Here is a 71,733-nt window from a genome sequence, read left to right as displayed (position 1 = left end):
CACCTATAGCGGCATTTTCAATGGAACTCGAGTTCCATGAACTCGAGTTCCATGCAATTTTTTTTTTTTTTTTAAGTTTGATCGGGCATAACTTGATTTTAAACCAAACGAGTTCTTCATTGAAACTCGATTTTGAGGAAATCAAGTTTCAAAACAAGGGCAAGGACCTAAATAGTTTGGAAACAGGGGCATATTGCCAAATATTTTTAAAAATAGGGGTAAAAGGCTAGAATCCCCCAAGTATGGGTCATTCTACTATACCCAGAAAAAAAAAGAGGGGGTACGGTACCCACCTAAATCTGAACCATCAATTTAATATTGTTTTGATCTTGGCCATTCATATAATTTTAAAGGATATTGGTTACCGGTTAAACAGGTTATACCGTTATATATATAAACAAAAAAGAATAACATTCATCAATGCTTTCTCCTTTGTCTCACGTTTGCTTTTCTACCTTTGTCTCGATTGCTCCTTGCTCTGTCTTACGTTTTCCTCTTTAGATTCTTCTCCTCCAATCTAAGCACAAGAACTAGACAACTGCTAAACAAAACCATACCCACAATAAAAGAACCAGACAGCAACGCACCCACAACCTTAAATCTGCAGCGCTTCTTCTCATCCAATCCAACTCGTCGACGCTGCTCTCTAGCTTTTTCTCTTCCAATCCAACCTCAAATCGGCGGTGCACTCATATCCAATCTAACTCAGTGGCGCTTCTTCTCTTCCATTATAAGTCAGCGGCGCCACCCACAATGTTCAGGTTATCTCTTTACATATGATTAACGCTAATATGGGTTTATATTATTTCTCTAAACTTTGTGGGTTTATGCTATTATTATTTTGTTTGAGTTTCGGTTCTTATATATTTTACAAATTAATCTTTACACTTTTGAGTTTGGGATGTGAGATGTGAAACTTGAGTGAGATGTGGGAACCCTTATCCATAAGTTGGGATAAGATTAGATTTGGTTGGGAGTGTGGGGAGGACATGATACTATGAACCTATGGACTTAGGAGATTATTATTTTTTTCAATCACCTTGGCAGTAAGAACACCAATTTTAGAGTTGGTTTGTGCTATATTACAAAATTGAGGTGTCCTAAATACATACAAAAATTAAGATGAAGAAGAAGCATCAGCAGGAGTTTTGAGGCTTTGAGGTGTTTGTTGAAATGAGTTTGTTCATATTGAGCTGTGTATGCATATAACAAGTTTCTATCTGTCTTTTATGTTAGAAAAAATTAAAGCTCAAAAATTTGATTTTTGAACCAAAAAACCAAGAATCACTCACTCTTTCGATTCTTTGATCGTTTCTATTTTTAAAACCATGAGTATCAAGAATAATTATTGGGGGTAAAGAGAGCCATATTTATGGAATTTCGTATGAGAGGTATGAAACTAACTAAATGCAAGTACCAAACAAAGCAAGTGATTGATAGAGTAATCTATGTCTTCTTCTTGGCCATCTCTCTTGGATTTAGGGTATTCAAGGAAATATTTGGCATATCAGAGGGGAATTGCATATAAAAATTGTTTGTGGATTCCAGGATTTACCTTTACCTTTTTTGTGTTAAGAGACTCATAAGTCATAATAATGACCTTGTCAATCATGTAAAAAATTTATTTCCTAAAGCTTTCCAATTTCAAGCAGAACAATTCCCTTCTAGGAGCTGGGAAGCACCGAAGCGGCAACAAAGGAGCCGCACCGGCGTCTAACACGGCGTGCGGCAAGCGACGCCGCTGCCCGCGCGTTGGTGCCGTGTCGCTTTTTTATTTTTTCCTGATATACACTGATTCGAGCTGACTTGGTTCGATTCACACCGAATCGAGTCGTATTGGCCGAAACCACTAAAATAGGCCAATTCAAGCCGTACCGGAGCTGATACGGCCGATTCAGGCTAAAATTCAAGTTTTTTTTTTATAAAAAAAAAAATAAAAAAAGGTGCAAAACGCACTGTTTCAACTCAAGCTTTAAATGTGAAAACCCTAATCTCTCTAATCCATTTGTTTCTCAATTTTTTGCTCTCCGTCTACCTCTCGGCTCTCTGCTCTCCGTCTTTCCTCTCTCTCACAAACCCATACTCACTTCCTAAACAATTTTAAAGTCTCACAGCCTCTCCCTAGTTTTGTACCACTATCTCTCGGTCTCAAATCCCAGATTCTCCACTCAGTCTCAAATCATAGTCCATCACTCGGTTTCAACTCTCAAGCTCATCGACTTAACTCTCAACTCAGGTATCAAAGCTTTCATTCTCAGTTTCTCACCCTCCATTATACTCTCACATGCTCTATTACTCATTGTGATTTGATTTTTTTAATTTTTTTTATATAAGCATCCTGTAATGTTGTGAGTTATAACTTGGGTTTGATTGTTTATTTAGTTATTATATATTTGTCAAATTATTTGTAGGTTAAATTGAATTTATTGAATTTGCAATAGATAAAGCCACTAGCACAGAATCTTCACCTTCATTAGATGGAGTGTCAAATGTTGATGCTCCTCTTTGGCAATATGTGAATAAAGTGGAAAAACCACCCAATTTTATATCTAAATCAAGTGGAAACACACATTTTAAGTGCAATTATTGTGGTGGAAGTTTTTTGGGATCCTATTCTAAGGTTAAGGCTCATTTAATAAAAATTAGTAATAAAGGTATTAGAGCATGCGATAAAGTGACACTGGGTCATAGATTGGAAATGCAGAGAATGCATGATCAAGTTGAGAATGATAAGTTAGAGAGAGAACGTAGAAGTCAAATTTCGTTACCCCCACCTCTCCCAGGCCATGGGCCTATTCCCTCATCCCAAAGACAAGAAGGGAGTGGTAGTACAGATTCGATTGATGGTAAGAGGAGGAAGGTGATTGCAAATTCTCCTTTGGAGAGAGCATTCCAAAATAATGCTAGACACAAATTGGATAGTAGAATTGCTAGGATGTTTTATACCAGTGGGCTTCCATTTCACTTTGCAAGGAACCTAAATTATCATAGTTCCTATGCATATGCCACTACCCATAACATTCCAGGTTATGTTCCTCTTGGATACAATTCCTTAAGAACAACACTTTTGCAAAAAGAAAGAGCTAATGTTGAAAGACTTTTGAAACCAATTAAGGACTATTGGCTTGCAAATGGTGTAAGTATAGTTTCTGATGGATAGTCAGATCCACAAAGGAGGCCTCTTATTAATATTATGTGTTAGGACATATGTGATTGGATGTTAGGAACATATGTCAACATTTTATGTATTGGCTAATCCTTTGACAAAACGCACTTTACTTGTAATTGGGCAGATCTTGGATGTGTTTAATGCTTCGAGAAACAAGGTTTCAAGTTTAAGTGTTAAAGCAATGCAAGTCTATCCAAGAAACAAGTGAAGAAGTGTTGTTTATTAAAGTTCAACAGCTAGCATCTATCGAGGTTTAAAAAGAGTTGTTTAAGTCCGAGGCTTTTCAACTGCTCGAGAGCTAGGGTATCTGTTGAGGTTTATGAAATTCAGATTTTCAGTTCTATTTTTCATCCAATCCCTGATTATGTGTTTGGGCTTTCTTTTCTCACAACCCTAAACATATATAAGGATTATTTTAAGGACTGTATCAGGTTGAACAGCCAAGAGCACAATTGCACAATAGCATAATTCCACAAGTGTGATTGGAAACCTAGTTTGCCCTAGTTCTTGAAGAAGCTGCCATGTTTGTACACAGTAGGGTTTTGAGACCAACCAACTTCGTCATCTTCATGTGTTGAAGAACAGAAGAACTTTGCAGCCAACATCCTTCTCAAGTTGGTGATCAAGTCGCATACTGGGATCCGCGTATCTATTGGTTAATCACGTACTGGGAGCCGTGCAATACAAGGAGAGATTGTCACTATAGAACAAGTCCAATTGGGTATTGGGGTAAGGGTTCAACTGTAGGTTAGTATAAGGTACTGAGATTCCTTTACTTGTAACCGCTTGTTTTGATAATAGTGGATTCTCGGAAGTGGTGACCTTAAAATCACCTGGTGGGGTTTTTGCCGTGTAGGTTTTCCCAATTCGTAAACAAATCATCGTATTATTTAATTTCTGTTGCATATTTAGTTAATTGGTGATTTTTTTGTGCTACCACGCTCATTGCATGTAATTGAACCTAATTAATTCACTTGGTTAATTAATTGGTTAATTAATTGGTTAATTCATCACAATGGGTTAATACGTTCTTGGCCTATCAAGTGGTATCAGAGCAAACACACTCTGATTAGGGTTTAATCTTTGCTGTGAGATCTATTGACCCCTATTGTCATGGCTGCCATTGGCAAGAAAAGATCTATTATTTCAAATACATCTTGCTTTTCTAATATCCATTTAATTGAGTGTTTCAGAAAATGCAAGTCTAAAAGTTATTTGAAAGCCATCATGATGATGATTGGAAAAGATCTTAACATGACAAAGAAGAAACTAGACTGCCTCAGACTGAGAATGTGTAGAGGAGTTCATCTGAGAAGGGTGAAGGTTAGGGGTGTCCAGCGGGTAGAAAACCCGACTGACCCGAGGCCCAACGGGTGGACCCGATGGCCTTGGTGGGTCAGATTTGGCTCCTTCTCTCATACAACCTGACTAGTCGATTCGGGTAGCGGGTTTTTGGGTTAAAAAACCCATAGAACCTAACCCGACCCGACTAATGTTTAAGATTAAAAAAAAAAGTGGGATTGTGGGTTATCTGTAGATCACGTGAAGTCTGAAGTGAGGACTAAGGAGTATTGATGATTGGACTAGCTGAATTGTTTAGTGCTACTGCTACACGCAAGACAGCAAGAGGATGGGACTTGGGATAGCAAGGAGTACTCTCTTGCTACACGTAAACTGCTACACGCAAGACAGCAAGGAGTACTCTCTAGTCTCTTTAGTTCAGTCTTCACTCTCTCGAGAGTTGTATAAAAAATCCGGCGAAATCCTGCAAAAAAAAGCCAGATCCAGCGAGATCTCGACCAGATCCGGCTAGATTCGGTGGGATTTAGCCAGATCTGGCCAATTCTAGTAATTTTTAGCAAAAAAAATATTTTGGTGGAAAAAATGCAGAAATCAACGAGATTTTCCAGAAACCGGCATGATTTTCCAGATTCCAGGGATATTTTCCAGATTCTGGTGACTTTTTTTTTTTTACAGATTTTGATGATTTTTTTTACTTCGGCAACCGACCGACGCTCACCTGCACCTGAAACCGACTCGACTGATTTTTTTGGCCATCGGTTTTGGGTTCCTCCGCCCTCCACCCGATGCCGGTGGGTCGAGTCCGGGTTGGGTCTAAAACCGACCTGGCCCAACCCGTGGACAGCCCTAGTGAAGGTTAAAGGTCTTGGTTGTAAATGGCAAATGAAAGAAAACACCATTCCTACAGATCTGTCATTAAAGCATGAAGTGTGCTTTATGATGAGGTCTGCTTTCAAGGTAATGGATACATGCTTGTGGTATCTTGATAGTGGATGCTCATGACACATGACTGGAGATCGCTCTCTCTTTAAGGTCTTCGAGTCTAAGAAAAGTGGTAATGTCACTGTTGGTGATGGGAGTAAATCACTGATTAAAGGAAGGGGAATCATCTCTTTACCTGGACTGCCAGATATTGCAAATGTGCTTTACGTAGAAGGTCTGAGAGTGAACTTATTGAGTATAAGCCAGATATGTGATCAAGACTTCATGGTGTTATTCTCCAAAGGAAAATGTCTTGTGCTGGACGAATCTAGAAAGAAACTCATAATTGGTGTTCGCACTTTAGACAATTGTTATGGTCTAGTACCTGATGCTGATATTGTGTGCAATAGTATTCGTTTGCCAAACGAAGATCTATGGCACCAAAGGATGGGACATGATAGTTACAAACATCTCTCATTGTATCTAAGCATGAATCAGTGTTAGAAATGCCAAAGCTCAGTAGAGTGGACAATGTTGTGTGTGGACCGTGCCAGCTTAGGAAACAAATGAAATCTAAACATCCAGGTACTCAGACATCTGCTACATCTAGACCATTGGAGCTACTACATGTGGATTTCATGGGTCCAACTCAAACCGAGTCTCTTAGGGGGAAGAGATACATCATGGTTGTGGTAGATGACTTCACTAGGTACTCTTAGGTCATTCTCCTAAGATCCAAGTCAGATGCTCCTGAGCACATAGAAGCCTTGTGCACAAGATTGCAAAATGAGAAGAGTTTAAAGGTTGATCAAATTCGAAGTGACCATGGCAAAGAATTCGAAAACTCATACATGGAGTCCTTTGGCACTAGATTGGGTATATCTCAAGAATTCTCTGCTCCTATTACCCCTCAGCAAAATGGTGTAGTAGAAACGAAGAACATGGTTGTTCAAGAGATGACTAGGGCCATGTTATACAAGAAGGGTGTAGCTAGAAATTTGTGGGGAGAAGTCGTTAACACTGCGTGTCATACGGGTAATAGGGTATATTTCAGATCCGGTACCAAAAAGACTCCCTATGAGCTATGGAAGGGAAGGAAGTCGAATGTCAAGTATTTTAGAATCTTTGGAAGTACTTGTTTCATTCTCAAGGATAGAGAGAATGTGGGAAAATTTGACTCCCGAAGTGATGAAGGAATATTTTTGGGATACTCCTCCACAAGCAAGGCTTATCGGGTATACAACAAGAGAGCCAAGAAAGTGATGGAAACTGTAAATGTTGTTATCACTAAAGTTTCAGAGTCTTGTTTAGAGAATGTTAGTGAGGAAATCCCCAAAGAAATTCTTCCTCTCGAGCCCAAGGACATTCAAGAACGTGTTGATCAAGAGCATGCCTCTCCAAGTACTCCTAGTACTCCAAGTGTTGCAGAAAGTTCAGCAGACAAATTTGTCTCACCTGATTCTGAATCTCATAATGAGAACAGACCTTCCTCAAGAATTCAGTTGAATCATCCTCCTGAACTATTGTGGGAAATATGAATGAACTTACACCAAGGAAATGCACAGTTGCTAAATGTGTTGCTAACTTTGTGTCTTATTCTTGCTATTTGTCGCAAGTTGAATCTACCAAGGTTGAGGAAGCACTTCAAGATGAAAGCTGGGTGGAGGCTATGCATGATGAACTACTTCAATTTCAACAGAATGATGTCTGGATTCTAGTACCTAGAGTAGAGGGTGAGCACATCATTGGCACAAAGTGGATTTTCTGCAATAAGACTAATGAGGAGGGCAATGTGATCTGTAATAAGGCTCATCTTGTGGCTCAAGGATACTCACAAATGGAAGGAGTGGACTATGATGAGACATTTGCTCCAGTAGCCTGCATGGAGTCCATCAGGATCCTTCTAGCCCTAGCATGCCATTTGAAGTTCAAGCTTTACCAAATGGATGTCAAGATTGCCTTCTTAAATGGGTTCCTTAAAGAAGATGTCTATGTGGCTCAACCAAAAGGATTCATTGATCCCCATTTTCTGGATCATGTGTTGTACCTTAAGAAGGCACTCTATGGTTTAAAGCAAGCCCTTAGAGCTTAATATGATCAGCTCATACAATACTTGGTGTCATATGGGTTCACAAGAGGAAAGGCTGATCAAACTCTCTTCATCAAAAGGGAAGACAGCGAGTTAATTGTTGCTCAAGTTTATGTTGATGATATCATCTTTGGGTCAACAAAGGATGAACTTGCTCATGGATTCTCAAAACTCATGCAGGTTGAGTTCGAGATGAGCATGATTGGAGAGTTAAATCACTTCCTTGGATTGCAGATTCATCAGCAAGAGATAGGTATATTCATATCCCAATCAAAATATGCTAGAAATCTTGTGAAATTGTTTGGCTTGGAATCTGCTAGTTCTATTAGAACCCTTATGAGTCCTAATGTAAAACTCATTGTTGATGTCTTGGGAAAAAGTGTTGATCCATCTCTCTATAGAAGCATAATAGGTAGTCTTATGTACCTTACTACCAGTAGACTAGACATTGGTTACAGTGTGGGAGTGTGTGCTAGGTATTAGGCTAATCCCAAAGAGTCCCATATGACTGCTTTGAAAAGAATCATAAAGAATGACAAAACCATTGCCGATTTTGGTGTGTGGTACAGCAAAGACACAAATGATGTCTTGGTTGGGTATTCGGATGCTAATTAGGTTGGGAATGCTAATGATAGGAAGAGTACTTCTGGGGGTTGTTTCTATGTGGGTAATAATCTTGTCTCCTGGATGAGTAAAAAGTAAAATTTCATCTCCTTATCCACTGCAGAGGCTGAATACATCACTGCCGGTAGCTGTTGCACCCAACTTCTATGGATGCAAAAACTCCTCCATGACTATGGTATTTGTCAAGTACACCTCACTATCTATTGTGACAATACTAGTGCCATCAATATCTCGAAGAATCCGGTTCAACATTCTCGAACCAAATGCATAGAGATTTGACATCACTTCATTTGTGAGCTTGTTGAAGATGGTACCCTTACTCTTGAGTTCATTCACACTAATGACTAGAAGGCTAATCTGTTCACCAAACCTCTTGATAGCAAATAGTTTAAGTTTCTTCGTCAAAACATCGGTGTCATCTCCATGGAATGATCTTCTCTTCTCCTCCTTTCTTTTCATGCATTTGCATCTAGTTTTTATGCATTGCTTTATTTGACATGTTTTTATTTGGTTGTTTTTCAGTTTTTTTTTTCATTCATAAAAAAAAATTAAAAAAAATTGAAAAATCAGAAAAATACAAAAATAGTGTGTTTATGTACATTGGTACTTGTGTACCTTGAATGGCCAATGAAACAAAATTTTCTAAACTTTGTATCTCTTGTAGCTTAGATAAGCATCTCTATGTACAACTAAGCAAGTAAGCTTTGTGGCTCGTGTTTCTGATGTGTAAGGTTTAGTGATCTCTTGTATTTAACACTCATATCACTCTTTTTTACGGGAATGACTAGAAAATCCTAAGAGAAAGGCATAAAATACTATCTCACCACTGTTGCCCGCCAATCATGAAATGACATTGGTATGCTTCAGCATAGCAAAAGTGCAATGTCAAAAATCTTAACATAATTGGGTATTTCTTTTCTCTCTCTTATATGCCCATGCATGATATGCTTAATAAAAGAAAAGTATGCAAAGAAATATTAAAAGCAAAAAGATCAAAATGTTTTGAAACATGATTGCAAGCGTGTATATTAGGAGATGTGAGAGTTATAGGATGTACCTTGAAGGTGATAGTCCCCATCAAGCAGTTATGATCATGTGTGAGTTAAAGTGGTTTACTTATATCTCAAATTGTCATAACATAGAGACACTTATGCAATCTTGTGATGTATTCACACACAACACGCAACATTCTTTGCTACTTTTGATACATATGTAGGTACAATGCGATTTGGCCATTACAAGGTTTACATGCGCTAATGTATGCTCACTAAACTGTCTAAACTTGTTTTTGAAATATAAAATTGGTTAGACTTGTTTAGTGTGTGTGTGTGTGTTTTGGATCTAAATGCATGACATTTTTCTTGTTGAGAAATGTTTTTGAGAGGTTAAAATGTTGTTTGGATCTTTGGTTGAGTTGCATGTTTGATTGCATTCATGTCTGTGTTTTTCTCTTCTTGAAAAATTGCTTTTAAAGCAATCTCGATAGCTCCTCGACACCTAACTTATTTTTCAAGCTCTTCAGCTTTTTTCTTATCGCAATCTCGATAGCTCCTCGATCCATCGAGCTTGTTTTTGCTGTGGACACCTCTGGACATCTGCTCGATAATTGCATCTGTCGACCCTTTTAAAGCTCGACACCTCTCAATCTATCAAGAATCACTGAGGTTCTACATATAGGATTAGCGCGATTCGAATCTCATTTCTCTCGATCTCTCTCGATTCATTTTGCCTCTTCACCTCCCAAAACCTCTCTTTCTCACTCCAATCTTCATCCTCAAGGATTTTTTGGCCTAGATCACGTTTTTCTTCACTTGGTAAGGGTCCTAACCCTTCTTTTTCATGCATTTCATGCATTTGACCTAACTTTTTGGGATTTTTTTGAAAATTTTGGGGTTTTTCAAAATTGATGAAGTTATTGTGAAATTTTTGGAATGGGCTTTGTGAAAATGACTTTAAAACATCATGCATCACATCACATGTGCATTATAATGATGTTTCATGCATTTTAGATGTGTGTTTACATTGTGGAACTAATTGTGTGTTGGTAAGTTTGGATTAGGTTGAGCCTATGATGTATTTACTATTACATATCACATGCTCATGCATTTTCATGCATACATACCTTCAAGTTTCTATATTTGTTATATTTTATCTTGTTGGTGCTTTTCTAATTGCCTTTCTCCCCCTCTCTCTCTCTTGTTTACGTTAATTGTGTCATGGCACCTAAACGTAAGTCTACTCTGTCCCGAAACCCTCTTCATTTCGGGGCATCTACCTCTTCTAATCCTATCCCTTCTCATATTCGGTTCCATGATGATAAAACCCACAAGGACTTTTTAGAGAAATTTTCTAGACAAGGCATTCATCCGGAACGCCAAGTCATTTTGTTGGACTTCTCCGACACTGACCTACTCACTATCATTCACAGTAGGGGTTGGGAGTCACTGTGCGACGTCCCAATCACTTGTCCATCCGTGCTTATCTAGTAGTTCTACTCCAACATGCATGGATTTGATTATTCGGTACCTCAGTTTTCCATTCGTGTTCGAGGTACGTGCATCGTGGTCAATCCAGATATTGTATCCGACATGCTCCATGTCCCTAGGGTAGCGCATCCTGACTACCCTGGTTGTGATCATCTTAAGACCGTGTCTAAAGACAAGCTTATTTTCTCTTTTTGTGAGTGTCCTTCAGATTGGGGTGAGCGCCAGTTTACTTCTTGTTCGAGCTTTACTAAAAGTCCTAGGTTCATTAACATGGTTATGACCTTTGTTTTGCATCCTATCTCTCATTATAACTCTATTACAAAGCCTCGTGCTCGATTTTTGTTATCCCTTATTGAGCGTCTTACTATAGACTTTTCCTCTCATTTCATTCTTTCACTCATAGATGTCTATAAGGATGCGGTGACCCGTGATAAGCTCATTTTCCCTTTTGCTATCACGAGGCTTCTACGCCATTTTTCTGTTCCCTTTCCCATTTCTAATTACTTCCATGTCATATGTGCCATAGACACCACTACCATTAAACAGAGCGAGGCACAGCTACGTTCGAGGCGGTCCGGATCGACGGTTCTTCCATCTTCTACAGCTCTATCCACATCCGCTCCTTCTTCTTCTACGGGCGGTGTGACACTCGAGGACATCATGGCATAGCTTGTGCGAATGGATGCTCGCCTCGACACTCTTAATGATGAGTTGTGTCAGGTGAACACCCGTGTTGGTCGTATTGCATGACTACAGGCTGTCATAGGTGGCCTCGTTGCTTCTCCTCCTCCTACTCCAGAGGCTTCTGAGGATGAGGACGATGATGGTGATGCTGAGGATGATGGTGCTAGCTCTTCTAGTGATGACGAGATGTCTACTTGATACTCTTACCTTTTGTCACTCATGACAAAAATGGGGAGTAGTTTTGTGATGAGTAGTCATACTCATAGGGGGAAGGTTAGTATAGGAGATTTTTGTTAGGGGGAGTGTTCATGTTTTTAGGGATGTAGTGGGGATTGTGATATATATTTTTCTTTTCTTTCTTTTTTAGATACACTCTTCTTGTACCTTAGGTCTTGTGACCATTTGACATACATTGTACTTATATTTGGTTTATACATATGTTGATGTATGTTATTTCACCTATCTCTTTGTGTGTTGTTTCTTTTCTCCCTTTATACACATGTTTCTTATTATTTGTATGCAATCTTTTATTTTTGTTTCACATAAAGATGCCTCAATGAGTTTTGTTTAAGTGGTTTAGAAATACAGGTTGTCAAAGTCTTCCTTGCCATAAACTCTCTTCTAGCAAAGTTTTTCAAAAGTTTGTGTTAGGATAGATTTTATCGTATTTAACAAGTGATATGAGTTGAGTGTTTTATGAATCCTCTCATATGTTCATTTGTTTGTTGTGGTTTTGTCACGGATTTCCAAAGGGGGAGATTGTTAGGACATATGTGATTGGATGTTAGGAAAATATGTCAACATTTTATATATTGGCTAATCCTTTAACAAAACACACTTTACTTGTAATTGGGTAGATCTAGGATGTGTTTAATGCCTCGAGAAACAAGGTTTCAAGTTTAAGTGTTAAAGCCATGCAAGTTTATCCAAGAAACAAGTGAAGAAGTGTTGTTCATTAAAGCTCAACAACTAGCATCTATCGAGGTTTAAAAAGAGCTGTTTAAGCTCGAGGCTCTGTAGCTACTCGACAGCTAGGGTATCTGTCAAGGTTTATAAAATTTAGATTTTCAATTCTGTTTTTATTCCAATCCGTGATTATGTGTTTGAGCTTTCTTTTCTCACAACCCTAAACATATCTAAGGATTATTTTAAAGGCCGTATAAGGTTGCACAGCTAAGGGCACAATTGCGCAAGAGCATAATTCTACAAGTGTGACCGGAAACCTAGTTTGCCCTAGTTCATGAAGAAGCTGCTGTGTTTGTACACCGTAGGGTGTTGTGACCAAGCAACTTCGTGATCTTCATGTGTTGAAGACCAGAAGAACTTTGCAGCCAACATCCTTCTTAAGTTGGTGATCAAGTCGCGTATTAGGATCTGCGTATCTATTGGTTAGTCACGTACTGGGAGCCGTGCAATACAAGGAAAGATTGTCACTACAAAACAAGTCCAATTGGGTATTGGGGTAAGGGTTCAACTGTAGGTTGGTATAAGTTACTGAGATTCCTTTACTGGTAACCGCTTGTTTTGATAATAGTGGATTCTCAGGAGTGGTGACCTTAAAATCACCCGGTGGGGTTTTTGCCCTGTAGGTTTTCCCCATTTGTAAACAAATCACCATGTCATTTTATTTCCGCTGCATATTTAGTTAATTGGTGATTTGTTTGTGCTATGACGCTCATTGCATGTAATTGAACCTAATTAATTCACTTGGCTAATTAATTGGTTAATTCATCACAATGGGTGAATACGTTCTTGGCCTATCATTATGGCTGCAACAGATGGGGGTCCAGTGTGTATAAAGGAAATTGATGGGTCAGGTGAGTTCAAAGACAAAAATTTTATTGTTGGGGTGTTGAAGGATGCTATAAAAGAGATTGGACATGAAAAAGTTGTCCAAGTCATCACTGATAATGCTGGTTTGATGAAGTCTACTAGTGCTCTTATTGAGGGTAAGTATCCTAAAATATTTTGGACACCATGTGTTGTCCACACTCTCAATCTAGTTTTGAAGAATATTTGTGCAGCAAAAAACACTGAAAAGAATGAAGTTACAAATAAAAAGTGTAGTTGGATTACACATATTGCTGATGATGCATCCTTCATACTTTTGTTATCATGAACCATTCAATGAGGTTGGCAAAGTTTAATGAATTTTATCCATTAAAACTACTTCAAGTTGCTGATACTAGATTTGCTTCAGTTGTTGTAATGTTGAAAAGGTTGAAGTTGAAAAAAAGATGCCTTCAGGCCATGGATATTAGTGACCAATGGGCTTGGATGATGTTGGAAAAGCTCAAAAGGTGAAAGATATGATTCTAAGTGATCGCTGACGGGATATTGTTAATTATATCCTTGAATTCACAACATCTATTTATGATATGCTATGAGTAGTTGACACAAATAGGCCTTGTCTTCATCTTGTGTATGAAATGTGGGATTCAATGATAGAGAAGGAAAAGGCAGCAATATATTAGCATGAAGGCTTGGAAGATGATGAGTATAGTTCATTTTTTAATGTGGTGTATGATATACTCATTGATTGGTTGACTAAAAATTGTGCACCACTATATTGTTTGGCTCATTCCTTAAATCCTAAGTAAGTACTTTCATTTTCTATTTTCCTTAGTTCTCCCTTCTAGTAAAACACACATTTCATCATCTATATTTGTTTTTTTTATCGTTAACTGGGTGTTACTCCATTGAAAGGCTTTCGGAGAATCCAAAACGCATCGCTCCACATTAGGATCATGAAATTTCTATGGAAAGGAGCAAGTGTTTAGAGCGATACTTTGAAGATGAGAGTGAATTAAGGGTGGTGAAAATTGAGTTTGCTGCATTTTCAAGAGGGAGGTATCCTTCATCGGATGCCTTGACAAATAGGTGGGCTTTACAACCTTTGGTTTGGTGGCAATACCATGGCTCCTCATTTCCAACTCTTCAAACCCTTGCCATTAAACTTCTTGGACAACCTTGTTCATCCTCATGTGCTGAGAGAAATTGGAGCATATACAAATTCATTTATTCCTTAAAAAGAAACAAAATGGCTCCTGCACGTGCTGAGGATTTGGTATATGTGCATTCTACTCTTCGACTCTAGTCAAGGCGCAATGAGGAGTATGTAAATACAACAACAAAGATGTGGGATGTAGCAAGAGACTTTTGGAATGATAGTGACATACATGGAGGAGCTGAAATTCTTGAAAATGCTACCCTTACACTTGATGAGCCGAAGTTGGAGGCCATGGTTTTTGGGAATGCTAGCACTAGTATTACTACTAGTGGAAGTGAAGTTCAAAGTGAAGCTATTGATCTTGATGATGATGATGACGGTTGTATTTGATTGTCTTGTTGATTATCTTTTATTTTGTTTTAGTTTCAAACTTGTCGGTTGTATTCTAATTTCCGAACACCATTGAATGTTTTAGTTTCAAACTTGTGGGTTGTATTTAATTTATGAACATCATGTTTTAGTTATTATCTACTATTGCTCTTAAATTTGGTACATGTTTATAAATTGTGAAAAAAGAATGCTTAGTAATATATAGAAAATATAAATTAAAATATTTTTAATTATTTTTTAATCACCTCACCCCACCGCACCCACACCCTACTTTTTCAAAAATTTCCAAGTCCTGCACCCGCACCTGAATTCGAAAACGCACCCGTGCTTCATAGTCTAGGAGTAAACCATAATTTTTGCTTTTCTGATTCTCAAGATAGTTTTGGGTAAATATTAGTGGAAACCGGTTGTTGCAAACAACTATACACACACTTCTTGCACTGAAATCATGATGGTTATGTGCTACAATTGGTATGAAATAAACATTGCCCATATTATTTACTCTTCTTTTCTTCACTAGCCTATGGAAGTACTTGTTTTATAGGGTTTTGACTTAAATTAGCACAATCCTATTTACTAAGCAAATAACACGATTTTTACATTCCATCCATTGATGAGACCGGCTGAATCAACCCCAAAAATTGGAACTGTTGTTGTTTCAATCAATATGACCATTTCACATGCCACTGAACTGAGTTCATCTATCCCCTACATCTTAGCATCATTCTGATGAAAGAACTTTAATGCCTTAGAATCCATGTCCTCCATATCCTAAAATGAGTCTCTCATAATAAGCTGCAAAGAATGAATTGCATTAATTTCTGAATCACTGTCCTCTTTTGCAAATCTGGAGGGAGGATTTAGAATCTAAAAGCTTTAGGTTGAGCAAGTCTAAAATAGATTACTTGGAGTTTAAGTTTAGTAAAAGCAGATTTAAAGATGGAGTGGTAAAACTTGTAGGGCAAGAAATACTTTAGAGTGAAAAAACATTTCTAGTATCTTTCAACTGTGAAATTTATTTACTTTTTAATGTATGTTATTGCTTACCTTGTTTTTATTTCATGCTATATTGCGATAGGAGTATGGGGAGAGTAAAGAACATCAAAGAGCAAGATGTTGTTGAAGAGCAAGATGCTCTCCAAGTTAGGCCCCCGAAAAGACCACTTGGATCATTTTTAATTTATTAGTAAGATTCACGCAATTCATTATATATTCACTTGTTTTACAGTTTTCACATAATTTGCTTAAACTGCTTCTTTATCAACAGTGTCTACGTTTTGTAGGAGAACTGGTCGAAACGTTTGCGATACAAGTTGGCATCAAACCTAGTGCTTTCAAAAGAAAATGAACAACGTTCCAAAATAATAGAAAATGCTAGAAATTGATGACTGAATTTTTTGGAAAATGCTGCAATTTAGTGAATTTTCTTTTTTATTGAAAGGGAGATTGAATTTTTATCATTCATGAATCATGATCACAAATGTATGTGTTGTGTGCACACATGCAATGTAGTTGACAATTAGATTTGTGATGTTGCCCGTGTGATGTTGGCTAGGAGTGCCCATGTTTACTGAAAACAATTTAGTGATAAGAGGCAATTTTTTTCTCTTTAGAGTTCACACTTACACCATTGTATGGTCTATATGTAGACACTCGATTTTGCGCCCATGATTTAATCAAGAAAGATGACTAGAGTGACCATCCATGTACCCCAAAAATCATTCTTGCATCACATGCATCAATTTGTTCTTGCATCACATGCTTCATTCTGTTATTGCATTACATGCATCAATTTATTCTTGCATTACATGCATCATGTCATTTATTACATATCATAATAATGATCTTGAGATTCTAATGGTCGCAGTGGTGTTTCCGGTTTCTAAATCGGACCATCAGTGTGAAAGATATCGCATGATCAAGTTTGCACGGTCCATATGCATTGTGTCTAGGAAGAGTTGACCACACACAATTAATTTAAATTAATTCTGATTGGTCAAACAATTAAAATTAATTAAATAATTTTGTGATTGGTTGATAATTAGTGTTTAAGATAGGAATGCATGCATAGGAATAAAAGAGATGATTGGATAACAACAAAATTATGGATAATCTGAACTTTATCAAGATCTATTTTAAGGGATTTATCCACAAGATAATTTTTCAAGATAATTGTTCTAAAAAAGCTTATGTTATCCAAAAAAGAGATAAAAAAAATCATATACGGGGGATGAAAACACGTCTAGGCACAAGGACCCGCCAAAAAACCCTAGAAAGAGAGTCCAATTGGCACCCAAACACGAAAGTGCGTTTGGCATCCAAGGGCCAATTCGGCACTTTTGGAGTGTCGAACGGCACTTTGAAAGTACCGAATTGCACTTGGATGAGCTTTGGCCCAACGGTCTTTGGGTGACGATAATGCACACCTTTTTGACATTTTCGCAAAAGGATGCATCCAGATTCAAACCCTAATTGTCCATACCTATTTTTTAGGGATTTCTGACCTTCATAAATAGAGGCTGAACCTCAGAATTCAACACCTTTTTTTTACACTCTGAGGGCATACGTTTTGAGATTAAAAGAGTGTTGATATTCTTTGATCCTCTCTAAGAATTGCTACAAGAATTAGGGTTTTTAGGTTTCAAGGATAACTAAATAAGTTTCTTTGAATCCTAAAACATTCTCTTAAGAACAAAGAGTGCTCATGCAAGAGGTTGTTTCATTTACCCTATCTTTTCCATGCTCCCTTTTATGTTGATGAATGTTTATTTCCATAACATGAATGATTCGTAATTGTTTTGTTTAAAGCATGATTGTTTTTTTCCATATAATTGTTATAATCTTTTTCTTGAATGTCAATAATTTGCATGTGAAAAATATTTTTCTTAAAAATAAAAACAGATCTGCATCTTTATAGGATGAAGATCTGACTTTTTCTTAATCAAAAAACGAATCTGCATCTTTCTAAGATGTAGATCTGAATTTTTCTCACTTAAAAAACTGATTAGTATCTTTCTTAGATACCAATCTGATTTTCTTTAACATATGCAGATTTTTGAAATAGAGAAAAAGATTAAACATGTTTGTATTTGTGTTTGTTTCAATTCATGCTTGCATAAATTTAAGTTATGAGTGTAACTCTCTTCTTAAAGAGAAATCCTTTTCATTTTTTTTTTGTAAATCTAAAAAACAGATTTGATATTTTTGTTATCGAAACCATTTTTTTTATCATAAAACAGATCTGATCTTTTACAAAACTCAAAACCATTTTTTTTTTATCTCTTAAAAACATATTTGAATTTTTTAACCAACCAAAAGACTTTTATTTTTAATGAATTAAAATATATCTAAATTTCTTCCTTCAAAAACCACTTTTTTCTATATACTACAAAACAGATCTGGTATTTTGACAAATCAAAAATAAAATAAAAAATTTAACCAACAAAAACATATCTAGATTTTCAAACAAAAGAAGAGATTTCAATTATAAAAAAATTTGTGTGATTTAATTTTTGTTTCACATGTTTAACATATCATTCACGACATGCATAAGATGATACATTGGTCACAAGAGTCTAGGAGACCAGACTCTGTCTGGGCATAATGGGTGCCTAACACCTTCCCAGATTTAGATTTTTGGTTAAATAGATTTAGTCTTATCTTTGTTTTTATTTTGGGTAGATTGTAACTAGGACAAAATGCCATGTATTTTTGGTAGATTGTAACTAGGACCCAAAGCAATGTAAAGTTCAAATTTTTGGACTTATATTTTTTATTATTTAGTCAATGAATGGAGCATTCAGTCATGTAAATTTGTATTTAGTTTTTCTTATTTTTTGTACATAAAAAATAAGTGGTGACTCCACACCACTTACCCAAAAAGAGAGGTGCCCTAAAAGCACACCACAAAAAATCTCTCTTTTTTGAGAGGCAACTTTTCAAGGTCTCTCACACTAAATATATAGCTTCTTTGGAATCATTTAGAGGAGCAAATGTTTCCTAACAAATAACGTTTGCTTTGGGTCATCTTTTTTTTCCATTGAGAAAATTTAACACCATAAAGACACCAAAAAAGTTGAGATGTGTTTGAATAAAATACCCATGAGATGACAATAATCACCAAGTTGTCTTGAAAACCTCTAACATGACCAAAATATCTTTACAATCACTAAAAAAAAGTCCAAGATATTTCTCTAACATGGCCAAATTGAGTGGTTTTGATGCTATTATGTTAATTTTCAAAATATTTAGTATTTTAATCATTCTAGGTATTTTTAGCGCTACTTTATTCATTTTCATTTTTTTTTTAATATTAACTTTGAAATTTTAAAAAATGTATTTTAGTCATTGTATAGGTTAATGAAGGCATTTTGGTAATATTTGAGGCATTGGGTTATGTTAGTAATTTTATATATTTTTAGGACTATTTTTTGAATTCCTTAATTTCCAGGTCTTTTTGTTAATTTTCAAGTTTATAACTATTTTGGGAAAATTTATTTTTAACATTTTAATTATTACCAAGATTTTTATGACAAAAGTATGATCATATGTGATTTGGTATTGTCCAATGTGACATTAGAACCATCAAATGTGAGAAAAGAATAATGGTACCACCAAATGTGACAAAAGTACAATCAGATGTGATGTTGGTACTGCCTAATGTGACAATGAAACTGTCAAATGTGAGAAAAAAATTAGAATACTACCGAATGTGACAAAAGTACTGTAATTTTTTTAGGTTCTAAGTGCATTTAAGTAATTTTTTAAGTTACGGGGTCATTTCGGTCATTTTTTAGGCTCTAGTGTCATTACGTTATTTTTTAGGTTCTAAGGGTTGCTGGTAATTCTAAAGGGTTACGAAGGTATTTTGGTCATTTTCAAGTGTTATGGGGTATTTTTGGTCATTGTTTTAGGTTTTTTGGTTATTATTATCATTTTTATGTTTTAGGGTAATTTTGGACATTTTTTTAGGTTTTAGGGTCATTCGTTCATTTTTTAGGTTCTAAAGGTATTTTGATCATTTTTTAGGTTCTAAGGGTATTCTGGTAATTGTTGAGGGTTTCGGGGGTATTTTGGTCATTTTTGAGTTTAATGAGGTATTTTGGTTATTTTATAGGTTACAAGAGTATTTCAAAAAATTTTAAGGTTTCAGGGTCATTTTGGTAATTTTTAAGGTTCTATGGGTATTTTGGTAATTTTTTAGATTTAAGGTGCATTACGGTCATTTTTTAGGTTCAAAGGGCATCATTGTCACTTGTTAAGTTACAAGGTCATTTCAGTCTTTTTATAGGTTTTATGGTCATTTAGCTCATTTTTTAGTATCTAAGGGTATTTCAATTATTTTTTAGGTTTAGAGGGTATTTCAGTCCTTTTTTAGATTTTTGGGTCATTTCAGTCATTTTTTAGGTTTTAAGGATATTCCAATAATTTTTGAGAGTTTCGGGGTTATTTTGGTAATTTTCAATTGGTAATTTTAGTATATTTAAGGGTATTTCAGAATTTTAGAGACTTTAGGAGTATTTTTGTTATATATATTTGTCGATTATTAGATAACTCGGTGGGGTTGGGTTGGGTTGGCTACGCCCATGTGTAATGTTGGTACGGCTTAATGTGACGTTGGAACTGTCAAATGTGAATTAAAAAAAAAATCATTGAATGTGACAAAAGTACGGTTAGATGTGATATTGGTACAGCCCAATGTGACGATAAAACTGTCAAATATGAGGAAAAAAATAGGGTACCACCGAATGTGACAAAAGTACGGTCAGAAATGATGTTAGTACTACCTAGTGTGATAATGAAACTGTCAAATGTGAGAAAAAAAAAAAAAGGGTATCATTGAATGTGACAAAAGTACAGACAGATTTAATGTTTGTACTGCCTAATGTGACAATGAAATCATCAAATGTGAAAAAAAAAAATAAGGGAACTACCAAAATTAACAAAAGAACAGTCACGCGTGATGTTGGAACTGCACAATGTGAGGATGGAACTGTCAAATGTAATAAAAAAAATAAAGGAACCACCGAATATGATAAAAGTACAGTCACATGTGATGTTGGAATTGCGCAATGTGAGGATGGAACCGTCAAATTTGATAAAAAAAATAATGATAATAATAATAAGGGAACCACCGAATGTGATAAAAGAACTGTCACATGTGATGTTGGAATTGCATAATATGAGGATGAAACTGTTAAATGTGAGAAAAGGTAAGGGAACCATAGAATGTGACAAAAAAATGGTTACATGTGATGTTGGAACTGCAATATATGAGGATGGAACCGTCTAATGTGAGAAAAAAGTAAGGGAACCATCAACTGTGACAAAAGAACAGTCACATGTGATTTTAAAACTGTACAATGTAAGGATGGAACCGTCCAATGTGAAAAAAAAGTAAGGGAACCACCGAATATGACAAAAGAATTGTCACATTTTTATGTTGGAATTGCATTATGTGAGGATGAAACTGTCAAATGTGAGAAAAAGTAAGAGAACCACCGAATGTGACAAAAGAACTGTCATATGTGATGTTAGAACTGCACAATATGAGGATTGAACCCTCAAATGTGAGAAAAAAGTAAGGGAACCACATAATGTGATAAAATAACTGTCACATGTGATGTTAGAACAGCACAATATGAGGATTAAACCGTAAAATATGAGAAAAAAGTAAGAGAACTGCCGAATGTGATCAAAGAACTGTCACATGTGATGTTGAAATTGCACAATATGAGGATGGAACCGTCAAATGTGAGAAAAAGTAACCTGGTATAGCAGGTTACCTACTAGTAGGTACCGTACCCCCATTTTTTAGCAAGTATAACATTTTCTCAAAACAAAATCCTAAGATTCTTCCAATTTAACCTAAAACCATAGAAAATTCAAAATGATATTTAATGTAAGCAGCGAGATTAATGGTTATATAAAACATGATGTTTAATGCAAAAAAAGAGAAATAAAATATAAAGGTTTTTCATGCTTGTGTTACCATGGCTATTGAATAATCTTAGTTGTTAAGTCATCGTTTGTGTTAAGAAGCTTTCCACTATAACCTATAATTGATAATATCACCATATACTAAATTGAAAATATATGTATATATATCTCAAAATCGTCCTAATGCGAAAGTGTTCATGCATGTTTGATAGTATTTGTTTTCGGAATTCTATCTTACTAGTTATTTCGACCACACTAGGAAAATAGATATATGATGTAATTTTAATTTTAATTTATGAACACTTTCTTGAGCTATTTGGAAAAATAAGATCAATGGAAATTTAAGCTGATTATGTGCAATCATCAAGATTCCTTGGTCTTGGAAGACTCGCATTTATAATTGTATTTCTCTTACACATTCAACTATATGATTTTTTTTTTTTTTTTTCCATATTGTAAAGAGATACAAATGCTATCGAAATATTATAAAAAATGAGACAATTTTTGTAAAAGCGCCCTAATGTTAGTAATGATATGAGGCAAAACTCTTTTAAACCTATTTGCCATAACATGGAATGTTTTTACGATAATCAAAGCACAGCTGAAGAGAAAAGTGATACTAGGGCTGTTTGGTACGTGTGTTTAAGCAATAGTTTTAGTTTTTTTAGAAGTACTTGTGGGTGAAAAAGTGTATGAAAATACATGTAATGTTATTTAAAAACTGAAAACATGTGTTTGGAAGTGTATACCAAACGGGCCCTAAAGTTGAAGAAAAATTTTATTTTTTTCTTTTTTTTGGGGTGAAAGGTGATTGGCTGGCTGCTAGTGAGCTTTAATCTTTTTTCCTTTACCTTTCTGTAGTTCTTTTCGGTCAGACTCCAAGTCCAACTTTTGATCCTAAGTAGTAGAAGACGGCTATGCCATGACAAAATAAAAAAGTCAAAGCATGAAGACAGACTACAAAAACGTGTAAGTATTGTATAGGCCTATGGATCCACATGTCAGTGGGACATAAGTCTCATATATTAGGTGTACAAGATACGAAAATCATTTGGCCTCATGCATGAATTATTGGAAGGGAAAATTGCACTTTACCCACCTGTGGTTTGGCCCGTTTTAACAGTGCCCACCCGCGGTTTAAAAGTTATCACTTAACCCACCTGTGGTGGCCTCCGTTAGACTCCCGTTAACCACCTCTGTGTTAGAAAAACTGATTTTGTATCTCATACAAAACACATAGCGGAAGCAACAAATATGGATCTATTTCATTCATGATTGATAACATGCACTATGCAAATTTCAGAATTTAAGAACAAGATAGTGTACCTTGGTGTGGAGAAATTCAAAACAAAGATTAGAAGCACTTGGGGACACTTTTAATCTTCACTCCAATTCCACTTTACACCCAAAAAGTGTGGTCTCTCAATCAGTTTCCAAGGGAGAATAATCGAGTGGCTTCACTCACACATACACACCATTTCACAATGATGTCTCTCTTTTTCTCATTCACTAACTAAAAAATTCTGTATGTTTTTCCCTTTATAATTAACTGATTATCTAATTGAGCTGGCCTATTGGGCCTTTCCATGGGCTTTAATGTGTGGCTTTGAGTAGGATCAATAAGACACTAGCTCCAATGGGCCTTGGGCTTTTCTGTCAACTCTTGACAAGTCCAAAGTTACCATTAATTATATTTAATACCACTATATAAATATAATTGCACTCTAGGCCTTATTAATATATTATATCTCAAGACTTTATTATACATGCAACCCCTTCATAAAATATTCATAGTAACACAAAGTCATGAATGTAGACTGCTACTTTGAAAATTACTACATCTTATCCTTGAGTACCTGGTTTTATCCTTTAAGTTATTCATCATATATTTATGAAATCCAATTTCATAAATAAATATATATATATATATACACACACACACACTTTAGTAACTCTTTACTAAAGTGGTTAGGCCTAACACTCTGAATAACCAAACTTATTAAACTTATCTCAAGGGAATATTTTATATCTCCGTTAAGAGATTATGAATTCCATCTTGAGAATATATGTTCCATCAACACTAAATGTGGCTGCCCAACATACTGAGGTTTTGACCATTACTTTAGATCTCACTCTTGATATATCAAAACAACCTACACCTCATGATCAGGTCCATTATTCTCTCAGGATTAAAAGTTCATGCAAATAGAAGTTGTGAGATTTATTATTCATTTGACAGTCGTTAGGAGAATAATAAATCTCACAGCGGTCCAGTTCAATATGTCTTAACTCTTAAAACATATCAACATATCAACTAGAAGTCTCCACTTCCATGATCAAGACAAATCATCTTAGTTGATACATTATAGTCTTCGCAGATGAAATGTCCAATATCATCACTAACTACGAACTATAAATTCTGAGTTTACAAAGAACTTGTGACTTATATTTTCTGTGACTAAATCACATACAATGCATTTCATGAACTATATGATAATGTCTCAATATTCATGTTACCATTATTTTAGATAATAATAAAACAACTTTATTAAACACAATATTAAGTCATACACAATGTCATATGTGTGGGCAATTTTAGTACTCCAGGGAAACTTATTGCGTACTCCCTAGAATACAAAAATGCCCACACATTAAAAGGAAACTTCTTTTGAGTAGGATTTTGTACTCCCAGAGAAACTATTTTTTGTACTCCCTGAGAAACTTGTTCCTACCTCATCAGTTGCTCCCCCCCACTTTCTCACTTATAAGCCTAAGCCGAAGAGAGGAGTGTACCATCAGCTAGTTTCCTTTTGAGTAGGATTTTGTACTCCCAGGGAAACTATTTTTTGTACTCCCTGAAACTTGTTCCTACCTCATCAGTTGCTCCCCCCCACTTTCTCACTTATAAGCTTGCGCCGAAGAGATGAGTGTACCATCACTCGACATGATTAAGTCCCGACACTTTCACTCGTCCAAGGGGATGGCCGTCACTCGACGAATAAAATCCTCTTGCTCTGCGGAAATGCACGGACGATTGTTAGCTGCAATTAAAGATGACGGGTTAGGAGACCGAATAGGTAGACGAAGCAAGAAGGTTGACGGGATTAACCTGAATTTCTAACATATGCCCAAGTGTTATCAAACCCATTGGGCATTGACTCCCATTCCTCCTGACGACATACCCAGTTCGTCCCCTCTACAAAGAAATATCTGCCCTTCCATTTCCTATTGGAATCGGGCATGTCTGACACCAATTTCAACTCTTTTTCCCTCACTGCAAAATGGTACACCCCCTTTGACGAGGAGATGTGTTGAGGGCGGTAGCACCAAAAGAACTTGTCCAAGGTTAACTGACGGTTCCCACCACTCAGACGACCCTACAGGATCTCGGCACCAATAAAGGTTCGCCAGGCGTTAGGGGCAATTTGGCTGACGGATATCCCCAAAAAATTGGCCAACTGACGATGCAACGCCGTCAATGGCAGCCTTAATCCGGCAACGAACATGGCATCATACATGCCTACATCCGCGGTTCGTCGCGAATAACACCTCTCACCTTCCTCGAGAAGGCGGATGGGGATGTCGTCTGGTATTTGGTAATGGGATCGCAAACTCTTGAAGACATTTTCCGACATCGTCGGAAGGAACTTGTTAACGGACCATTCTGGGGGTAGGATGAAGGGACGATCATCACCAGAGGTTTCCGAGGTACTCTCTAAGGTTTCCTCGTCGCCGTCACTCTCACCTCCGTCACTGATACTTCCTTTTTCATTGATCCTCTGGTCTCTATCATCTATCCTATCTTCTCCACCGTCCTCGCTCACCTCACTTCCTCTAGAACTCCCTACTTCCCCGTCAGAAGGAGTTGATGTTTCCCTTTCTGACGACCAGGATAGGCCCTCCGCGGGCTCACGGCCTGATTGGAAAACTTCGTTGTAACCCGCTCCGTCGCGGATCGACGATCGATCACTCGTCGTCTCCCTAGACATCTGACTACCTACAAACAATGGGTTTTTTATTCTAAGATCCTAGGCAGACGACTTCACTAAAGGGCATTACTAGAAAAATAAAAAAGTAAAGTGAAGGGAACTTACGAGTAAAAAGACGGCTCAAGAAGCTGACGGCAATCTGGTAGACGGCACGATAAGATCAGCAGTGACGTTCTCTTTCTCTTGGAATGAACAGGATGTGAAAAGTGGAAAAATGAAATATATATATATATATAGGAGAAAGGGGGGCGAAAGACGAAGCGACACGCTCGTCCAGACACAGAGCCAATCAGTCCAAGACATGTGTCCTACCATTTAATGAAGATGGCACGAATTACCACGCATGAACCGTTTCCCCAATAACATCAACTCCATAACCCGTCATCCACAACTGACGGGGTAATGGAGTAGGGGGCAGCTGATAGTGGTGGTTTTACAAGTTACTTATACTTTAAGAAGGCTGACGGAAGTATCGAACCCGTCAGCCGTAGTCGCTAGGACGTCTCCTTTTGACGCTCGAAGCCACACACCATACGTGACGGCGTTAGGCTGAAGTATCAGCTGACGGAGTCAAGGCTGAAGGTCCTAAGCCGACGACCTTTTTGGAGACATACGTAGGCTGACGACCGCATAGGAGACGTACGTAGGGTAATGACCTTAGTAGGTAAAAGCTGAAGGAGTAACCCAACCTTCATCCTTAACCTGCTTTGTCCTTTACATACATGCATATAAGGAAAGTTCTTATGCTACACGCTCGGCCTTAGTCAAGAAGATTCCTATAAGGAAAATGGCTCTACATGATACGCAAAACCCACAAATTACTCTCCTAGAAGGAAAGTTCTTCCTCACCAAAGCGCTTATTTCGGATCCATGCCACTATTTATACTCCAAAACCCTCATAAGCCAAGGTACGCATAATTATCTCAACTCTGGCACTCTAGGGTTGTTAAAAAAAAGACTCTAACTTGACCTTCGGAGGGTTTTTGGCCGGCACCACACCGGTGCTCTCTGTTAGGTCGTCCATTCTCTTTTTGCAGGTGTTGCTTCGGTTTAAAGAGTGCTCGCAGCTTACTAATGATTTCTTCGGCATCATCATCATACATAATATCATATATAGCATCATACAATAGGATTTAAGGGCACTAATCCTAACACTCTGCCCTTTCTGTTAGAAAATCTCATTTACTATATAAGCCAAAATTAGAACCCAAATAGAACCCTAAAAAAAAGAACGAGCTCTCTCCCTCTCTCTACCTTAGAACCCCAAATTCATTTCCTTTATATCAAGATCCCTAAAAATCCCCAAACCCATTTCTCTCTGTACTTCAATTGCCAAAGTGAAATCTAAACATGTCTTCTTCAAGTTATTACTCGAGTTCTAGTCACCATTCATGCTCTGCTGACAGTTGTTGGCTACGGACTGCTTTGACCTTGAACAATTTTTGGAGAAGGTTTTATGGGTATAGCTACTATGATGTGGTGAGTAGCAGTTGGTTTTCAGAATTTTTCCTTTTTTTTTTTTCCGGTTTTGTTGGTTTTTTGGTTTTGTTGGCTTTATGAATAACCCTAATTTGATTTTGTTTATAGGATGATGAACTTACTTGTAAATACTTTAGGTGGTTGGATGGCAAAACATGTAGTTGCACCCATTGTCCTTGAAAGAATTAGTATGTACAAGAATCAAGCAAGAGTTGCAGAGGAAAAGGAAAAAGAGGCTACTGATAGGGAAACAACAGCTATTGAGAGGGAAAAAGTAGCCAAGCGAAGGAAAGAAAAAGCTAGGGTGAGAGAGAGGATAACTAAAGAGAAGTTACAGAAGTACAAATTTGCACTTATTGTGTCATGGGGGGTTTTTTGATATTTTTTTTGTGTTTTCTGGTAGGATGGAAGAATTTGGAACAAAGTCATTGAGTCTGCCTTGAAGGCAAGTTGTTGTAGTTACTGTATAATTTTGGGTACTAACACTTTTGACAAGTGTATTCCATGTATTTGGCACTATGTAATGTTGTTGTTTATTTGAATAGAGTATGTAATGTGTTCTTTATGTGATGTGTTCTTCTTTATGTAATCTATTTTTGTTTATGTAATGCTACCTTGTTTATGTAATGTGTAATGCTGCCTTGTAATGTGTTCTTTATGTAATGTAATCCTGTAATTTGAATAGAGCAAGCTACCTTGTTTATGTAATGTGTAATGCTGTCTTGTAATGTGTTCTTGTAATTTGAATAGGGCATGCAATCTGTTCTTTTTTATATAAGGGGCAATTGCACATGCACCCCACAAGATTTTGTTTACATCAATTGAAGAAGCATAAAGAAGTATGTTTTAAAGTAAGAGTACCATTCCATACATATATAATAAGCATTGTTCAAAACAAGTGGACTCCACCTAACATTAATGGCTAAACACTGCCAAAGTACTTCAATAATAGACAATAACAAAATAACTTTACAATAGAAAGTTATGCACAATAACAAAAAAGTGGTGACATGCCACTATCAAACATGCACAATAACAAAAAAAGTAAAGTAAAGTTTCTGCTTGCACATTCTCCAATCTTCATTTTCCAAAGACCTTGCCCTTGCCCTTGTCCTTACCCTTGCCCTTGCTTGTTGAGAACATTGCACCAGATGTCTCAGCTCTTAATCCACCTCCTCTCCCATATGAGAACAGAGGACTGCTCCCAACTACCCTTAGTGGTACCAATCCCCTTAGAGGCTGCAAAATACATAGCAACTTCATATCAAGATCTAATCTAGTATTTTATGTAAGTATAAAGGGTGGTGTTTGTGTTTGTGTATATACCTGAGAAAAAGGTTTTCTTGTGTCCCATGTTTCCTTAGGAGTATGAGAGATGGGCTGGCTGCATGAGAACCATTGATTTGTGGGTGCAAATGGTGGTGGTCTACTTGAATCTACTGCAAATGGTGCTAATCTGCTTGAAGCTGAAGTAGATGTTTCAGTTGGCTGTGTGTAGGGTTTGCCTGTTGGCTGCCTCAGTGGCTGCTTTTGTGACTTGTTGACTAGTTGACTTGCTTAATGGGTGGTTGGCTTTCTTATGGGTTGGCTGGCTAGCTGGTTGGCTGGTTGGCTAGTTGGCTGGCTGGCTGGCTATCTAGTTGGCAAACCAGGGTGGATACCTTGCAAACCTCCTTGGTGGTTGCCTAGGTGGCTAACTTGCTGGCTGAGGTACTGAAGTTGCACCCTGACTTGGTTGGTCATTGCTTGTTCCTTGTCCCTCTTGTCCCTATAAAAAGAATTGTCTTACATTAGAAATAGATTTGTAATATAATTGTCATAGTGAACACATTCTTGCTTTACTTACATTGTTTTTTTTTTTTGCCTCTCAAGTCTCTATCTCCTTTGCCATGGTGTCTCACCAGTTATTCCAGCCTTACACCTCCTTGAATTATGCCCCTCCTTATAGGCAAACCCATATTTTATAGGTCTATCTGACCTAGAAACTTTGTATAGGTTGTTTGGCTCATCTGCATCTTTCTTCCTTTTTATTGGTGGCTTGCCTAGAGGCTTGTACACAATTGGAGCAACAAGGGCAGGTTGGTTGGTTTCAACCCATTCATCTTGGCCAGGCAATAGGGTAATCATCTCCTTATATGTAGCCACATAGGCATCCTTTCTATTGCATGCATGCACATAATCCTCAGGCCTTTCTCGGTTCTTATAGATTGCTGCAACACCATGTTTACATGGGATTCCTATCAAATCCCAAACTCTACAAGTACAACACTTTCTTGTAAGGGTAACCAAATGCCTCTCATTCTCATTATCAACCTCATATATATAGCAACCTGATGGAACGGCAAAAAATGACTTAGAATTAACTTTCAACTGCTCAAGCTTCTACACTATGTTTGGACATATGTCACTAGTGAATTTTTCATTCCTAGTCCTTTTACTGTACATTCTAGTCATCAACCTAACCCTAATCCACTCTAACATGGCAATGATAGGCTTATCCCTAGCTTCTAGTATCATAGAATTAAACGACTCACTAAGATTGTTTAGATAACAATCAGAGATGACCCTTGTAGTGAAATGTGACTTGGTCCATTGGGTTGGTTGGATGTCTGCTAGATACTCTCACGCTTCTTTGTCCAATTCCTGCATATCTTGCATTCTCTTCTCAAACTCCCTAACTGTTGTTGCTGTAGCACACCTCCATAATGCAGCCTTCAATTCTAACCCCTTGAAGTTTAACTTAAAGTGGTTGTAAATATGCTTCACACAGAATCTATGTTCAACTGTTGGGAACAACATCTCCATGAAAGGTATCAATCCCTGGTTATCATAAATACAATAAAAAAACATCCAAAGAACAAAAATGAACACCATCTGCCTAAGAACAAAAACAAAACTTTCAAAAAGCAGAAATGTAATGACTAAGAACAAACAAAAATTTCAAAAAGCAAGTGAATTGTATTACCTTTTGCCTATCTGAAATGAACACTAGATTCAACTCATCTGGCCTCCCAATATCATCTACAAATGTTTGTAAAAACCACACCCAAGAATCCTTGTTTTCTTGCTCAACTACACCTAATGCAACAGGGAAAATATTGTCATTCCTATCCCTTTCAGTTGCTGATAATATATGTCCACCAAACCTGCCCTTCAAGTGGCAACCATCTAATCCTATAAGTGGCCTGCACCCCCTAAGAATCAAACTTTCTGTGCATTGTATCTCACATATATCCTCTTGAACTTGGGTTGTGTGTTAGGCTCAGTAATCTCAATTTTGCAAAATCACCTTACTCCCCATATCAATTACTCTTATCATCTCTGCATAGTCCCTAAGTTTCCCATACTACAACATCTCATCACCTAGTATAAACTCTCTAGCTTTCCTCTTAGCTCTGTACACTTGATTTATGCTCAAGTCCACAAACACATCCTGCATAACTTGATGCTTCACACCAAGAATTGTCCAATCAGGGTTTTTATTGAAATCATCCAAGTACTTCCTAGCCACATATGTAGAAGTGACCTGGCTATGCTTGAATGTCCTCCCACATGTACAAGTTGGAACCATGGTCTTTATCTGGAAGGTTAACTCCCCTACAATTTGTGATGCATATACCCGCCAACCACATTCATACTTGTAATGGATAGAAACTTTGGTCTTTTCATTAAGCTTGAACTTAATGTCCACAAGTCTTTTCACTACATATTCCCTCAAGGCAGCCCTAAACACCTTCCCATTTGGGAACTTCATACCCTTGCATAACTGAGGGTTACTCATGCCAGTCTTCTCATTAAACTATAGACATCTCACCCTTTCATCATCATCCTCAGAACTGTTAATGCTCCTTGTGTCATCATCATCAAGGGCTTTTTCAGCCCAATCATTATCATCAACAGCTTGATCACTAGCAACAGCTTCTATTCTCTTCCCATTATCTGTAACTGGCTCCTTCAAATGCTCTCCCTCATTTACATTTTTAGTATCTCTTTGATGCTCTCTTATATTAGGAACCTCATTGTTCTGAGCACCAAATATGTCATCAGGATAATCTAATCCTTCATATCCTTCATCTAGCCAATCAGCTTCATCCACATGAACATCTTCACTACCAACAGTTTGTCCATGGGTAGCATTATCATCCACGTTCTGTCCATGGGTAGCATGGTCATCCACATGCACAGCTCCACCAACACTACCATCCCTTAAACCCTCAACAGGTTCTTCACTTACATCATTTTGGTCAACCACAGATGATCTAACAGAGACATTATTGGTCACCTCCTCACAATCAGTATCATCATCTTCATCATTCATTTCCCATGGCTAGTCTACTGTAATTGGTTGATCTGGTTCAACTATAGGTTCTTCAATAGCAATTGGTTCAACTTCAGGTTCTACATAAAGTGTAATTTCATTTGTTGGCCATTCAGCATGTAGTTCACACATGTAGGTCACATCATCATCTGAAGTAATTAACCTTAACCCTTACTCTAAGTCACCACCGAGTATTAAATAATAAATCCTACTGTTAATGGGTCCCCCAACCTCAGCACAAATGTCTTGTATCTCAAAATGACTTAGTAGATCTGGATCAACATTACCCATTGTAGATACCTTACCACTTACATACTCTAAACCAAGAAAAATTCCCACTATGGTGAATAGTAAAATCAAAATGAATTTCAGCAGCCATCTGCAGGAGTTAAAACACATGCACAAACAATAGTAATTAAATACATAACCAACACATGCACAGAGAGCACCAATCATTGACAAAAGAAAAATAATTTCAGTTGCACATAAAATACCAATTAACGTGGGGTTAGAGACAAGAAGCACAACCAACTAAACAATTTGTCTCCATGGGACCACAAACAACCTAAAGATGCATTTAACCAAAATATTCCTAGGGACCACAGTCATCAATGTCAACTATAAAAGAACAAACACACCAATGGTAAACCCAACAATGGTAAACCACTAATTTTGTGACAAAAAAACTTTAATCCGAATCACCTTCATCAATCATTACACATTGAAAAAGAACAAACACAACAATGGTAAACCCTAGAAAGTCATTTCATACCTGATATAGAGGAAAACTGAAGCTTCAGCACACCTCCTCCTTGCTTGCAAGTGTTCGGGGATTTCACTTTGGCAATCAAAGTAAAGAGAGAAATGGATTATGAGTTTGGGGATTTTTGGGGGTTCTAAGGTAGAGGGAGGGAGAGAGCTCAATCTTTTTTTAGGATTCTAATTTTGGCTTATATAGTAAATGGGATTTTCTAATGGAAAGGACAGAGGTGGGTAACGGGGGTTTAACGGAGGCCACCACAGGTGGGTTAAGTGATAACTTTTAAACCACGGTTGGATACTGTTAAAACGGGCCAAACCACATGTGGGTAAAGTGCAATTTCCCCTTATTGGAAATAAATTTATAATGCAGAACCAAATTTAGTGAAGAAATAAGGCAATATTAGTTGGCTAAAAAAGAAACTCAAATTAGGGGTTGGAATTAAATTACAAACATAAAAAATTTACAACAATTCCATAACAAATCTTAGGTGGCAATCCCATAAAAAAACTTTAGTGGCAAACTGTAAATGGTAGGCTAGGAAACATGGACATGGATATGAGCACGAGTATGATATATAGATATAGAAATTTTTGAAAATTTAGGACACAAGTAAAGCAAAATACGTATATTAATATTATATATATATATATATATATATATATATATATATATATATATATATTTCAAAGCTTATAAATTTTTTTATAAAAAAAATTATTATATGTTTTAAAAAAATTGTTAAAAATTCTTTTAGAACCGTATTAAAGCCTAACCACTGATAATATATACATGTGTTTACTGTTTACCTAGATAATGAAAAAGTATTGTAAAAAGTTGATTACCTGGATTGATAGATTGTGGACTTTAACTTATAAACCTATCTTTTGTTAACGTGGATGGCTGAAGATAAAAGAGCTCTTCACGTGTGTGATAGTGTTAGGCAAACAAAACAATTAAAAGGCACACACAGACAAAAGAAGGAAAAAAGGATCAACGTGAGAGGAGAAGAAGAAGATTGGTGGGGAGATTGGCATGAGAGGTAGTGTGTTTAACTTCTGCTTTTTTTGGAGAGGGGGGAGGGGGGGTGTACAAGCTGTTTCCTAGCCATGTCAATCATATAAATAAAAAAAATAAAAACAGCTGGGACATGCGTGCAACCATGTTTGATGTGTTTCCCGTGTTATGTGCATGTCATACACAAACACTACAGCCTAAATGTTGTGTCCATTCTTTCCGTATAAAAGGTAAAACTGTAATGTTAGTTAGTGGTGGGTCTAAACGAAATCTAGTAACCAATTGCCACCTAAACCTTGTTGTAAAATTGTTATGAAAATGTTGTAAATATATATAGCACTCCTAAGGATTTTGATAAAATAGCAGCTACATCTTTAAACCTACATCGCAACCAAAATCACATGCCCAATTGGCAACTTGTCGACTAGACATTGCTAACATGCTGAGCTTTTGCGTCTCCCTTTGCTTTTAATGGTGCAAAACACATGACCCTTCTATTCCTTCATAATCTCAGTACACCTTGTGTTATCAAAAAGGGCCTAGTCAAATCCACACTCACAATTAAACCCAACCATAACTCAGCATAACTCACAATAAAATAAATGAGTAATGCAATGGACGAAATAATTTCACATAAAAACTTAGGTGACAAAATGTTACTAGTTGTTTTTTTGTATAATACAACATGAACAACATATTTGTATGATCATGTTCTTAATTTGTTACTAATTCTCATTTTTCTGACTTACCAAAAAAACAATAATAACAACAGGCAGAAATATATAACATCTCCTAAACAACATGTTCATGTTCTTAAATTCCCCCCTCCCCTGTATTTCCAGGCGCAGCTTACATCTAGTACTCCAGTGCACTGGACGCATTGCAATTGTGACACATGTCCAAAAATGGACACGTGTCACAATCGGTGTGGCTCCAGTGCACTAGAACACTGGACATAAGCTGCACCATGTATTTCATGTGTACATATTCACTTATTCATGCATTTAATTTAACGATGCTAATGCATATTAAGGTAAGCTGCGTTTTATGTTTTCATTTCCTTCACTTTTCCTTCAGATATTTTACTTTGAGTCTTGTGACTAGTCTCTATTTTATTTATTTTCCAAAAAAGAGGGTCATATTCTTCTTTTTGTTTTATTTTATTCATATGATCAAAGAGATATGCTAGGGGCGTCAACTTTGACTCATGGTTGGTGCCCCTACGGAAATGCGTGATTAAAACTCTGACTCATGGTTGCATGATGGTTGGAGTCTTAGAGTATTCTAAGCGTGTTAGGTAATTATTTGTTTTTAGAGAGAGTATCTGGCGCCAAGCGCATGAGACATCTCTCTCGCAGACAAGTGGACCCCACACCTGTGGGGCCCACATGTCTGTGAGAGGGGCGGCTCATGCATCTGGCGTATACAAAAAAATTTCTTGTTTTTATTATTAATTTTATTATTATTATTATTACTTTTCTAAAGGTATTAGGTTTTCATCAAAAATAAAAAATAAAGGTGTTAGGTATATTTTTGCCCATATAAAGTCTTCTCAAACACAAAATTCAAGTTCAAGGTTAAGCAACACTAAAATCTTCTTGTTTACTAAAGGCGTAAGATAGAAATGGATCACGAAAAATATCGTTCCCACTTAAATGATGAAGGGGAGAAGAACACCATATGGAGGTTTGGTGCTCCTCCTAATTATGATGCTGTTAACAAGCTTTTTGAAGAAGGCAGAACTAAGGTCTCTCTCTCTCTCTCTCTCTCTCTCTCTCTCGTATAATAAGAGATATAATAATTATGTTTGTATGATCTATCTGATAAGTGATAACCAATAATTGATTAATGGCAGGTATGGCCTCCTGGCTCACTTGAAGAAAAAGTGCAAAACCTTGTAAAGACATGGGAAATGGAGATATTCCACAAGAAAAGCTTTGATGACAATAAATCAATTGATCCAAAAAAGTATACTGTCAGTCTAAACGGTAACAGTTTTTACTCCACACAGATATATAGATTTACTTCATTGTTGTTTTGTGTATAAGCATCTCTAGTCTCTTTGACCATGTGTATATTGATGCAAAACAAGCAGGAAGGCAGGCAGTGAATTTGGAAGAAAAGCGTAAGCTTGGGGGAGGCTACAACTTCTTGCTACAAACCTCTTTGCCAGAGAAGCTTCGTGTGTACAACCCAGCAGAAGAAACAGCTGATTCATCTCATGTAGCTTTCACAACAGCTTTCCCTCGTGGGTTTGCTGTGGAGATTCTCCAAGTTTATTCAGGGCCACCAGTGATTGTATACAAGTTCAGGCACTGGGGTTACATGGAGGGTCCTTTCAAAGGCCATGCACCAACTGGGGAAATGGTTGAACTCTTTGGGATTGGAATTTTCGAGGTATCTCCTGCAATTTTTTATTTTTTTAATTTTTTGATCAGGAGCTTAGCATCATCATGATTCATGATCATCTGTCCTTCTTCTTCATATGGAATTTATTCTCTTGTTTGAAACAGTTGGATGAACAAGAGAAAATCATCAAGATTGAGTTCTTCTTTGACCGTGGAGAACTGCTAGGAGGTCTTCTGCGAGGTGCTAGTCTTGATAGTTCCACTGAAGCGGCGGTTTCAACCTGCCCTATCTTGAGGAACACAGGGTAGCTTTATAGAGTAAATTTAGAACAAAATTAGCTTATTTTTAACTAACTTTACTCTACTCCCTTCCTTCCCCCTCCTTCCAAACAGGACATAAAGTCGATTTGTTCAACTGAAAAAAGCAAGGTCTTTTGATTTCACTAGATTTTAGTGGGTCCCACCACTAAAAAACTAGTTTGATTTTAACATTTGTATTCAGTTTTCATCTTCAGTGCCTTAAAATTTGAATTTGAATACAAAAAATAAATACAACTTTTCAGCATTTTTATTTTCTATGAGTACGAATACAGTAACATATTTGTAAATATTGTGAAAACAAAAAGTTGCCTTTTTTTTTTTTAGTGATGTGATGTATGTGAGTGAGAAAAATTACTTTTTTAAAAAAATAGAAAATAATGACCAAATCTGAGTATGATTTATTCTATACTCAAATTATGTTTTCAGAACAACTAACTAAATACTATTAAATGTGAAAATAAATTATTTTATCTATATTCAAATTCAGGATTTGAATAATAAAGAAAATGAAAAGTAGATACATTATTTTTTGAAACTATACAAGTCAGAGTTCAAATTCCCTTGAATTATATAATATGATTAAAGCATTATACTCTTGTTTCCATCACTAGTTTTATTTACATAACAAGGGGATTTTTAAACTTCGAAAAACTTTTCCTTTGTTAATTTCAATACATCCACTCGAGTTGATTAAATTCTCCGCAAATGTGTGCATCATTGCTCAATAGAAAATTATTGGGTACTTAGTACTCTCATAGTATAACGATATAGTACTCCTTCTCACATGAATAATGAATCATGTCATGAATCTCATTAATGAGACATTATTGTTTGAGAGGAGTAAGTACCATCGCTATACTCCCATAGTACAAAATTATTACTCAAGTCCAACATGCTTTGCCCTACAACAGTCAACAATATAGGACACTTGCAGAACCAAAAAATTGACCGACGCCAAAATCTTCCGCCGCTAACTTTATGTGCAAAAGGCTTCCTTCAAAATTGGGAACCATTGAAATTTAAGAATTTCCATGCTTCCCAAAACGAGGCTTTGTTCCTCTCTTTTCATTCATATCCTGAGTCTATTTGTTCCACTCCTTTCATATATATAAATTCTTTAGTGCGAATGTATGATTCTTTTGTATTCAGAGTGAAGTTTGCTAGAAGATATCCTTCCTTCAATTCTTAATCTAACGAAATGTTTTGAGAATTTGATTTACGACAGTAATTGCAAGGGCAGTAAGAAGATTAATGACCGGTTTATTTCAGGGACAAAGGTCATATTGTCGTTAACATATAGTTTTTGAAAAATTTAAAGGTATACAAGTAATCAATTTAAAATATAAGTGACACCATATAAACCTTTCAACAGGTGAAAATTAATATCACAATAAAATGATATTTGTCAATTTCAAAAGCAAATACAATGCACACAATGGAGGCAATGAACATAATTAGTGTCTCGAGATCCACAACCAAACAGAGCATACACTTACCCAACATACTTTTACATATATTCTCCAGGCAACCACACTAATTTTCTCTTTTCATTTTTCAACAAATTGATTATAATACGTCTATTACAAAGAATTACATTATTGTCAGGTTAAGCACCTCTTTATGGCTGTATTGGTGGATCATCCTATGTTATATATCAAGGTAGGAAAAAAATTCTAACTAATTTTACTAACCCAAGGAAGGGAACCTGGAAAAGGACCTGCCCCACAATATCTGAACAGACCTTCAATCTCAGGGCACCCATTAGGATAAGGTATTGACCGGTGAAAAGGATCACGGCCTAGTCTTTTCCGATAGAGTGAACCTTGACAGCCATATGGATCTCCTTGGAATTGAGCCCGCACCAACGCCTCACCTTTCAGAGCTGCTTCTTTTGAAGTAGATGAAGCTGGGGTGCCTAAGTAGAAGAATCTTGACTCTGGAAATCCAATTGCAGTCCGATGTAGATGTGCAAATCTCTCTTCCTTAAAATCATAACTTACAACCTGATCCCAATGTACAAAGAAATCAATATGAAAGTCAGAACCCTGAAAGGTGTAAAGGAGTGGTGGAGGTGATAAAGCTGCTGTGGTGAAAAAGACTCTGAGTTGGGAGTCTTTACTAAGGTATCATAATGGAAGACAAATGTCTTTCATCTCTCTGCAGTCTGCACTCACATCTGAATATTATCAAGATCATGCGCATTATTTTGACGAACAGACAAGGTTGTTGCATCACTCAAGGAGAAAAAAAAAGTTGTTTCAATTTAAATATAACTTGCAGAAATTTTCAAGCAACAATTAAAAATTCATAGAATACCTAATTTGTAGTAGGCATGATTTGAAAATGAGTTGGGAGTCTTTACTAAGGTATCATAATGGAAGACAAATGTCTTTCATCTCTCTGCAGTCTGCACTCACATCTGAATATTATCAAGATCATGCGCGTTACTTTGACGAACAGACAAGGTTGTTGCATCACTCAAGGAGAAAAAAAGTTGTTTCAATTTAAATATAACTTGCAGAAATTTTCAAGCAACAATTAAAAATTCATAGAATACCTAATTTGTAGTAGGCATGATTTGAAAAAGAAAATAATAATAATAATAATAATAATAATAAAGGTCAACAAATAATTGGGGTTCAATTGTTACAACAAGTGAAAGAGGGGAGATTCAAACCTTGGTTTGATTTATATAGGAGACTAGACAATGCCACTGAACTACTAATATTTCTGGAGTCATAATTTCCTCTTTCAAGTGGAAGGAGTTGTGTGTTGTTTGTTTGGTTGTTTTGGTGGTCTTTGAAGATTTAAGAAAAAAAAAATTCTCTCATGGGGGGTTTTCACAGTTTCGTTATTGAGTCCAAGTTTTTTCAATTAGTTGTAGAGGAAGGGGGACGTTATTTCTTGTTAAAGATTTTTGAGAGGGGCAAATATTTTATGAGATCAGTCTTCATGGGTAAAAGTGCAGCACATTGGCTGATGAAGATAATCGAAGACATTGTTGTTGGGGCAAGCTCCAAACAGTTCTTTTCTTTCAGGGATGGTGACACTGCGTATACTCTCCAACGCAGCACCAACTCGGTTTGGTCGCTACTCTTGACCGAACTAAAAGCTGGTGGGTGTAGGAGGTCGATCATTATCCCTGAAGGAAAAGAGAGATATGGTTGGAGGGCTTTTGGCCTTAAACTTAGAAAGATGTTGTTTCCCTCCCAATATGCAGTGGGTGGAACTGGTCTTCCAACCTTTATTCCTCAGGTGCATAGGCATTATTTGGAGTCTCAACACTCTAGAACTTTTGCTGAAGTTGTGCAAGGCAATAATGGAAGAGTAGAGGATAGAAAGCAGCCAAAGCAGGTAGGCTCCATTGACAAGGGGAAGAAGATACATCTAGGAGGGGAGAAGATGGGGGGGAATTGGAGCCTCTCAGGAGCTAAAATGGGAGTTTTTCCGGTAGGCAAGCCTAATAAGGTGGTGGTGGAAGGAGGTGATAGGAGGGAGCAGTGCATTAATGAGGAGTCAGTGGCAGAAAGTAGGAAACGTTTCCCAAGCTTCAATTTGAATGCAAAAGCCTATGACAATAGGAAAAGGAGTGATGTTAGGAGGCCATGCTGGACAGGGAGAGGTCTTATCGTGGAAGTTGATGTGATGGGGAGAAGGCGGGTTTCCTGGGATAGGAAGAAGGGGAGGGATCAGAAGCTAAAATGGGTTTCACGGGCTGGCAAGGATTTGCATCAGGATAAGGTGGGTCTGGGTTTGGGCCCTAATAAGTTGGTGGCCCAACTGACTGGTAGTGAGTCTGGGTTAGGCCCACAGTTCAAAAGCCCAATCTCCTTTGAGCCTGGGGAATCCTCCGTTAAAAGTGTTGAGCCCTTACACTCAACCGATAAGCACGGGAAGGATGGGGTGTGTCCAGGGGCGAGTCCGACGACCTTTGTAACGCCGTCGCAGGTGGCCGGAGGTCTGGGGTGGTCGCCGAAGGTACGGGTTCAGGCCGATAAAGGTGGTTTGTGCCTGTCGGTGTCTTCGGAGTCTCCGACGAGCCCTGTCTTGACGGTACAGGTGTTGCGTCGCACCGGGGTTCTGGTGGGTCCGCTTCATCGGCGCTGCGAGCCACCGGTAGGAGTGGCGGGGTGTGCCGTTTCCCCTCCGGCGATGGTCTTCAGGCTGAGCTCTGACCGGATTACCACCTTCGGTTCCAGTTCGCTGTCGAGTGGGATATTTTATGAAGGTATAAGGATAGTGACTCTCAATTTAGTGCCACGGTCGTTAGGACCTCTTCTCCCTGACTTCTTTTTGGAGATGGTGCGAGCTGGACCAAGGGGCTTGGGGGCAGGGAGTCAGGAGGTTAATTCTTCTTTAAGCATTGAACTTTGCCTTCCTGGGGAGGTTATGCTTGTGGAGGAAGCAGCTGTTGATACAACTTTGGCAGTTGCCTTTCCTCTGCAAATTTTAGATCCGAGTGCACCGACAACCTTGGCAGAATTGGAGGAGGTTGATGAGGTTTTTAGTTTTGAAAACAACAAAGATATTTCTGGGTGGGTGAAACACAGAATACCTGGTTTTAGTAAATTGGTTGGGTTATCTATGACGCGACATGAGAAATTGTGCATCTCTCTTTTACAGAGGCTTGAAGCTGAGATAGAGGCAGCCAATGTGTTACACAGGAAAATAATGGGCAGTATAAAGGTGGCTAAGTCCAAAAATAAGGGATGCAGAGAGCTGCAAAACCTGATTTCTTCGGTGAATTATGACAGAAGATAGAGGGTGGTTTTGTGTTGTTGCTTGTAGTTGGGGATTTTTTAGTGTTTATAAAGATAAAAATGATTTCGTGGAACGTTAGAGGTTTAAATGACCCTCGGAAACGCCTTGTGGTGAGGAACTTGTTGCGGGAGTGGAAGTGTGATGTTGTTTGTTTACAAGAGACAAAAATTGCAAACATGAATTGACAGCTGGTTTGTAGTCTGTGGGGCTGCCCATATGTGGACTGGGCTGTGTTGGAGGCGGACCGGACTGCTGGTGGTATTTTGCTTATGTGGGACAAAAGGGTTTTGGATAAGGTGGAGATTATGGTTGGTACATTCTCAGTGTCGGTAAAGTGGAAAGGGGTGGGGGACGGGTTTATTTGGGCTTGCTCAGGCGTCTATGGTCCAAATGAGAATATTGAGAGGAGTCTCATGTGGGATGAGTTAGTGGGAGTTCAGCAGTGTTGGAGGGTTCCGTGGTGCTGTTTTGGGGACTTTAATATAGTCCGTTTTCCTAGCGAGCGTAGGGGCGAGACCCGTTTTTCCACGGCTATGGAGAAATTTTCAGAATTTGTTGAGGACCTGAACTTGGTTGATTTGCCTTTGAAAGGAGATAGCTTTACTTGGTCTAGTGGCTTGGATCAACCAATGATGTCTAGGATTGATCGAGCTTTGGTCACTCCTGATTGGGAAGATCATTTCCCAGATGTTTCTCAAAGGATTTTACCCCGTACTGTTTCGGACCACAGTCCAATTCTCTTGGAGGCTGGGGGAATGGCAAGGGGGAAAAGTCCTTTCAGATTTGAAAATATGTGGTTGAAGTCGGAAGGTTTTGTGGATCGGGTTCAAACCTGGTGGAATCGATATTCCTTTGTAGGTACTCCTAGCTTTGTGCTTGCGAAAAAATTAAAGGCTCTAAAAGAGGACATTGTGCAATGGAATCGCCGAGAGTTTGGTAATGTAGCGCGTCAAAAGAAGCAATTACTGGAGGAGTTGATAACATTAGATGCTAAGGAGGGAGATTTTGGTCTCTCTGAGGGGGAGAAAGTTCATAGGGCTGGTTTGAGGTCCCAGGTGGAGCATCTTCTTTCCTTAGAAGAAATTTCCTGGAGACAAAAATCTAGGATGTTATGTATCAAGGAAGGGGATAATAACACCAAGTTTTTTCACAAAATGGCTAATTCCCATAGACGGTCCAATCTCTTAAGGACCTTAGAGGTGGATAGGGTGGTTTTTGAAGAGGCTTCCGAGGTAACTTATCAAGTTGTACAATTTTATAAAAATTTGTACAAGGAGATTGAGGAGTGGAGGCCTTTTGTGGAGGGTATGGAATTTGATCGTATCGAGATCAGGGAGAGGGTTTGGCTTGAAAGGAAGTTTGAGAGAGAGGAGATTCTTCAAGTTGTTAAGGGTTTGGAAGGGGACAAAGCTCCAGGTCCGGATGGGTTTACTATGGCATTCTATCATTATTGCTGGAGGATAGTGGAGAAAGATGTCCTAGCGGTCTTTGAAGAGTTTTTCCATCATTGCAAGTTTGAAAAATCCCTTAATGCGACCTTCATTGCTTTAATTCCTAAAAAGAATGATGCCTCCAATATTAGAGATTTTCGTCCTATCAGCTTGGTGGGGAGTGTGTATAAGATCTTGGCTAAGGTCTTGGCAAATCGCTTGAGAGTGGTTTTAGATCAGTTGATTTCTGAGAATCAGAACAGCTTTGTGGGTGGGAGACAAATCCTTGACTCGGTTCTCAGTGCGAATGAGTGTGTGGATAGTCGTGGGAAGAGTAGGATTCCTGGAGTCATTTGTAAGCTCGATATGGAGAAAGCCTACGACCATGTGAATTGGGAGGCTTTGTTGTATCTGCTGAATAGGATGGGTTTTGGAGTGAAGTGGTGTAAGTGGATACGTTCTTGTATATCCACTGTTCAGTTCTCTGTTTTGGTTAATGGGTCCCCAGCTGATTTCTTTGGTAGTTCTAGGGGTTTAAGACAAGGAGATCCGCTATCTCCTATGCTGTTTTTGATCTTGATGGAGGTGTTTAGTAGGATGTTAAGGAGAATGGAGGGAGCTGGCTTGATTCGTGGATTTAATCTTGGGGGCAGGAGGGATGGTGGGGAACGTGTCTCACATCTCTTATTTGCAGATGATACCATCCCCTTTTGTGATGCAGATGTGGAGCAAATTCTTCATATTCGGTTGTTGCTCCTTAGTTTTCAGGCGGTAACGGGTTTGAAGGTCAATGTGCATAAGAGCGAAATGGTTCCTATAGGGGAGGTTGGGGATGTGCATGCTCTGGCTGATATATTGGGCTGTAGGGTTGGTTCTTTACCTATGTTGTATCTTGGCATGTCGCTGGGGGCTTCTCACAATTCCCCTTTAATTTGGAATACAATTTTGGAAAATATTAAGCGGAAATTATCTGGGTGGAAGAAGTTGTACTTGTCTAAGGGGGGTCGTTTGATGCTTCTCAAGAGTACGCTTTCTAGTCTTCCGACTTACTTTCTATCGTTATTCACTATTCCTACTCATGTGGCTAATAAAATTGAAAAGTTGCAAAGGGATTTCCTTTGGGGAGAGAGCAAGATTCATTTGGTTGGTTGGGACAAAGTTTGTGCGCCTATAGCCAATGGTAGCTTAGGGATTAGGAAACTCACTACCTTTAATAAGGCTTTGTTGGGGAAATGGTTGTGGCGGTTTGGAAAGGAAGAGGGTCGGCTATGGAGGCGGGTTGTAGCTTCAAAATATGGGGAAGATTGGGGGGGATGGACCTCAAAGCTGGGTAGGGGAGTTCATGGGTGTGGTTTGTGGAGAAGTATCCGCATGGGTTGGGAGGATTTCAGCAAAAATTTTCAGTTTGTGGTTGGATTGGGGAATAGGGTGAGGTTTTGGCAGGATGGGTGGCATGGGGATCAACCTTTTCAATTGGCTTTTCCAAGGTTGTTTGGCATTGCCATTGTGAAGGAGGCTTCTGTTGAAGCTTCTTTGCAAAGGCAGAGGGCAGAGGATAGAAGATTTTGGAATGTTCGGTTTAGTAGATTTTTTAATAATTGGGAGATGGATGAAGGGCTGCGGTTTCTTCGTATGTTGGGTGCTATAACCCCTCCTATGGATGTTGGAGATCGGATGAGATGGAAATTAAAGTCTAATGGAGCTTTTGACATCCGGTCGTACTATAACAAATTAAGAAAGTCTCCTTCAACTATCTTTCCTTGGAAAGCTATTTGGAGAGCTAAGGCCCCAAGGCGAGTTTCTTTTTTTGTTTGGTGTGTAGCTTGGAATAAGATTCTAACGGGAGACAATCTGAGATTGAGGAGATTGGATTTTGTGGATTGGTGCATTATGTGCCGTCATAGTGGAGAGACGGTAGATCACCTTCTTCTTCATTGTGAAATGGCCTACCGGTTATGGAGCTTTGTTTTCCTAACTTTTGGCTTGGCCTGGGTTATGCCTAGATCGATTCCTGAAATGCTTTTTGGTTGGTGGAATTGGTTGGGGAAGCATTCATCTCAGATCTGGAATTTAGTCCCGCTGTGCATCCTTTGGTGTATTTGGAAGGAGCGTAACCGGAGGACTTTTGAGGATTTGGATAGCTCTAGTGAACAATTGCTTGTTTTTTTTAGTGGGACTCTCTTTGATTGGTCGCGCGCGTGGGGACTCACGTCTAGTGATTCCCTCCCTTCTTTTCTTTGCTCCCTTTTCCTTTTCTAATTTTCTTGTTGTCTTTGTTTCTTTTTGTTTTCTTCTTCTTGTTTCTCCTAGGTTGCTCTGTGTTTTTTCAGGCATAGAGTAACCCTTCGTATATATATCATTCTTACTTATCAAAAATAATAATAATAATAATAAAGGATGTGATACATTAGCAAGAAAAGTGGTTGTAAATGGCTGAATGCATCAACAAGGTCATAATTTTGACAAGTAAATTGGGTATAAACTTTAGAGGGAAAAAAAAGTTTGTTCTGTTCTCTTCAGTGGCGGCTCTACATGCAAGCCAGGGTGGTCACAGGACCACCCTGACTTGCAAAAAATGTATATATACACTTGCCAAAAAAATATTATATGCTAAACTAACTTGTTGTAACTTCCTTAATAAAAATTTTGAACACCCTGACTTGAAAATTACAAAAATTTGGGTTCAACAAAAATAAGAATAGTGCTACTACATTCGCAACATTTTCACAATAATTTCTTAACAAATCTAATAAGGTAAGCTGTTACTGATTCTAATTTGGGTCAAATATTAATATTATTTTTTTACCCACCAATAATAGTTTTTTGCACAAAAATAATTGTAAAAATGTTGTGGACATAACATTACTCCAAAATTAATTCTACCCCCAAGCATAATTTTTAATCTTTTTTTTTTAAGCTTAAATAACAACAATAAATATTAGGCCAAATGACAACAAACAAAACAATACAAGACCAAACAACAAGAAGTGAAAAAATTATTCAACAAAAAACCTATTATAAAACAAAAGGATAAAATTTGTAACTCGTTCAACCTATTCAATAAAAATAATTTCTACTTTCATTTTTCCTTAAAAAATGTTATTAAAAAAAATATTGTGGAAATTTAAATTTCTTAGGACCAGCCTAAATAAAATTCCTAGAGCCGCCACTGATTCTCTTACATTATGACAGCACTTTTACACAATAAATATCAGCATTTTAGACACTTATTTAGTAACCTTTACCACCAATTTAAAAAATGTTCTGAAGAATGAGTCTCACTTCTTTGACACAGTGTGTACATTTCAGCAACTGATACCCAGTGATACAAGTCAAAAGTATTACAATATTAGTGTACATTTGATTTGATGATCATGGGCAACTCCAACCACACAAAAACAAAGTAACAAACTTGAATGATTGACTGTATTATAGTTTTCATAGAAGGGAAATGCTAACCGATGCCCTTAGGACATTAGTTAACAATCCATTTAAAGAAAGTTTTTATAGAAAAAAAAAAAAAAAAAAGCAATTAATGTTTTGACAACTTTTTTCATTTCCCATAAAAATTGTGTCAAAATTTTCCTAAAATAGATTGTTAACCATTGCCTTAAGGGCACTCGTTAGCATGATCTTTCATAGAATCATAAGTTATTTATATTTCATAAACCCCCCCACCCCTCCTCTTTTTTCTTTTCTTCTTTTGGCCCAAAGGAAATACTTATGTTTTTTTTTATACTTATATTATGTCTGAAACCTTTATTGATGTACAGAAATGATAGGATTTACAGTCACTATTCTATACTGTGATCCCATCTATTATAAGAGGGAATGAAAACTTAGATAAAAGTGTATGATGACTCTTTTTTTTTTTTTTTGGTGTTTTTTTCTCAACTTTATCCAATCTCATGTACATACACATAATTAGCCCCAAAAGGAAACACTAGAAAAGAGAATAAATAAAAATAATAATAAAGCTTCCAGTAGAAGGGGCTTACGGTTATGTTGTAAGGATATGTCCCGGTAAGCTCTCGGAAACGACACACACTAAAGAGAAGATTCTCAAAACTGTCCCTTGCATGCTCTTCTGTGAGTGCCCTCCATCTCACATTTTCTTCCCTGCCTATAAAAACAGTCGTAGCATAAGTTGCATATCAATAGCATAAGAATCAGATGGTTTACAGCTTTCATGTACCAGAAAAAACTCTACCATACAAATAAACAATGTTTAATCTATTGAGTTTCCATTGTTATAAAACAACAATCAACAACTCAAGGCTAACAGAAAACCATTCAATGGAGATGTTCTGTCATCCATTGCAGTTATCCAGAATATTTATTAGCAACATGAAAATTCAGCTTAACCAATTTAGCAAGAACTACTCCCGTAACAAACATGAAATTTTGCCGGCAATCCAAAGCTCAAACCCATTTGACAGGTATGTTGCCCCACTTGAGGGGGCATGTTGGTAGTAAAACAAAGAGCACAATGGTACAAGCACCATTAGTTATGGCTTCAAATAGCACTTGCAAGAAAGCAAACCAATTGTCTTTCTGATCTTCACTGTAAGAAATGAAGGAAAAACATCCTCACTTCCTAGCAATAGGAAAAGAAGGCATTTAAGCAAATTATCACTCAAAAACTAATGCTCTAGTATTTCTAGATTTGGGCCAAAGATTTTGATGACCACAGCACTGGGAGTGGTGGTACAGTGGTAAACACTGTAGGGGGTTGCTAACATTACTAGCAATGAGGCTAATTATGGTAGGAGTGATTAGGGTAGATTCGGAAACATTAGATGGAAATACTGGAGGTGACAGTGACAGTAGGGTCAGCAGAAATAGGATCTGTAGAGGTGTTGGTGATTGTAGATATAGTGGAGGTGGCAGATTCTCTAGTGCACACTGCACACAGATTGTTATAAGGATCCACAGGAATGCATGACATATGTGAACCTATCGTAACTAAACTAAAGGAATTTGTATAAACTTTAAGGAATATAAAGCTATTGAACGCCTATTTAGGTCTGCGCTGAGGATGGGCTTAAAGAGCTTTAAGGACCCTGAAAGCTCTTTAGCAAAATTTACCACATTTATGGGAATTTTACTGAAGAGCTATAAGGACCCCCTTACACTTGAAATTATGGTAGGAGTGATTAGGGTAGATTTGGAAACATTAGAGGGAAATACTGGAGGTGACAGTGGCAGTAGGGTCTGCGGAAATAGGATCCATAGAGGTGTTGGTGATTGTAGATATAGTAAAGGTGGCAGAGCAGCAGTGGGCACCGTGTTATGTTCATCTGAAAACAACTCAAATACCAACTTTGATGCTGAATTTGATTATTCATTTGAGCTATATACTAAATTTGATGACACAACCAGATCATATGTGACAGCTCCAATTGTAACAAGAAGTTGCTAACCAGATTCTCTAGTGCACACTGCACACAGATTGTTATAAGGATCCACAGGAATGCATGACATATGTGACCCTATTGTAACTAAACTAAAGGAATTTGTATATACTTTAAGGAATATCAAGCTATTGAACGCCTATTTAGATCTGCGCTGAGGATGGGCTTAAAGAGCTTTAAGTACCCTTAAAGCTCTTTAGCAAAATTTACCACATTTATGGGAATTTTACTGAAGAGCTATAAGGACCCCCTTAAACTTGAAGAGAGAGAGAGAGAGAGAGAGAGAGAGAGAGAGAGAGAGAGATATTAATGATAAAAATAAAAAACAATAATATCAATATTAATAAAAGAAATGTCATACCCAATGCACAAAGCTCACACTTCTGCAGGATTTAGGAGAAGTGATTGGTAGTTTGCCAATTGAACTAATTGGGTTCAAGAATACAAAACACTTTTATTATGTCCTCTTTTGCTATTTTCTCACATTTAAAAGCTCCTTATCAATTTGCTTACCAAACAAAGTAACAACTTTATAGGTTATAGCACTTTATCATTGTAGTTTGCTTAGCTATAAATGCTATAACTCGTTTCTGCTAAAGATCTTTATTGCAAAAGCTCTACTAAAACACTATAGCTAAAGCTCTACTTCCTTCAGCAATACCAAACAAGCACTTATTCAACAGTTACATCAGTTTATACCCAAAATACCCTTAAGCAGATCTCATATCAGATATCCAACAACTGCTTGCTTATTCTCAGATGGAAACTGAGATCAATGGTCAACAAGACAGCATTCTCAAATTACTCAAGGAGGTGCAATTTTTTCTAACCTTCATTTATCACTGTTGTAAAATATATTACTACTACATAAATTTGGATAATTTCATACCATAATAGTTATTAAATACATTATGATTATACTTTTTTATTTTTTTTGATAGATAATGAAATTTTATTGAAAAAAAAGAGTCATTCAAGTATAAAGGATGGATACAATTGGGGACAATACAATCAAACACACAAATTACATTATGATGACACTAAGCAACTGCAAATTTAATAAAATCAAATCAAATGCCATGGAAGTTTTACTTTGCTTTGTACTGTATGCACTTTGTTCTTGATTAATACTATATTGATCAAAATTCAAGCATCTTTTTTCAGCAGATCATTACAGCCATTCCACTAAAAGGTGAGAAACTTTTTTGAACATAACCATGAATTCTGGTATGTCTAACTCTAAATTTAGGTCAATATGTATTAGATAAATGAGCAGGTACAATCTATATTCTATCCAACAGACAAAAATTAGAAACATTTCTTTAGCAATCAACAATAAATTAGTTCTTAGTTTATAAATCTTTTCTATTTAAGATCAGGCATGCCAAGTACTAAGATAACACATGCACTCACCAAACCATCCTTCTGACTCAGCAACACTCCAATAACTTTGTGCCTCACTACGAGGGCCAGCATCTTTCCGAGTCTCCCCACCACTAAACAAAAGCAAAGCTGCATCATCTTTGGCTGCAATATCAACTCCCTCTTGTATATGTCTCACAAAGGTAGAAGCTTGGCCTGGATTCTTCTGATAAGACTCCAAAAACCATGAATCCTCCTTATCAACTTTCCCACAGCTACTACTCGTATAAACCGAATGTCCAGCAACCATTACAAGATTCTGAAGCTTTGAAAATGGATAATTATCGGAACCCACATCAAATTTTTGATCACCATTAATCATCATCCGGTAATGACTCTCATACAGAGACAATATGATGAGAATTGTAAGCCCAAGTGACAAGGAGATGATGAAAACTAAAAGTGGGTGCAGCTTAGAGAAATACTGAATACGGGTTCCGAAAGATTTAAGCATTTTGATGGGATGAAAGGGTGAATTCTTAGGCTTTCGGATACGTCTACTAGTTCCTGATTCTAAATCAAAAAAGTCACCACCTTTTTTGGGGTATGCAAGGAAGGACTTTGGACTCCCAGAAGACCCAAGTGAATAATTTTTCATGATAGTATGAATCCAGCTTATGGGTTTGGAAAGGGAGTGAAATTAAGCATACCCAGATGGTAATTTAGACAAATTAAGCAATGGGGTCATGGATTTTTCTGATTCCTTTTTGGGTACAAAAACACACACAACTCTGAACAAAAAAGCAAGAAATATCATCTCATACATCAAAGAATGGTTTGTAAATTTTGATAGCTTTGGAAAGGGAAAATGAAAATCAATCCATCAAGTTGCAGGTATGAATTAATGAAGCAGAATCAAATGGATCTCTGATCTGAGTAATAACGATAAATTGATAATTAAGCAAAGAAAGAGAACTCACTAAAAAAACAATGCAGAATTCTGGGGTTTCTTAGTTCTGAAAAGATTCAGGTTTCGAGAGGATCTTGTTTGCTTCTACGTACGGTTTAATCTTTAACTCAGATTGTGATTTGTGCTGACTCTGGCTGTTGACTTGACTAACAGAAAAAAGAAGATCCTCCTCATTTCCATTTCCAGAGAAGGATTGTTCTTCGTGGTGTTCAGTCTTTTTATTTTTTTGATCTCTGTTACAAGGCCCAAAACACTGAATTGAGCAATTTTTTTTTGGGCCCATCAAGACAAGGGCCCTAACCAGATTTGACGGGTACATCAGTTACATTACAATACTTCTACTATTCTGTTTTCTTTCTGTGTAGTGTCTGCAAATTCCGTGGCCCATTAACGTTATGGGTTGGACTTCCTTCGTTACTCCTTTGGGCCCAGTCCATCTCCAGTATCTTTTTGGGTCTTCTCCCTGGTAAACAGTGATTGTCCATTCAATTATAGGTTTTTTGAGGAAGGAAAAAGAAAAAGAAAAAAAAGAACAGATTAGCACATCTAATATAATCTAAGCAGAGGAGAGTTAAGTGTCATAGACCAAATCGAGGATTCCTCAATATTTTATGGTAATTATTGTTATCCTTAAATTTAATTCAATATAGAATAGCTATCATTAAAAATCTGTAATAAGTTTTAAAACAATTAATCTAAACCGTGGTGCAATTTTGTATGGTATACCGGTCAGAATGAGAAAACTTGAATAGCCAAAAGGGCATTCAACTAAACGGGGCTTTAATTCTAAAATGTGGGTTGTGCTTAGTGTCCAAACCAAGGGTGTGTAGTCTCTTGGATCATAGACTCATAGTGTGTGGATCTCCATAGTATCTTATGCAACGCTTCTCTCAGCTGGATTTTACATATAAGTGAAATAATGTTACATATAGCCTTGCACAACAAAGCATCTTTGTATCACTGTGTGCGCCTTAGACAGAAGTCAAGGAAGTGCAACACTACAAGTTGACTGGCTGAGTTACAAAATGAGAGACAGTTAAGATAGTTGTAAATTGTAATAGAAAAGATGCTTTCCTTCCTGGTTTTTTTTAATGTAAATTGCAAAGACAGGGCAGCGAAGAGTCTCTATATATCTCTCAAACACCAACTCCAAGGCACAACAGACAGAGACTACATTGAGATGATCGTTGAACTTGAGACGGCTTTTCTTGGGCGTTTTCAAGAATTCCTCCCATCCACAAAGCATCTCTTAGTATGTCCATAATATCCAAATTCCTTGGAATCTTATCAATTAGAAATCATGAATATGTATTTTTAGCTAAGAAGCACAGTCTAAGTATGGACACGAGTACGATATGGTGACACAATCAATTTCTAAAAGATTATAACATATAACAGTCAATATAACACTAATATGATATGAGTATGACACGAATACGACATGTGTACGATATCTTAAATAAAGTATATGTGCTTCCTAGATTTTTTGTCTTTGAATTCATACCACTAATGAGCTTATGTATTTTTTTTTATTTTTTTGGAAATATTCACGTTTGAGGATGTAATTAGTTAAGTGAACTACATTTTTATTTTTATTTTTTGATAGAATGAAATCCTGCATTGAGACTAACCATAAGAGTAGGTGGTTGATATAACAAAATTGGTCACAACCCTATTGGTTTAACTTTTGTGTCAACTGATATCCCTATATGATACATTAATAATTATGTCCCCAATATTAAATGGCTGCTGATTTTTAACTGTAAGTAATTTTTTGTAGGCTACCATTTTTCAGGAATTAATAATATAAAACCTTCTTTAAAAAAATGGTTTCAATTGTAATTATCGATGGACCTTATTGTTTATAGAGTTATCCAGTAAGTGAAAGAAAAGGACTTAGAAGAAGACCATCTAGCTATCACAACTATTTTGCATTGAATCTGTTTCTTCTTCATGTTTTCTTTTCTCTGCTGATACCATCTTCGTAAACCATGTCTTCCTCTGATATAGAAAGGCCCGCTGTAAGGTTTGCTCATACAATATCAGAGTCTGGTCGCCTTCTCCATTCATCAAGCCAGTGGAATTCTTCCTCATCCCTAAGTCTGAAACTGCTTATGATTTTACTTCCTTCTTCATATTCAAAATCCATTGAGTTTCAACTCATTATCACATATAAAAAATATTTCAAACGTTTTATTTACGTTTCAGGCTTCGCAATTTTGCTAGTCCTAGCCCTTGTCTTATTGATGCACTTTTTGCCTCACAAACATGCCCATCATGGAACTTCAAGGAATCTCACACTTGCAATAAGCCAAGCTCTAACATTTTTTGATGCTCAAAAGTGTACTATATATCATAGCAAGCACTTCATTTAATATAAGATTCTTTTTCTTTTTCTTTTTCTTTTTTGATACAACTTGATTGTTTTCATGTGACTCACTGAAGAGTTGTTCTTTTCAGCTGGAAATTACCCGAGTAACAGTCCTGTAAAATTTCGAGGAGATTCAGGATTGCAAGATGGGAACTCAACTGGTACACATGACCTTGTGGGTGGCTTTTATGATTCAGGAAACAATATAAAATTCAGTTTCCCTACAGCTTATACTGTTACACTCTTGAGTTGGACTGTGATCGAATATCATCAAAAGTATACTGATATAGGTGAGCTTGACCATGTTAAGGACATCATCAAATGGGGCAGTGACTACTTGCTTAAGCTTTTTGTTCCTTCAAGCGCAACAGCTTCACCCATCTTGTATTCTCAGGCAAGCATACATAACTATTGTACCTTTGTCCTTTTTCCTAGAGACTAGCATTGGAGATTTAATGTTGTGCATTGTGATTTTCGGTTGGAAGTGCTAATAATGATTCCAAGATTCCTAATGACAAACTGTTGGGAAAGGACAGAAGACATGACTTATCAAAGACCTGCTTCTACATGTGATATCACAGCTTCAGATTTAACTGGGGAAATCGTTGCAGCATTATCAGCTGCATCATTGGTATTTAAAGATGATCAGGCTTACTCCAAATATTTAGTCGATGCAGCAAAGAAGTTATTTGAGCTTGCAACTAACGTAGACTCTACGAAGCAGGAAACTTACACCACGGTTGATGCCCGTGGAGGAGAAGCAAGAAATTTCTATAACTCATCTGGCTACCTAGATGAATTGATTTGGGGAGGAACTTGGTTGTTCTTTGCAACTAGGAACACTTCTTACCTAGAAGATGCTACCAAAAGATATGACGATGCTGAGAATGATAAAATTCCTTTTGACCAAGGAATTTTTTATTGTGACAACAAGTTTACAGCTAATTCGGTAATTCTTATATGAAAATTTTAGAAGATAATACATAAGTTGGGTGTGGATCACAAAGCAATTTCTTAACTTGTGCATTCTTTTAGGTTTTGCTAACACAACTTCGATTCTTCCATGATGTTGGTTACCCATATGAAGATGCTTTATTATCATCTTCAAACTTGACTGACTCTGTAATGTGTTCTTATCTTTCTGATCAGAATTTCGATAAAACACAAGGTAAAAGTCTGTTCAACTGCATTCCATATTTGAATATACACGTATGTAAATATTGAAACTCACTAATAAAAATCATTCCGAGTGTTCCACTTTATATTCCAACCATCAGAATTTACCACACTTCCTTCTATTTTTCTTAAAGTAACCAAAGTTTAAAATAAAAAATAAAATAAAATAAAACACATGACATACTGCAATTGGTAGGGCATAACGTGAACGCAAGTAGAAAGGATCTTTATTCTAAAATGCACTTTTGGACACTTGTATCTATGAGTGTTCAATTACAATCCATATTTGAATATACATGTCTGTACATAGGGAAACAAATTTCCGGGCATTTGTATATATTAATATATGAACTGTTCATGCTATCCCATAAATTTCCTTGATGTAGGTGGATTGATCCTCCTAAAGCCTGATTATGATACACCACTCCAGTTTGCAGCAACAGCAGCTCTTCTCAGCAAATTGTACAGTGACTACCTTGATCTTCTGCGTAGATAAGGTGGGATGTGTAGCAATGATGGATTTTCTGTGAAGATGTTGAGGAGTTTCTACATGTCGCAGGCAAGAATTAAAAATATCACAATATTTAGCCTTGCTGCTTGATAGAATGGATGGAATTTAATTCATAAAGCTCGTATATTTGAATAGGCAGTAATTTTCCTTCATTTTAATTGTACTCTTACATACTAGGAGATAATCCAATGAAGATGAGCTACATGGTTGGCTTTGGCAACCATTTCCCGACCCAAGTTCATCACAGGAGTTCCTCTATCCCTTGGGACAATCAACATTACTCTTGTGCACAGGGGGATAGATGGCTAAACTCTGTGGATCCAAATCCAAATGTTCTTTTGGGAGCCATGGTAGCAGGACCAGACCAAAATGACAGTTTCATAGACCAAAGGAATAAACCAAAGTTTACTGAACCAACTATTTCGAGCAATGCTGGTTTAGTGGCAGCACTAATTGCACTTCATGATCCTCCCAGCATTTCTTATGATTCAAATGGCTTTAGTTTCGGCATAGACCAACTGGGTATCTTTGAGAATATCCGTATTCCAACAGGTCCTTGAGATTTCAATCTATTGCTAACCTTGATATGGAATTAGATGTACTAGAAAAGAGAGGAGGAAAAGTACTGATTGATAATAAAACAATTAAGTTAATAAATTGAATTTGAACAGTATTCCCTTGAGGGTAATTTTTAAAAGGCGAAAATGCACTTTTGGTCCCTACATTTTGGGTCAATTCTCATTTTGGTCCCAAAATTGATTTCTTTGCTAATGTCATCCCTAAAAAAAGAAAATCGTTTTTAAAATGGTCCTTTCCGTCAGGCTAGAAACGGAGAAATCCTACGTGGCTAACGGAATGTCCTGTTTGCTGACGTGGTGCTGACGTGGCTATTTAAATATTATTAAAAAAGATTATTTGGCATATTTAAATGCCATGTCAGCATTTTAATTTTTTTAAATAAAGCCACGTCAGAAAATTTATATAAAACAGAAATTAAATTTAAAAAAAAACCTTAAATCTAATTTAATTAAAAAAACTTGTTTCTAAAAAAAAAAAAAAAAGTGTTCTTCGTGTTCTTCCCCATCAAACCCAGGAAGAACTCAAACCCACATTCCCAGAAAACAAACCCAGCAACCAAACAACAAACACATACCCAGAAACAAAATCAGACACATACACTCTCTCTCTCTCTCTCAAACCCACGAACACATCTTTGTTAAACCTTATCCACGCGTCAAGGTCTCGATGCTCTCGCGGTCGATCCAGGCTTGAATTTCGGACTCAATGGAAGCCGCGACTCGGGAGATGGAGTGAGTCGAGACTCGGTGAGTCAAGAACGATTGGATGCTGTGGTGGCGGCGTGAATTCTTGAGGGTCTCGAGGAGGGCTTTGAGGTTGGAAAGGTGTTGAGAGAGGGTAGAGAGATTTGGGTCTCTGGAGAGAAGCGCGTCGGACTCGGTTTCAAGCTCCAGGAGAGCGTTAATGGCGGAGGACGAGTTGAGCTCGTCCGAGTTGGGGCTCGGGTGGGCTTGTAACTCGTGCGAGGCTTGTTTTAGAGCTTCTAGCACTCTGAGAACTCGTGGGCTGTCGTCTTTTGATGATGAATCTTCCATGGTTGATTGAGTTTGAGAGAGAGAGAGAGAGAGAGAGGGGGAAGAACACGAAGAACACTTTTTTTTTTTTTTTTTTTAGAAACAAGTTTTTTTAATTAAATTAGATTTAAGGTTTTTTTTTAAATTTAATTTCTGTTTTATATAAATTTTCTGACGTGGCTTTATTTAAAAAAATTAAAATGCTGACATGGCATTTAAATATGCCAAATAATCTTTTTTAATAATATTTAAATAGCCACGTCGGCACCACGTCCACAACAGACATTCCGTTAGCCACGTAGGATTTCTCCGTTTCTAGTCTGACGGAAAGGACCATTTTAAAAACGATTTTCTTTTTTTAGGGATGACATTAGCAAAGAAATCAATTTTGGGACCAAAATGGGAATTGACCCAAAATGTAGGGACCAAAAGTGCATTTTCGCCTTTTTAAAATTGAATTTGAACAGTATTCCCTTGAGAGTAATTTTTAAAATTGAATTTGAACAGTATTCCCTTGAGGGTAATTCTTAATATAAGATATCCACTTCTGTATAATTCAGATTGACTAATGGATTATGGGAACAAGAGTGCTCATAATGTCCAATTTAAATTTTCTGTTTCATTCAAATGTTGGCAAGAGCATGTTGCAAGGACTGCAGAGGAGATGTAGTTGGTGCACTCTGTCGGGTACTCCCAGGTAAGTTCTCTGTGGTTGAGACTGAAGCTCTAGCAGTTGAGGTGGGAGTCATGCTTGCAAAGGAACTGGACATTCAAAAGATTATTGTAGAATCTGACTCTCTCTCGGTAGTCCAAAGTATTGCAGCCAAGGATTTAAGAGGTGAGTCTGGTCATATTTTTCAGGGGATTTGTTGCTTCCTAGAAGGATTTAGCAGCTGGCAGATTCGGCACCTGAAAAGGGGTTACAACAGGGTAGCGCATGAGCTAGCCCGCTATGCAAAATGTAATGGGATTAGTCAGGTGTGGAGCGGGATGTCTCCTCCAGTAGTGAAAATTTTGATTCATATGGACTGCTTGTAATGGGGCTGTGCCCTTTGCTCTGTTGTAATTCACTTTCTGGTTTAATGAAAGTTTCCTCATCAAAAAAAAAAAGGTGAGCTTATGCTAAGTCATAACTAGTAAGTTTGTCACTCAGGAGTTACATTTGCAGATTCAGATTGTCTACATAGCCAAGGCATGAGATTAATAGAAACCATAAGTGTCTAGCTCCCGTGACTACCTTGCTAGCACTAGCAGTTGCCTCAAACACTATTGATCTCAACTTTGAGCCGTGCAAATTTTATAAGCATTTAAGAAAACCAAGATCCAAATCAGTAATAATAAATACAAAATAAATAAATAACAAGCATATACACAACGAACACAATAATTTACATGGTTCTACGAGATGCCTACATCCACGAGCAGTCAATTTCAAGGTACTAACTTTGCACGTTTTGGTTGGAGGCCTTCCCAAACTAAAATTTGCGCGTATTTGGTTCCAGCTTTATGCAGTTTGGGTAAAATGTGCAAAAAGTTACTTAGTTATGAAGTAGGGTTGTCCAAATAGGAAAAAGTCTCAAAGTTGATTTTTGTAGTTTTCCACGAGTCATTTCTAGCAATCTGGATGCAATCTTGAGACGATGTTTTTTTTGCTTGATGTAGATAATTACTTCTAGGTTCAGAAAGTATCAACTTTTTGGACTAACGTTGTGTGAGCGATGAGAAATTTGTGTGCAAAGAAGGTGCCAAAACCTGATTTTGGACAATTTTGTGGGTTCCGCATGATTTTTCCTATTTTTGAGAACTAATTTTTTGGCCTTTCCAACCTTTGTTTGTCTCAAACGAGGTAAGTTGGAAAGTTTGCATCCTCTACTTTTGAAAGATATCGTGCATGGGTGCAACAACCATACATGACGACAAAGGAACATACTCCCACAAACAAGGATGGAGCACCATAACCCAGTTTCATTGGCTAAAGGACTTCACTGCAATACTAGTGCTAGCCTATTCGCTCATTTCAAAAGAGTAGTAGTCTGGTAGGGAAGAAAAGCTCAAGAGTAGTAGGCTAATAGGTAGTGTTAGAAATACTGAATTCAATAGTATTATATTTCTTACAAAAAGAATATACATAAGTGCCTTTATATAGGAGGCATATGAGTGCAGTACAAGTAAGAGTGTAGTACAAGAATGTGTGCTATACAAGTAAACTAGTTGGGCCTAAAGCCCACAACACTATACATGTTAACAGCCCCCCTCAAACTCAAGGTGGATGTGAGACCAACTTGAGGTTGTCAACCAAAGTACGAAGGCGTCCCTTAGGATGTGACTTGGTGAAAATATCTGCAAGTTAATCTGTAGAGGAGACTGAGATTAGCTTGAGAGCACCATGGACAAGATGATAACGGATAAAATGACAATCAATCTCGATGTGTTTAGTCCGTTCATGGAAGACATCATTGTGAGCAATATGAATAACACTCTTGCTGTCACAATAAAGAGGAGTAGCAGAGGATGTAGACACACCTAAGTCTTTGAGAAGCCATCGTAGCCAAAGAAGCTCAGATGTGGTATCAGCAAAGGCACGATATTCTGCTTCAGTACTAGAACGGGCCACATGAGTTTGTTTTTTGCTTCGCCAAGAAATCAGAGAAGAACCAAGAAGAAAGCAATAACCAGTGGTGGACCTGCGATCAGTGGGATCTCCTACCCAATCAGCATCAGAAAATACACGAAGAACAAGAGGAGACTGAGCAGAGTAGAAAAGACCATGGAAGAGAGTGCCCTTTAGGTACCGAAGAATGCGCAGAACAGCAGCATAGTGAGTCGATCGTGGAGCAGACAGATACTGGCTCACCTGGTGAACAGCATAAGAAATGTCTGGACGACTAACAGTAAGATAAACTAGGCTGCCAACTAAACGTCTGTAAAGAGAGGGATTAGACAATAGTTTCCCCCTCGAGGGAGTCAGATGCGCATTAAGCTCGACTGGAATGTTAACAGTCTTGCTATCAGTGAGTCCAGCTCTAGACAAGAGTTTAGAGGCATACTTGGCTTGAGTAATGTAAAGTCTATCTGTAGAATGAGTGATTTCAAGACCTAAGAAGTAGCTGAGATGTCCAAGATCTTTCATCTCAAACTGCTGACTGAGAAAATCCTTGAGTTCTTGAATGCCACTGAGGTCATCACCAGTTATGATCATATCATCCACATACAGGAAAAGTAAATAGTGCCTTTGTCAATGCGACAAAGAAATAAGGCAGAATCATAATGACTGGCCATGTAACTCAAATGAGAGATGGTAGAGCTGAATTTGGCAAACCAAGCACGTGGAGCTTGTTTAAGGCCATAAAGTGCACGTCGAAGGTGACAAACCTTGTTTGATTCAACAGAGAGACTAGGAGGAGGTTGCATATAAACTTCTTCACTTAAATCCCCATTAAGGAATTCATTTTTGACATCCATCTAGAAAAGATCCCATTTAGTGGCAGCAACAACAGCTAAGAGGGCACGAACAGATGAGATACGAGCAACCGAAGCAAAGGTCTCTTCATAATCAATCCTATACTCCTGTGTAAAACATTTTGCAACAAGACGAGCTTTGTAGCGCTCAATGGACTCATCAGAGCGAGTCTTAATCTTGTAGATCCACTTACAACCAACCACAGATTTCTCAGGGGAGAGAGTGACCAAGTCCCAAGTATGGTTTTTAGATAATGCATCAAGTTCCTCTTTCATTGCAATCTCTTGCCATAAAGGGTCAGTGGAAGCCTCACGATAGGTGTGAGGCTCGTGCAGTGTAGCAAGGGCAGTGTAACAATGATAGTCAAGTAAATGTGCAGGAATAGACCTTACCCGAGTTGAGTGACGAGGTGGAATGTCTTGTGCATGATCTTTAGGCGGAGTAGGAGCAGGGGACCCAAGATCAGGGTTGGGTAGCTCGTCTTCGACCTGTTCATCTTCCACCTGTTCATTAAAGGGGGAATTAGGAAAGGGATTAAGGGTATCTGGTGGTTGGACAGAGAAGTCAATAGAAGAATCAGGAGCAGCTACAGGACGGCCAGGAGCAGCTACAAAAGGAATATGTGTCTCATTTGGAAATAGATCTAAGACAGAAGAGGAAGATAGAGAAGCACGGAAGTAAGAGAGCTCGACAAAGAGGCGATGTTTCCAAAAGACAACATTGCGGGAGATACGAAGACGATGAGAAATAGGATCATAACACCGATACCCCTTTTGAGTTTCGCCATAGCCAAGAAAACAACAAAGTCTTGACCTAGGCTCAAGTTTGTTATGCTCATGTGGCTGAAGAAGAATGAAACAAGCAGAGCCAAATAAGCGAAGGTGGTGGTAGTCCGGAGGTGACCTAAAAAGGCGCTCATATGGAGTTTAATTTTGGATGACAGGACTGGGAATGCGATTAATAGCATGAATAGCAGCTTCGCCCCAAAAAGGAGCAGGAACTTTGGTAGAGAGAAGAAGAGCACGAACAGTGTCAAGAATATGACGAAGTTTTCGTTCGGCTCTACCATTTTGTTGAGAGGTATCTGGACAAGTTAGTTGATGAACAGTGCCATAGGAATGCAAAACAGCTTGAAAAGCATATTGAGTGTACTCAAGAGCATTATCATATCAAAAAATTTTGATACGTTTAGAAAATTGAGTTTCAACCATTTTTGCAAAATTAGAATACACTAGCAATAATTCAGAACGATGTTTTATATTAAAGATCCAGTTATAGCGAGAGTAATCATCAACAAAGATAACAAAATATCGAGATCCACCAATACTAGAGACAGAGGAAGGTCCCCAAACATCAGAATGAATAAGGTCAAAGATATCAGTGGATATAGATCCACTAGAATTGAAAGGCAAAGCTGGTTGTTTTCCTAACTGACATGAAATACAATCAAAATTTTCTGTAGACACTGAACCTAACAAACCTCTAGAAGTCAATTGTTGTACACGGGAAGAAGATGAGTGACCAAGTCGAGCATGCCAAAGCGCAAAGGAAGGAATAGAAGAAACTGCAGCAGCTGCGGCAATAGAAATAGAAGCAACAAGTGGAAGACGAAGGTTGTCCACGGGAAACATACGCCCAACTCTGGGACCGGTCCCTAACTCCTGTCCCGTCCTTGGATCCTGCACAATACACCTAGAATAATTAAATATAATTCGATAACCCAACTCAGCTAATTGTCCCACAGAAAACAAATTGTAAGAAAGGTCAAGATCATTAAAGGCCCTAGAAGCTGAGAGGTTGGAGGTTGAAATGGAACCTATATTATGACCAGACATTGTGGAACCATTTGCTGTACGAATAGTAAGAAGGTGTGGTGCAGGTTGAAGTTCAGAAAATAAGGACAAGTGAGGTGTCATGTGATTACAACAAGCAGAATCCATAAGCCAAGAGGAAGGAGACATACCAGATAAAGCTGAGAGAGAAGAGAAAAAAGATGCATTACCAACGATACGAATGACATTGGCGATGATGTTTTTAAGGTCATCTGTGGACATGGTGAAAGTGCGACCTGAAGACTTAGACTATGCAGAGACGGAAGCCATTGGTTGGACACTCTCAATGGTAGCAATAGTGGCAGCAGAAATTGAAACAGCTGATTTATTGTGCTGATAGCAAGTCTCAATATTATGGCCAAAACGTTTGCAAAAATTGCAAAAACGTTTGCTGGATTCTCGGCGACAATTGTTGCAAAAGGAAGAAGACCTGTCCTTATTCTTCATTTAGAAGCAAAATATGCAAAAATAGATTGCAAAAATAAAATCTACACGAAAAACTGGGTAAGGAGCACCTGGACTGCAAAAAAAAATCAACCTTGGAGAAAAGTCAACGGTCAAAGTCAACCTTCAAGTCAAAGTCAACGCTGGTCAACGCAGGTCAACGGCAGTCAACGCGGGTCAACGTCAGTCAACGCAGGTCAACGATAACATGGCGGGTGACGTCAGCAGCGTAGATGGACGATGATGTCAGCGATGACGTGGCAGTGATGACGTCACCTAGGGTTGACATCAGCAGGTGCAAGTCTGGCGCGTGCAACGCGTGTGAGCGCGTGGCGGTGCGTGAGGAAGAATTTCGGCGCGTGAGCTTCAGTGCAGAAGATTTGGACGGCGCGTGGGGGTGCGTGGAGGCTCCAATTACTGCGAGGTTTCCACAATTGAGTAGATCGGGAAGAGGCGATCACTGTGGTACCTGAAAAATATTTATTGGAGCAAGATGCACGGCGGAGGTAGGAAGTACAGTGGTCTGTGTGGTGCGGTACTCCTCCACGACGGCGGTTGTAGGTCCAGAACCCAAGGACAACGACTGGAAGACGTCGGAGGTTCTACGGCGAAAAATTGCGTCAGCTGCTGTGATAGTGAAAGCGATGTTGAGAATATAGTACCACCAATAAAGACAAGACTGCTAAGAAAATGTCAGAGCAGTGGCTCTGATACCATGTTAGAAATACTGCATTCAATAGTAAACTAGTTGGGCCTAAAGCCCACAACACCATATATGTTAACAGGTAGGAGAGAGAGGTCTTATAAAAATTTAGTCATTTTTCTCTATGAAGAAATAGTTCCAAGAGAAAGAATTTAACCTTTGCTCTACCCGTGGTTTTTCATAACAGATAACATGGGATTTTCCCCGTAGATTTTTGTATATATATTCGCATCTTTTTCATTTCCATTTTCTCAAACATAGAACCCAACTTTCAAAGTCAACCATCACTTTAACCTAATGGTGCCTAAATATGCTTGTAGTGATGGTCAAACAATCGTGCTTCCCAAATCACCTTTTTGAAATCTAACTACCATGCACATCGCTCCATTTTTTCTAATTTGGCAAACTCCAAGCTTCGAATGGCAGTACCAAACCCAAGTTTTTTATTAAAGATCTCACTTTGCTGTTTTCAAAAATCCTTTATGTTCAAGTGGGATTTATGGTGAACAGAGCTTTACCAAATTGAAACTTTGTAAAATTTATGAGCTATTTTTGGAAGACCTTTTGGCACATGATGCGAACAAAGTTGAAATTCTCCACAGCATACCATCCTCAAACTGATGGTCAAACTGAGGTTGTCAATAGGAGTCTAGGAAATCTTCTAAGATGTCTCATAGGTGAGAATGGTAGGACTTGGGAATCTATACTCCCTGTAGCCCAATTTGCATACAATAACTCAGTCAGTAGGTCTATATATATGATTCCATTTGAAGTTGTTCATGATTATACACCTAGGAGACCTTTAGACCTTCTCCCAATGTCCTCACATGATAGGGTTTCTATGTTTGCAGTAGAGTTTGCTAGTCACATGCATGAGTTGCATAAAGAGATTGACAGACGAATTCATGCTAGTAATCTTAAGTATAAGGCTCAAGCTGATTTACATCGACGTCATTTAGACTTTGATGTAAGAGATTATGTTATGATTCGTATCAGGCCTGAACAGTATCCTTCAGGAACCGTTAAGAAATTACAGGCCTGTAGTGCTGGCTCATTCAAGGTATTAAAGAAACTTGGATCTAATGCTTATATGATTGATATACCTTCAAATTATGGTATTAGTTCTACTTTTAATATTGTTGATTTAATTGCTTTTAAAGGTCTAGCAGTTATTCCTTATGACCCTTTTGATGATCCACCCTCTTTTTCTTTGGCTAACCCTGTCCCTAGCCCTACACCATCTTGTTTCCAAAAGGCACATAAAGATATTATTGATGTTATCTTGGATGAGCAGTCTCTTTTCACTAAGGATGGAACAGTTCAACGCTTCTTGGTTCGCTGGCAAGGACGGCCTGATTCCGATTGTACATGGATCACTAGAAAGGAGTTGTAGCAACTTGATCTCGCTCTTTTGGAGGCTTACTTGGATACACTTGCTACCACCTCATCTCTACCTCTTATCATCCGTACATATGAGCGTCGACGGAGGCACCATGCTAACCCAGTGAGCTTGTGGCTCGATGAAGCTTATTTGGATGTCACTTGATCCTTATGAGCTTTACTCGACGGGGTCGAGTTTCTCCCACCCCAGGGGAGTTGGTGCTGACACCACATGATAGCACATCTGTGGAGATTTTCTTTATCATTTATGTTATCTTTATTTGGGTTTATCTTTAGTATTGGATTAGTATTTGAGATTGTTAGGATTATCGTGTTAGTATTTGAGATTGTTTAGGAGTTTATCTTTATCATTATGATTCCTGGAAGCTGTATATAAAGCTCCAAATGGTTCCTTTTGTATTTTACAGACTATTATTATTATTATTGAGATTATTTGTAGAGATTGCATTGATTTGTTTGGTGGTGATTCCAAACACCTTAGGTAGGAAGCCTAAGGTTCTACGGTAGGACTAATCTAGGTGGGAAGCCTAGGTTGTCCTACATCAGAGACCTTTCCAACGATTCGTTATTTGTACAAAACCAAGGTCGTTCGATAATAATTTAATTAGGATTAAATCATAATCAAACTTTGGGACACTCTTTGATTAAATCATCTTCTCGTGCTTCTTTGATTTCCCAAGTAAAGCCTTATGAATTACTTTCTAGATTAAGAGATGGTTCATTCACCTTCACCTATGTCAAAGAGAAAATTTTCTCTTATCATAAACTTCTCTACCTCATCCTCATACTTGGTGTTTGCCATCTTTGGTGTAACTTAAAAATTGAATCCTAATTAACATTCTTCTAATGCTACCTTGTACAAACCCCCAAAAGAAGCATAAACTGGTTAGGGTCAAAGGACATGTGCTGCTCACAAAGAGAATGGTTTTACTCAAATTTGGTCGATATGACCAACTACGATTCAAGCCACAGACGATACATCAACATTGACATATAGCATCAGGTTTGGAAAATCAACGTCACCTATGACCAACATATACATACATACATACATATATATAATTTAAATAATTGGAAGGAATTTAAAGAATGTATTGTGGGAAGTTTTGGGATTTAGTAATATTCTCTAGCTAGCTTTATCCAAGGAAGTGCTTGTACTAAACATAGGAGATGATATATATGATATACATCATAGAAGTTTACATGAGTGAATAGTAGTTTATAGTTTATACCAAACTTTTCCTAAGGAGCTATCTACATATATATATATTTTTTTGTTACATGAAGGAAGAGAGGAAAAGAGGGAAAGGGGGGGGATTCATTGTTATTCAAAATAACCAAACTCTCTACATATATATATATATGTGTGTGTTCCTCATTTCTTTCTGTGGTATCTTCTTAGGTAGACTTTAACCTGTCCAAGTTATACACCTTCTGCAAACAAAAACAAACAAAAAAAAATGATAAATAAAAAAAGAACTGCATGCATATAGTGTTAGCAATCATGAACTTAAGCGTACCAGGATAGAGTGGATTTCCTCTAGAAAAGGCAAAAGTAATGAAATAAAGGTGTGCATTTGCTCTTTAAGGGTATCATAGTTATCATCTTTTCCCATTAGGAGATTGGTGAAGGTTTTGTTATCAGGCACTAGTTTTAGAGCTACCTGCAAACACTGTACTTGTTAGTTGAAAGAGAAGTTGAAAAAGGCTGATGCAGCATATAGTCGCATGATCATGCTTTAATGCTTGACAAAGCTTATCACTAAGACAATGCCTAGAAGAAAACAAAGCAGTACTCATGAGGATAAACAAGACATGAAAAGCCTTGATGGCCCAGGCCAGACAGACATTAATTCTCAGCTCAAACTAGGTCAATTTGAGTCACCCACCTAGATGAAAAAGAAGTGATGAAGATAAAAGGAACGGATATAGGCAAGTAGGGAGGGAGGTATTATTACTTTCAAAGCAGCTGATGATATCCATCCATGCCATGGCTTCAAAGTGAGGTTGTAAGACTCTTCTACTGCTTCTTCCATGCTCTGCTCAGGATCTCTTGCTAAGTTTTGTAATAATGCCACAGTAAAATCCATGGATCTGGAGAGAGAAACGAAATCATTTGTATGTATAACTAAATACCTAGGCCTAGCCATTAGATTTTGAAATTGAGATGAGAATAGTTTGCCAAAAAGGATGAAGAAGAAAAAAAAAATTTGACTCAGCTATTAGCCTATTTACAGTCTTAATTCTTAAGATATATTCAGTAGTTTAGAGTAAGAGGAGAGGAGAGTAGAGGGTAAGGGGGAAAGAGAAGACAGGAGAGGAATGGTTACCCTTTCCTCTTACTTGAATATTTTAATAATTAAGTACTAGAAACAGGAATAATTATTCATCCCCTAGTTTGATACCTTAAAAATTATTATTATTAAAATTATTAGCTAATGAGGGTATCCATAATGCTTCGAGCACTTGATTATTTTTCCAGATGTGTATTCATATCATACTAAGTAATTATGAGGAGGAATCCATTGAAGTGATCCCAAGATACTAATTAAAAATTTCGAGTCTTAGTCCTCATGAATCATGATTCTAATAAGGCATTTGGAATCACTAGACCAACCATTTGGATAGGAATAGTCATAAGTTGACAATTATGATCTATTTGCTAATTTTAAAAAAATAAAAATAAATTTATATCATAAGGGCAAAATTAATAATTTTTTTTTTTTTAATATAAGTGAAACCTTTTCCCCTTCTCTCCCCTGCCTCCAAATTCTCTCAATTTCGAGAATTAAAAATTTTCAAACTCATCTCACATGATCCAAACTAAACAAAAAAAATAAAAGGCACGATCTTTTGTGATTGAGTCGGATTAGAATTAAAAGGGTTTTTTTTTTTTCTTCTTCTTTGGGTGTGGGGGGAGGGGAATAATCTTTTTGTTTGTTGGATCATGCAGTGACAAAGAGATGAGGCTTGTGGAAACCACAAACAAGATGGCATGGACAGGACAAGAGACTCTAACGACTAACTTTGTCTGACCCGTCATTGGCAAACTGAAGACAAAAAATTTGCCGTGCCACAGACTAAGTTAGGTAAACACATTTATTTTTTTATTGCATTTAATGTTATTACTTACTGCACTAAGTTGTAGTCTAATAGTAATATTTATTTACAATAAAGAAAGGTTGCTTCTCTGTTACAAGCTACATAAATATTCTCAGAAAAAGTTGCTCGATTGCTAGGATTATATTGGATTCGAAACATCACCATACCTTTTCTTTCTATAAAAATTTTTAATGTTAAAAGACAAAGATATAGATATGTTTACCTGGTAAGCCAAAGGAAGGCTTTACTACAGCTTTTAGCTTTTCTTGCATTGCCTTCACTGGCCTCTTTCTTCAATATCTCAACCAAATTTGAATTCAGTAAAGGATCCGATTCATGCGCCATTTCCAATCTCTATAACACGAGAGGGAACATGAAAATGAACTTAATCAAGGATAAATAAGCATATATTTCTCAATCATTAATTTCTGGTTAGAAAATAACCAATTTTAAAAAAGCCAGAGAAGCAAGGTGTTCCAAAAATCATGACTACTCTATTCATAGAAGAAATTCTATGAGAGATACTTAATACTACCCAGAAATTTAAAAGAAGAATAAAAGGGAGATTTTTGGTATGCCTTGATGTTCTTTTCGAATTACCTGAATATTCTGATTTATGTCATGTCTCAGAACAGCCATTGTTGGTCCAATCTTATCTGCCAAAGAATTTATTCCACAGAAGGGTTATGTGAGTTTCTACATGTACAAGTAGAAGAGCTACTGTGAGATAGAGAAAAGAGAGAGAGAGAGAGAGAAGACCTACCTAGAACTTGAATAAACGAGTTGCAGACATAAAGAAAAGGCTTTGTGGGGATGTGATCAGCAGCATCATGATTGTCACTAGGTTTAAGCTTGACCATCATAGAGAGCTCTTCAATGGCAGACTTTATCTCTGATCCCTTCTCCATCTCTCTTCTCCTCTTCATTTCAAACTCTTATCTTTTCTTTCTCTCCCTCCTCAATCTTCTCTAATTCTTGATTATTATTGTTTCAATATATAGCTCTTAAACCACTTGGTATATTTAATTTCCTATAAATTACACTTCCCAAATTCTAACATTTAAAAAGAGGGAGGGGGAGCCTTTTGAATTTGCATTGATGAGTGATGACTGTCACGCTGATAGAGACTAGCAACCCAAATGTTACTTTTTAAAGTTTTAGATGAGAGGCAGTTGCTTCTCTGGTTGAAACTCCGAACCTTTTTTTTTTTATGGGAACATTTTTTTTTTCAAATGTTTTATTAGTCTTTTTTCTATAAGCCATTGATGGAGACATTGAATTAGACCTCGGGGTAATCGCCTCTCTTAATTGCAATTTTATATTTAAGACTATACTTTGATATGTGGGGCATATAAGTTTGGCTAGATTGCCGCTAACAGTCTATCATTGTCCTGAGTCTTTGCTATCAGGACTCGCACTTTATCCTTTACCAGTTGAGGGAATATTATCATAATGTTGGCCATGTGAAGGATGAAAAGGGCTAAAAAGAGGCTAGCTTTTGAAATTTGAGAAAAGGTTGATATTACGTCTTCAATAAAAATCCTAGCCGTGACTACAATTCGGGGAGCTGAAGCCAAACTCTACATACTAGCTGGAAAAAGTTTACCTCCATACTGGTGCAGAAGAAAACCCCTCATGAAATGATAAAATCATATACATATAGCGTATTTAACGAGTTATATAACTTTCATAAACTGGTGCAGAAGAAAACCCCCCATGAAATGATAAAATCATATACATATAGCGTATTTAACGAGTTATAAAACTTTCATTAAAAAAAAAAAAAAAAAAAGAGCTATATAACTGGTTTAAATAACATATATTATTAATCGTCATAAAATGAGTTAGAAGAGATTCTTGTAAACTAGTTTGGAGAAAAATTGTGTCCGACCTAATTTTGTCTCTTACTCTTTTTCATATTACTTTATGAGTTTCTATCATATTAAATGACAAACAAAATTTAGTTATAAACTTGATTGTATCTAATAACTACAATTCTCCCCCTTAAAAAAAAATAATAATAATAACTACAATTCTACTCAATATTTATTTATTGGATATGAATTTAGAAAAATCCTCCATTGGATTACATTTCTTATATCATCCATACTTGTAAAATTTTCAGAAGATTAAAAATCAATAATTATGTCATCAACCAAACATTTAAATTTTAAGTTTTTATAATTTATAATTATATATAAAAAATAAGTTTATCGATCGAACATTAAACTATTTTCGATTGATGTAAAATTTGATTTTTGTGTTAAGGATATAAAGAATATGCAATCTAATTATTAGATTTTTAAAATATGTTATATTAAATTTTATTTGCATTTACCATGCTACTATACTCTCTAGAACATCTAATAATTTTCAACTTCGGTGATCATTTTGCGTTTGGTTATATCTGGAAATTGATCAATATAAAGAAATAGATCCAAAACGGTACTTCATAGCTAATCCATAGATCTGATTTTTTTTTTCTTTTTCTTTTTTTCTTTTTTTGCCTTTCTACCATGCCTGTACATCTTTGAAGAATTAAAAGTCCGACTAGCTAGGTCTAAATATGGAAAGTCACTATCACGGTAGTCACTAGTCAGTATGTTACTGTGTTTCCAAAGTCTCCTTTTAGTGGTTATCCAAAAAACAAAAAACAAAAAAGAAAGAAAGAAAGAAAGGGTCTCCTTTTAGTTTGACATGGTCCTAATACCTTTCGTGCAAGCCAAATCTTAGTCTGTCCCTTTGGAAACTTGCGCATAGTTTTCAATAACTTAGAGCAATTGCATCAGTTGGTGTATAAGTGTGTATAATAAAAGAAATGCTCAAATTTACATATTTTTTATCAAAAACAGCTCATATCAGCTCGTGCATACCTGTTTATATTTTACATTCTCCTTCAAATTGCTACAGTACTGTGTAAAGTTACATGAGTACTGTAGCATGTGTATTTGATTTTTTTATAATTTTTTCTCTCTCCTCCTACTGACTCTCACCTCCCTTTCTCTCTCTCTCTCTCTCAGACACAGCACAACTCTCTTTCTCTCATCTCATCCATTTTTCTTCCTCTAGCCGCCGATCGCCATCGCCGCCGATAAGAACAAGATCGAGCAAGCCGAGTCGCCGGACGGCCATCGCGAGGAGGTGGCGGTGCTGCGAGGCGTCGATCTTGCTCCGATTGAGTGGGCGATGAATGAGTTTGGGTGTGGGTGAGGCTTGACGGAGTGAGCTCAACGGAGAAGACGCAGTGAGGGAGACGGAGAAGACGCAGTGAGGGAGGGAGAGTGGGTTAACGGAGAAGATGCAATGAGGCTCGACGGAGAAGACGCTCGCCGAAGAAGACGCAGTAAGGCTCGACGGAGAAGGCGCTCGCCGGAGAAGACGCTCGCCGGAGAAGACGCAGTGAGGCTCGACGGAGAAAACACAGTGAGGCTCGACGAAAAAGACGATCGCCGGAGAAGACGCTCGCCGGAGAAGACGCAGTGAGCTCAACGGAGAAGACGCAGTGGGGAGGAAAAGAAATAATAAAAAAATGTAAAAGAAGGAATATTTTATTAAATAAATGTATAGAATAGATAAACTGATATGAGTGTTTTGTAAAAGTGAAGGTGTAAAATAGAAAAAGTTGGTTTTTTCGTGTAAAATAGACAAAAATTATGAACGAGCTGATGTGGTTGCTATCTACATAATTTTTATTAAAAGATATAGTTGTTGATAGTTTTTTAGGACAAAAAAACTAAAAACTAACTTATTTTCAAAATTTTATAAATATATATATATATATGAGAAAATTTTTAGGTATTCTTGGAGTATGGATAAATAATGTCATTTTCTCTTACATTCATGGTAGACTTCACAATGAATTTAATAAATAAACCTCACCATAAATGTGAAAGGAATAAGCACTATCCTTCATTTTGGAGAGTCCCTATAAATTACTCATATAAAAGAGACAAAAAGTGAAAAAAAAAAAAAAAAACTAATTTTTTGCCAAAATAAAGTTGTCAAGGTTGAGTCAAGAGCTTGGTCAATCTTTGGCATTAGATTTTATATGGTTGGCACCATGAATTAGGAAGCACCCAACATTACAATTCCCTTTTGGAGTGCATCCATTTGTACCTCTTATTCTTCTTTGAAATTCTTTTTGCATTTCGTTTGAAAACTCAATGTTCATGTCGTTGTTGATAGTTACAGCATCCATTGTTAGTTAAACTGTCCAAAACAGGCGACATGGGACGGCACGCTAGAGAACCTCTTCAGTATATGCTTACCGCAGTGACTCAGTGTCAGTGATGTCCCCCAAACATTTTTAATTGTCGAATTTTAGATTGTTTATTTGCGTTTGCTTCAAGGACCTAAATAATTTGCTAAGCCTTATTCTTTTTTTATTTTTATATTTTATGGACAAGTTATTATTTGTTTAGTTTCTCTATACTGTGACTTAATACTGGATATATTGTATAACATTATAGAATCTCAACTTACATCACAAACTAGATATTATACTTGAAAGTCTACCGATCATGCGAATTACTTAATGCCACTATTGGAGTAAAAATTCTTTTTAATTTTTTATTTCTATGTTGGATCCAAAATCTGTGAAATGACAAAGAAAATGGGATCTAAGAAGACTTCTAGCTTTCACACAGACCACAAATTGATAAAGACATATTGTAACTTAAAAGAGAAGACATGAAGAGCACCGTTTTATGAAATGATCAAACCGTTGAGTTATGGTTGTAGGTTGTAACTGAACGCGCATGATGTAATTAATATAGATAAGGCCCATATCCATACTGAACCTACTGTCTTATAAACACAAAAAAGAATTCGCTCTAAATATATGTGAGACTCACAATAACAGACAAAGTGTTTGGAGCACCTCCACACCAACAGTAACTTGTACCAGTGCTGTTATGTACTGTGGGTTAGTTAGGATTTTAAGAAAATAAAAGGCATGGATATTTATAGAAATTTTGAAATTTCTTACTTTGGAACAAAAGTTTGGCCATTTTGGTTTACTAAATACAACCTTAGGCATAAGAAATATTTATCATCAGCGAGGGCCAAACTAAGCCCAATTTGCTCTGTGTATCAATGTATTGATGAAGACAATAGTGGGTGTTTAGTAAAGTAATTTGAATTATGTTGTTTAAGTGTTTTTGATATATGTATAGGTAAAAAAGTGTATAAAAATGTGTAAAATGTTGTTTAAAATATGAGTTATTGTATTAAAACTCACATGTCAAATAAATTCCTAAATCACTCAAGCTGAAATGGGCTATAGCTCGAAATGTAACACTCAAGAAACAGCCATACGGATTAAAGTCAAAGGATTAGATGAGAATGCAAATGGATTTCTTGGAGATCCCAAAAATAGATAAGAGATTTAAAGAAAAAAAAAAGTGTGAATGCATGGAT

The 71,733-nt window shown here is 37.2% G+C and overlaps 5 protein-coding genes and 1 pseudogene across 6 annotated transcripts; 3 read left to right on the top strand and 3 right to left on the bottom strand.

The window, feature by feature from the left end:
- Positions 1 to 28,102: 28,102 nt before the first annotated feature.
- Positions 28,103 to 30,803, bottom strand: LOC142623391 (uncharacterized). Its single transcript, XM_075796800.1, has 7 exons — positions 30,373 to 30,803; positions 29,988 to 30,216; positions 29,649 to 29,842; positions 29,461 to 29,555; positions 28,911 to 29,352; positions 28,721 to 28,790; positions 28,103 to 28,261 (listed from the first exon to the last, which is right to left on the bottom strand). Exons 1-7 carry the CDS (start codon positions 30,801 to 30,803, stop codon positions 28,103 to 28,105), a joined length of 1,620 nt encoding a protein of 539 aa, XP_075652915.1.
- A 3,877-nt stretch (positions 30,804 to 34,680) lies between these two features.
- LOC142609205 (pathogen-related protein-like) lies at positions 34,681 to 36,040 on the top strand. Its single transcript, XM_075780815.1, has 4 exons — positions 34,681 to 34,864; positions 34,973 to 35,105; positions 35,213 to 35,514; positions 35,631 to 36,040. The coding sequence occupies exons 1-4, from the start codon at positions 34,742 to 34,744 to the stop codon at positions 35,772 to 35,774; spliced, it is 702 nt and encodes a 233-aa protein (XP_075636930.1). The 5' UTR covers positions 34,681 to 34,741; the 3' UTR covers positions 35,775 to 36,040.
- Positions 36,041 to 37,145: 1,105 nt separating this feature from the next.
- LOC142622799 (uncharacterized protein C57A10.07) lies at positions 37,146 to 49,962 on the bottom strand. Of its 2 annotated transcripts, XM_075796336.1 has the most exons (4): positions 49,734 to 49,943; positions 48,805 to 49,544; positions 45,976 to 46,100; positions 37,146 to 37,789 (listed from the first exon to the last, which is right to left on the bottom strand). In XM_075796336.1, exons 2-4 carry the CDS (start codon positions 49,409 to 49,411, stop codon positions 37,460 to 37,462), a joined length of 1,062 nt encoding a protein of 353 aa, XP_075652451.1. In that variant the 5' UTR covers positions 49,412 to 49,544; positions 49,734 to 49,943; the 3' UTR covers positions 37,146 to 37,459. The 2 variants fall into 2 exon arrangements, with proteins under 2 accessions (XP_075652451.1, XP_075652450.1); XM_075796335.1 differs by having other exon boundaries at positions 48,805 to 49,962.
- A 1,724-nt stretch (positions 49,963 to 51,686) lies between these two features.
- LOC142643696 (endoglucanase 25-like) lies at positions 51,687 to 54,375 on the top strand (annotated as a pseudogene).
- A 1,625-nt stretch (positions 54,376 to 56,000) lies between these two features.
- On the top strand, positions 56,001 to 56,411 carry LOC142623382 (uncharacterized). The gene has a single exon (XM_075796790.1). It carries the CDS (start codon positions 56,001 to 56,003, stop codon positions 56,409 to 56,411), a length of 411 nt encoding a protein of 136 aa, XP_075652905.1.
- A 7,937-nt stretch (positions 56,412 to 64,348) lies between these two features.
- On the bottom strand, positions 64,349 to 67,372 carry LOC142622042 (glycolipid transfer protein 3). Its single transcript, XM_075795452.1, has 6 exons — positions 67,079 to 67,372; positions 66,916 to 66,971; positions 66,539 to 66,669; positions 65,172 to 65,307; positions 64,734 to 64,877; positions 64,349 to 64,647 (listed from the first exon to the last, which is right to left on the bottom strand). The coding sequence occupies exons 1-6, from the start codon at positions 67,239 to 67,241 to the stop codon at positions 64,612 to 64,614; spliced, it is 666 nt and encodes a 221-aa protein (XP_075651567.1). The 5' UTR covers positions 67,242 to 67,372; the 3' UTR covers positions 64,349 to 64,611.
- Between the last annotated feature and the right edge of the window lie 4,361 nt (positions 67,373 to 71,733).

This window comes from Castanea sativa, chromosome 1 (assembly GCF_040712315.1).
Source record: "Castanea sativa cultivar Marrone di Chiusa Pesio chromosome 1, ASM4071231v1".
Taxonomy (NCBI): domain Eukaryota; kingdom Viridiplantae; phylum Streptophyta; class Magnoliopsida; order Fagales; family Fagaceae; genus Castanea; species Castanea sativa.
The sequence above is the reverse complement of the archived record's forward strand: the minus strand, read 5'-3'. Positions and strand labels throughout refer to the sequence as shown.

Coding starts and splice junctions, on each gene's coding strand:
- LOC142623391 (XM_075796800.1), bottom strand. CDS start 30,803: ATGAGTAACCCTCAGTTATGCAAGGGTATGAAGTTCCCAAATGGGAAG. Junction 30,217..30,372: donor ATACTAGGTGATGAGATGTT/GTAGTATGGGAA, acceptor TTTGATTCTTAG/GGGGTGCAGGCCACTTATAG. Junction 28,262..28,720: donor TTCAGTACCTCAGCCAGCAA/GTTAGCCACCTA, acceptor TGTATTTTGCAG/CCTCTAAGGGGATTGGTACC.
- LOC142623382 (XM_075796790.1), top strand. CDS start 56,001: ATGTTGGCAAGAGCATGTTGCAAGGACTGCAGAGGAGATGTAGTTGGT.
- LOC142622042 (XM_075795452.1), bottom strand. CDS start 67,241: ATGAAGAGGAGAAGAGAGATGGAGAAGGGATCAGAGATAAAGTCTGCC. Junction 65,308..66,538: donor GCCTTCCTTTGGCTTACCAG/GTAAACATATCT, acceptor TTCTCTCTCCAG/ATCCATGGATTTTACTGTGG. Junction 64,648..64,733: donor AGGAAATCCACTCTATCCTG/GTACGCTTAAGT, acceptor TTTTGTTTGCAG/AAGGTGTATAACTTGGACAG.
- LOC142609205 (XM_075780815.1), top strand. CDS start 34,742: ATGGATCACGAAAAATATCGTTCCCACTTAAATGATGAAGGGGAGAAG. Junction 35,106..35,212: donor GTATACTGTCAGTCTAAACG/GTAACAGTTTTT, acceptor CAAAACAAGCAG/GAAGGCAGGCAGTGAATTTG. Junction 35,515..35,630: donor TTGGGATTGGAATTTTCGAG/GTATCTCCTGCA, acceptor TGTTTGAAACAG/TTGGATGAACAAGAGAAAAT.
- LOC142622799 (XM_075796335.1), bottom strand. CDS start 49,411: ATGAAAAATTATTCACTTGGGTCTTCTGGGAGTCCAAAGTCCTTCCTT. Junction 46,101..48,804: donor TGAGTCAGAAGGATGGTTTG/GTGAGTGCATGT, acceptor CTGTTTTTATAG/GCAGGGAAGAAAATGTGAGA. Junction 37,790..45,975: donor CATATCCTTACAACATAACC/GTAAGCCCCTTC, acceptor CATTGGGATCAG/GTTGTAAGTTATGATTTTAA.